A 72,089-nucleotide genomic window follows, 5' to 3' on the forward strand; every position below is an offset into this window, starting at 1 on the left:
AATGCAAACACTTGTTCTCTATGTTTGCGGGGTAAAATGGGTACAGTGTGTCGACGTATGTGGGAATTCTTTCCAGACTGCCATGTGAGTGAACATCAGGTTATCATTGTTCTGCCAGTGGGTGAGGTCCTCCACGTCTCCACAAAAACTGATGCCACAAAGATGTACGAACACTATTCTTATGGAAGAGGAAATGGAGAGAACACAGCACGCTTCACCAGAGGACATTTCATCAGAATTGTCTGATGGCAATTCTGATTGTAAGGGACTATTTCTCCCAGGTGCTATGAATGAGGAAAAAGAAGCTTGCGCACGAGTCCCCACCTCTGAGAACTACTCCATCTGGTTAGGCCAACACAGAAGAAGAGAGAGATTAAAAGTGTTTGCAAAAGAGAGGTCAGGCAAAATCTATAATACTGATCTCTTGTGGGAAGTATCATATTTTTAATTTGCATAAAGTGCAATGTTTTCATTACAACTCTCCATTTTAGGATATGGATAAATAAGTGGTAAACAAGTGTGAAAATTCAATGATTCCAGAGAAAGTATTCAAAATACACAAATGACGAGAATTTATCCTGAAGCTCATCCAAACAGAATCTACCAGTCTTCATCTTTATTTTTAGGTATTAGCCATAAAATAGCCATGGCTATTTGCTTTATGCAGTAAAGGAATCTTACAAGTATTATCTACCCTTGAGGTTGAAACTTAGCAAGACACCGATTAAAGACTTAGGGATAATTCAAGGGACAACATTCTTTGGATTGGTCCAGAAGCATTTAAATTTAATGCTCTGGGATGCCTGTCATTATTTATTAGAGATAGAGAAACAGAAAATACTAAGTAGAACAAAAATAATGAAGGACAACAGAGAAGGGAAATAATGAGCACTGTATACCTGTCTGTAAGAAAAGGCCAAATTCAAATCATCCTCTCGATTTCCGTAGCACTCTTTTCCTATCCTGTTACTCATAGGGATAAAATGAATACTGAGTTCCATTACAAGTGGGTTATAAACAAGCTCAATATAGATGTGGTAAAATGCGTATTAACCCCAAAGCATATAATTGCCTTCCACATCATGCAGTGATAATAGCAATAGGAAGGGAAATTTTCAAAAATTCTTTCATTTTATGCTAACGCAATGTAAGTAACTATGACAACATTTCCTGACAGTCTTAATTTAAATAGTACATTCTGAAAAAATTCCAAACTGATTCCATAAAGGAAATGGATTCATCAATGTCTACATAAATCTAATTTAAAGAAATGCTTCATACGATAATGGAAAGGTTTTATCCAAATTATAATAAAATACATTTTAGTTTTGTGTTCAACCTTGGTAATGAGTTATTTACTTTCAAATGTATTTATTCATCATGATTCTTAGGTAGCAATCAAAGGACGTCTATCATTTTTCTACTCACTAGAACGTATGCAATGATGGTATGCCTCTAGGACATAAAATTTTAGTATATTAAAAATAAAATCAGTGGGCTTCCCTGGTGGCACAGTGGTTGAGAGTCCGAGTGCTGATGCAGGGGACACAGGTTCGTGTCCCGGTCCGGGAAGATCCCACATGCCGCGGAGCGGCTGGGCCCATGAGCCATGGCCGCTGAGCCTGCGTGTCCGGAGCCTGTGCTCCGCAACGGGAGAGGCCACAACAGTGAGAGGCCCGCGTACCGAAAAAAAAAAAAAAAAAGCAGTGACCAAATTCACAATAGTTTTGAAATGAGAATTCTAAGTAACTCAAATAGCCAGTTACTGCTGACACTGCAGTGTCCTAATTCCCTATGTCCACAAAGAAAGGAACTATGGAGCTATGCATTTACACAGAAGATATTTTCACAAATTCATATATATATATATAATTTTTTAGACACAAAAGTAAATATTTAGAATGAGAGAAAAAATCACAAGAAATTAAATATTTTAAAAAACTGATAAATACCATAAACATCACAAAATCTAGAAACATTACATAATAGTTTAATTATTTGCCTGACACACTTCACATTATATTTTTCCATTTCATTTTTGAGCTATGTAAGAATATGTTTATAAAATGTAATTTATAACATTTTCTATAGAGAGAATAGATAATTCAGTATTTCTTTTAGCATGGTTGATCCAAATTTCTTTTCTAAGCAACTTTTAAAATATAGAAGACTTTTAGATTTATAGAAGTTGTGAAGGTAGTACAGAGTTCCTGTATACCCCTCACTCATTTTCTGCTATTGTGTATTTGTTACAACAAATGAATCAATTTTGAAACATCTTTTTAAAAATTTTTATTGGAGTATAGTTGATTTACAATGTTATGTTAGTTTCATGTGTACAGCAAGGTGAATCAGTTATACATGTATCCGCTCTTTTAAAAATTCTTTATCTGTGTATATATTATATATTTTGGCTCCAAATTCACATAGGTCCTCTCATCCTATTGGGCCGGACTCAGGCATAAGCTCATTTTGACTATTTCAAATAAAGAGATTGTATTTGAGTCAGACACTTTTGGTCTCCTTTCTTGTTCTTATTTGTCCTTACAAGCCAGAAGCAAATTCTTAGGCTGAATCTCATCACAATAAAATAGGAAGAGCACAAATGAGAGATAATTTTCCTAAGCGCATTTAATTTTAATACTTTCTTTCAGAATTACAACGGCTACTGCTGACACCACCCTATCATCGATGAGTCTGTCTAGTATGTCTTTGTATAATATGTCAGCGTTCTGTTTTTTGGAAGAGAGAAGTGGCGAGCAACGTCCTTGAATTTCTCTTGACAGTTATAATATTTCACTAAAAATATGGATGACTGCACCTTGTGGACTAATATTTAAAATAATGTTTTATTTTAAATCCTTATGTATATTACAGCATCTTTAATCAGAGACTAGGTGTATAAAAAGAGTAAATATGAGAAATGTGACAACAGATCATTCCAAAGAATAGTATGAGTGTTAATCAAATGAAGGAATGAAAGGATAGATTATCTTCTGCTGGGTCCAGCTACGTTCTTCAGACTCTCTCAGGCCTATACTAGGTGGCTAATCAAGAGTGAAGGAAAAAGAAATTCTGAAATGTCTACCTCCTTATTTCATACATATTGGCCCACGCTTCCTGATAGCAACTAAAGAAACTTAAACCCTGTCGTCAGACACAACTGTTTTCAGAGCTTAGTAAAAATGGCCTTGAATGGAACAACTACTCTATTTGAGGAAAGTTGATTCATTTCATTTCATTCACTTCATTTCAATGGTGTTTACTTCACTTGCTTTAATCAATCCCACGATTTAGGGACAGTTATCAAAAACACTGTCATTTCTTTCAAGGTTTCACAAAATTTAAAAACAACACAAACTTTCATAGCAATACTGTATAAATAAAACATGAACAATTTTAAATATGTGTATTTCACATAAAGTAGCTTATGCTACTCTCATAGCACTATGTTCAAGGGCCCATTAGGCAATTACGTTATAAGCTTGTATCAATAGAATCATTTTTATTGTTTTCTATAGGATGTGACACATTTTTTTATATTACAGTGAGATCTAAATGTGTTATGATTCTTTAAAACTGTTTTTTACAACATTACACATTTTCAAGGAAACTCTCAAGAGAATTCATAGAACACTGATTCTTCGTGGAAGCTGATTGGTGCTTTAGCACCCAAAGCAAGATTATTTATCATATTCCATAAAATGTGCTGCCTCCATCATGTATTTAATTTGGTTTTAAAAAAAACCAACTGATCCATGCTACACATTCCTTTGTGTTAAATATAAATTCTTAGAACCTAAGTGTTTTAGCGGTACATCTATTATCATATTCAAGTGCAAGAAGTCCTGCAATTTTCTGAGAATAGCACAACCAAAATTTGACACATTGTGCAAATTTGTACTAGAAGTATAATTACAAGTATTCTATTTTTGTCAGTGCTTTGACACTGCTGGTGGTTATCTTGCCATGTACTGCATACTTAATAAAAGTTTTTCTTGTTTTGGTTTTTGGGTTAGGTTATTGTAACTACAAAATTTAAATAAGAGCATTAATCATGTTTTCAGTTAGCTATCCATGTTATTCTAAGAAATAGACCATTTGATGATGATGATCCAACTGCCACTCAGTTTGTCTAATATGACTTCAACTCAAGTGTATGCAATCTGGATGAGTATCACTTGCCCAATATTCAAATTGAACAATAAGAGAAACTATTAGAAAAAAGGTTAAATTTCAGTTTAGGTGGTCAATTATGGCGCTGGTGAAATAATCACCACTCCATAGTTTTTCCAAACGGTTACCATCTGCTCTAAAATTAAGAGCCTCTGGTAAAATATAGAGCCTAGCTAAGAAAGTATCTGTAATATCTGAGCATAGAGTCCTTATTCTTAAGTAAGTGCCAAATGCCACAGAGCAGAGGCTCCGTCATAGACTTATTTCAAAAGGACAGGGAGGCAAATTTCAAACCTCTCTTGACATTCATAATCCCTCGACTCGAACCTGTGTTTGACAGCCCCAAAGTATAAACCTGTCTGTGGGTTTATCTGATCTACCCAGAGTCATTTTTAAATACAACACGGGGGAAGTGGTTTCTGAGACTTTACAATCAATGGCCTCTGGATATCAACCAGGGTCTACCATAACCCAACCAATCCACATAGTGACTTGGAGAAAAATAGTAAAAGTGTCCCATAAAAGTAAGCCAGTGGGCCCAGAGCAGGGCTGGTAGGACCAAGACTGGATTTCAGGGACCCTCACTTGGCCTCTTCTGGTCATTTTAGGCAATTTGGGGTTTTGTAGAGGCCAACACCCAGAATAAAACCCTCAGCTATTGGGAAAAACGGGGACTTTATTTCAGTTTTGTTGAGATACAATTGACATACAACACCATATAAATTTAAGGTGTACAACATAATGACTTATATAAATTGCAAAATGATCACCACAGTAAGTTTTGTTGGCATCCATCATCTCATATAGATTTTAAAAAAAGGAAAAATGTGTTTCTTTCCTTGTGGTGAGAGCTCTTAGTGTTTACTCTCTCAGCCACTTTCAGACGTGCCGTAGAGCGATATTACCAGGGTCGGCATGAAATAATTTACATTCCCAGTACATACTATCTTCCAACTGGAAGTTCGTACCTTTTCACAAAAGGGGGGCTTTTTAGTCTCCTTGAGAAGACCTTGAATAATACCATTAGTCTGTATATATATGTATATAGATACACATATAAAGGTGTGGTCATGGACAATTCGAAGTAATCTCTGCATTTTATGCTTCTGTAAATGTAATAAAGCGATGGGCATAGACGCTTGCCCTAAAGGATAGGACAGGGTATACAGCTGGGTGGGGAAAAGGACGCACCAGGTGAGGGTACACAGGATGGAAATGGGAATATTGAGGGCTATTGAGAAAAAACCCGAATAAGCTTCTGAATTTGCTCCCTTCAGGAAGGTGCTGAAATCTTATTGAGAGAAATTAGCAACAAATAAAACAAAAGAAAAACAAAAATGAAATCAAAACTGGGATTTCTATGTGAAGCATAGCTGACAAAGTAAATGCAGAAGAAAGTTAGTTTCCATCATAGATCTGAACCAGGGACAACCTGGAGGGGAAAGGGCCACAGCGCCCCCGTGGTGGACAGACCTGACAGCAGTCCCAGCATGCAGACCCTTTGAGAGGGCCTGGTCACCACAGCACTGGGATTTGTAAGGAGAAGGGTACCATCACCCCCTTCACTTGAAGCCCAGAAGGCCACGTGGGGATGCAGTGGAAAATGGACCATACTCAAAGCTCCAGGTCTTTGAACTAAAAGCTTTGGTGCAAGTTGCATGGCTATAGCTCTTGGGCAAGAATAAAAATAAACTACTTTTTGCTCTTTACTACTTTTATAATCATTATAGGATTACATTATAATCCTATAATGTTGGGAAATGATAGTCTGAAAAATAACATTTACACTGTAGTTCCTGCTGGTATTTATTTGCAGTACGTGATACAGCTTTATGACAATTACTACAATCTAAAAGTCACAGATTACCTCTAACTGTCCATGACCACACATTTATTTGTATGTGTGTGTATATATAAATACTAATGGTGTTATTCAGCTCTGCTGAAGTTTGGGAGAGTGATGTATACAACTATTAGAATTCATGGACCTTCTTTAAAAAGAGGCAGGTTTGGGCTTCCCTGGTGGCACAGTGGCTGAGAGTCCGCCTGCCGATGCAGGGGACACGGGTTCGTGCCCCGGTCTGGGAAGATCCCACATGCCGCGGAGCGGCTGGGCCCGTGAGCCATGGCCGCTGAGCCTGCGTGTCCGGAGCCTGTGCTCCACAACGCGGGAGGCCACAACAGTGAGAGGCCCGCGTACAGCAAAAAAAAAAAAAAAAAAAAAAAGAGGCAGGTTTGAAATACATGAACATGCACATTTTTCGTAAAGTATATAAACTTTATCTCTCTTATTCTTATTCACAATTTCAAAGTTTTTGTACATCCTCAATGAGTTAATCATGTTTAAGGCTTTTAATTGCCAGAAGAATTTGTGTTATTTGCTATGTATCCTGCTGTAAATCCCTATTCCTAAGAACTAGTATGAATAGTAAGAGATAATGTTTGGGGCCTACTTACTCCTTTTTCAGCACAAAAATTTTTTACCCAGGCACCAGTCCTACTCATAACTACAAATGACTTGTTTGAGATAGAACTGCTTCAAAAAATAGATAGTAATTTCCACTTTAATAGGCAAGGTAGAGATTGTAACCCTTACCCTCTAAATTGTCTTCTGGAAAGTCTTTCGATTATCTCAACTTTTTGAAGAATTTTAAACTGGAAAAAAATATTTTATTTCTTTCATTAAAGCTGAAATTCCAGTAGTTAGGTAGTTATGGTTCAGGTAAATGTGACCTCTTCCAAGGTATTCACAAAATCACCTAGTTTCAGGCCTGTGACATGTGTACCTCTGTCGGCACATTGAGAGTCACTGGTGGAAGTTGAAAGGACTTTGTCTCCAGATACCTCTCTGGTACACCCAGCAGGATAGCTACCCATGTACACCAGAGGGCTGGAAAAGGACAGAAGCCAGAGGCAGTGCCAAAAAAAAAGACATCTTTTAGATTCTAAGAGCTCAGAATTCTTCTGTGTTCAGGTCTATTTTAATTTGTTCAATCACTTTTATACTTGGTCTGTCCCATTATCCAAGTAATCTGAAATCTTGTTGGGTTTTTTTTTGTTTGTTTGTTTGTTTTTGGCATTCTGTTCCAAAATGCCTGTAACTGAAAGTCATAACTAAATCTCCTTCAGCCCCCGGGGGAGGAGGAAGGAAGCTATCCATCAAGTATCAGGATCTATTGGCATCCCAGAAATGTGCCTCCTTGGATGAGAATTCTGCAGCAAGTATGGATCCCTTGGTAAACCACAACACCCCCAGAACTCCCTTCCTGAAAATGAGATTACTTGTCAGCAAAGTGTGAAATAAAATTCATATTTTATAGCAAGACAAAAAAAATTTAAACATAAAATTTTCTCTGCCCTGTGGCCTCTTCTCTCCCCTCACTATGCATTGTGTATCTGCATTATGCATTGACCAAACCTTCCCCATCGACAGAAATACCTGCTCAACCATAAAGAGCAAAATTCTAGCACCTACAAGACAGTTCTTTAAAGGTAACATTTCTTCTTAATAAGGGGTCACATGGCACTTAGATCTAGATTGTGTAAACTGTCAATTATACATCATTTCATGTACAGCCCTCTGTCTCAAAAAACGTATATAACTGTGCCTCGAATTCTAACCGGTAGAACAGTTCTCAGAGCTTTCTGAGATGCTGTTCCTGGGTCATAATCCTCAAATTTGGCTTGAATAAAATTTTCTATTTCTTTCTTAGATTGACTGATTAATTTTTCATCAACAAAAGGAAAACTCCTCTCAGGTTGTAGCATGCCTTCATGCCCGATATGATTGGAGGGTTGTTTTCTGTTTATTTCTAACAGAAGCCTCTACTGATGTTTTGGTTAATTAGCCCAGGATACTGTGGCTACTCATGCAGCTGTGACTGAGATTCTGCATTCAAGCTGGTCCCTTCCTGCTTCTACAAGTGATTCTAGATCAGACTGATGCAACCTTGTGACAAGCATGGCTCTAGCTCTACTGCTGCTGCCAATCACTGGTCGGAAAGGTCTGACTTGGTTTTAAATACACTTTGTGTAAATATGTTTCAAATGTGGTCTCTGTCTGCCTTAATCCGTAAGATGACTATCTTCTGACTGATATCTGGCTTCTTTCTACTTTAATTCTAGCCTTATGATTTCTGCCCTTTGTACAGTCAAATTGTTGACTGATCTTGACTGGGATCCTGATAGAATGCTTTTATCTATATGATCTGTGTGAGTCTGTGTGTTTCCCAAACCCAAAAGCTTTTCCTTCAATCACAAGTGAATTGTGACCCACATTCTAAGCCCCTCATGATCAGCTCTAGGATTAACTAGAACGTTTCAGTTATTTCTATCACCTGCTCATCAATCACAATTATCTTATCCTAGGCCACTGGGCTTGAACTTCAAGCAAATGCTTGCCATTAGCACAAATGTTTACTTTCTTGTAGTCTTCAGACTACCAGAACTGATAAGGTTTACATGATTACATTTACCTGAATTAAAATTTCTCTCTCCATGACCTCATAAATATTATTTTCCATGTTAGTCAAAAGACAAAAATGATCTTAATATTAATTATTTTAGTTTGTACCAATTACACATTTCTTAGCAGTGTTTTGTAATTGTTACACTCTCAAAATTGTTTATGCCATAAATTTATTATTAAAATTTCCACTAAAGGAAACAAAATGTTACATGTTTAAAATTTTGTCCATCATTCCTTTTCTCCAACTGAAAAATATGTTTTATAACATGTATTTTATAATATATGTAAATTAAAATGATATATTATTTTTAAGAAATAAAGATATCAAATTACGATAGAGAAAATTATGTTTTGTTTAAGGAAACTACTTAATTTTCTGTTCTTCCCTTGGTCCTCTAAAATCCTCAAGCATGGTCACTGCAGCTCTTGCTGTCTTAACCCAGAATTGTCCTCTCCAAATGTTTGCTGAGGTCACTCCTTAACATACTTTAGATCTCTACACAAACAGCACTTTTCAATGAGGTATTCCCCAACTATTACTATGAGTTTATTTTAAATCGCAGCTTTATTTCTCAATTCTCCTCTTCCTTTTTTCCCCTGTTTTGTCATACCTGACAGCAATATATGTTTTATTTATTTATTAATCTGTCATTAAAAATGTAGCCCATTGAAATATATCCAGTAGGGTGTAAAAATATAAACCCTTCTCCTTAAGAGCAGAATATCACTGGAGATATTTACTTACCCCTCAACAAAACAGCCTATGAAGAAATTATTTCCAACTACCCTTGTGGATGGAGATGATCATGTGATCAAGTACTGACCAGTGGAATGTAAGGGGCAGATGGACTCTCACTAAATCTCTTTAAAACAGGGTGGGATCAATTTTTCCCTTTATTTTCCACTTCACCTTGCCTAGAGTGAGTATTTAATGCTGGAAATGGAACAACTAACTTGTACCCATTAGGTGATAAGTATGAGGACAAAGCCACATGCTAAGAATGTCTGGGCCAAAAGATTGGACCTCAATCACTGATGACATTGGCACTACACTTCCTTTATCCAGACTCCCTTGTTATGTGAGGATAAGTGTCCCTTGAGACAGCAGAGACAAGAAGAAAAACAAACCTGCAGCCTGTGGAATGAAAAACACATTCAGAGAAAGACAGAAAATGAAAAGGCAGAAGACTATGTACCAGATGAAGGAACAATATAAAACCTCAGAAAAACAACTAAATGAAGTGGAGATATGCACACTTCCAGAAAAAGAATTCAGAATAATGATAGTGAAGATGATCTAGGACCTCAGAAAAAAAATGGAGGCAAAGATCGAGAAGATGCAAGACATGTTTAACAAAGACCTAGAAGAATTAAAGAAAAATAAAAGCAGAGATGAACAATACAATAACTGAAATGAAAAATACACTAGAAGGAATCAATAGCAGAATAACTGAGGCAGAAGAACAGATAAGTGTCCTGGGAGACAGAATGGTGGAATTCACTGTCATGGAACAGAATAAAGAAAAAAGAATGAAAAGTAATGAAGACAGCCGAAGAGACTTCTGGGACAACATTAAACACACCAACATTCACACTATAATGGTCCCAGATGGAGAAGAGAGAGAGAAAGGACCCAAGAATCTATTTGAAGAGATTATAGTCGAAAACTTCCCTAACATGGGAAAGAAAATAGCCACCCAAGTCCAGGAAGCACAGAGAGTCCCAGGCAGTATAAACCCAAAGAGAAACACACCAAGACATATAGTAATCAAATTGACGAAAGTTAAATACAAAGAAAAATTATTAAAAGCAACAAGGGAAAAATGACAAATAACATACAAGGAAACTCCCATAAGGTTAACACGGCTGATTTCTCAGCAGAAACTGGCAAGCCAGAAGGGAGTGGCACAGTATATTTAAAGCGATGAAAAGGAAGAAAGTACAACCAAGATTAATCTACCCATAAAGGATCTCATTCAGATTTGACAGAGAAATCAAAAACTTTACATACTAGCAAAAGCTAAGAGAATTCAGCACCACCAAACCAGCTTTACAAAAAATGCTAAAGGAACTTCTCTACACACTAAAAGCAAGAGAAGGAAAAGACCTATAAAAAAAATCCAAAACAATTAAGGAAATGGTAATAGGAACATGCATGTCAATAATTACCTTAAACGTGAATGGATTAAATGCTCCAACCAAAAGACACAGGCCCACTGAATGGATATAAAAACAAGACCCATATATATGCTGTCTACAAGAGACCCACTTTAGACCTAGGGACACATACAGATTGAAAGTGAGGGGATGGAAAAAGATATTCCATGCAAATGGAAATCAAAAGAAACCTGGAGTAGTGATATTCATATCATAAAAATGAATAGATTTTAAAATAAAGAATGTTACAAGAGACAAGGAAGGACACTACATAATGATCAAGGGATGAATCCAAGAAGAACATATAACAATTATAAATATATATGCACCCAACATAGGAGCACCTCAATACATAAGGCAAATGCTAACAGCTATAAAAGAGAAAACTGATGGTAACAAAATAATAGTGGGGGACTTTAACATCTCACTTACACCAATGGACAGATCATGCAGAAGGAAAATTAATAAGGAAACACAAGCTTTAAATGACACAATAGACGGGAAAGATTTCATTGATATTTATAGGATATTCCATCTGAAAAAAGCAGGTTACACTTTCTTCTCAAGTGCACACAGAACATTCTCCAGGATAGATCACATCTTGGGTCACAAATCAAGCCTTGGTAAATTTAAGAAAATTGAAGTCATATCAAACATCTTTTCCAAATACAACGCTAGGAGATTAGAAATAAATTACAGGGAAAAAATGTAAAAAGCACAAACACGTGGAGGCTAAACAGTACATTACTAAATAACCAAGAGATCACTGAAGAAATCAAGGAGGAAATCAGAAAGTACCTAGAGACAAATGACAATGGAAACACAAAAATCCAAAACCTATGGGATGCAGCAAAGGCAGTTCTAAGAGGGAATTTATAACAATACAATCCTACCTCAAGAAACAAGAAAAATCTCAAATAAAAAGTCTAAACTTGCACCTAAAGGATCTAGAGAAAGAAGAACAAACAAAATCCAAAATTAGTAGAAGGAAAGAAATCATAAAGATAGGGGCAGAAATAATTGCAATAGAAACAAAGAAAACAAAGATCAATAAAACTAAAAGCTGGTTCTTAGAGAAGATAAACAAAATTGATAAACCTTTAGCCAGACTCATCAAGAAAAAGAGGGAGAGAACTCAAATCAATAAAATTAGAAATGAAAAAGAAGTTACAATGGACCCCACAGAAATACAAAGCATCATAAGAGACTACTACAAGCAACTCTGTGCCAATAAAATGGAAAGCGTGGAAGAAATGGACAAATTCTTAGAAAGGTATAACCTTCCAAGACTGAACCAGGAAGAAATAGAAATATGAACAGACGAATCACAAGTAATGAAATTGAAACTGTCATTAAAATTCTTCCAACAAACAGAAGTCCAGGACCAGATGGCTTCACAGGTGAATTCTATCAAACATTTAAAGAAGAGCAAACACCTATCCTTCTCAAACTCTTCCAAAATTTGCAGAGGAAAGAACACTCCCAAACTCATTCTATGAAGCCACAATCACCCTGATACCACAACCAGACAAAGATACTGCAGAAAAAGAAAATTACAGACCAATATCACTGATGAATATAGATGCAAAAATCCTGAACAAAATATTAGCAAACAGAATCCAACAAGACATTAAAAGGATCATAGACCATAATCAAGTGGGATTTATCTCAGGGATGCAAGGATTCTTCAATATACACAAATGGATCAATGTGATAAACCATATTAACAAATTGAAGAATAAAATCCATATGATCATCTCAATAGATGCAGAAAAAGTTTTAACAAAATTCAGCACCCATTTATGATAAAAACTCTCCAGAAGTGGGCATAGAGGGAACCTACCACAACATAATAAAGGCCATATATGACAAACCCACAGCAAACATCATTCTTAGTGGTGAAAAACTAAAAGCATTTGCTCTAAGATCAGGAAGAAGACAAGGATGTCCACTCTCGCCACTGTTATTCAACATAGTTTTGGAAGTCCTATCCATGGTAATCAGAGAAGAAAAAGAAATAAAAGAAGTCCAAATTGGAAAAGAAGAAGTAAAACTGTCACTGTTTACAGATGACATGATACTATACATAGATAATCCTAAAGACGTCATCAGAAAACTACTAGAGCTAATCAATGAATCTGGTAAAGTTGCAGAATACAAAATTAATCCACAGAAATCTCTTTCATTCCTATACACTAAGAAAGAAATGTCATAAAAGAGAAATTAAGGAAACACTCCCATTCACCATTGCAACAAAAAGAATAAAATACCTAGGAATAAACCTACCTAAGGAGATAAAAGACCTGTGCTCAGAAAACTATAAGACACTGATGAAAGAAATCAAAGATGACACAAACAGATGGAGAGATATACCATGTTCTTGGATTGGAAGAATCAATATTGTGAAAATGACTATTCTACCCAAAGCAACCTACAGATTCAATGCAATCCGTATCAAATTACCAATGGCATTTTTTACAGAACCAGAATAAAAAATCTTAAAATTTGTTTGGAGACACAAATGATCCTGAATAACCAAGACAATCATGAGGTGAGGGAAAAAAACAGAGCTGGAGGAATCAGGTTCCCTGACTTCAAACTATACTACAAAGTTACAGTAATCAAGACAGTATGGTACTGGCACAAAAACAGAAATATAGATCAATGGAACAGGATAGAAAGCCCAGAGGTAAACCCACACAACTATGATCAACTAATCTATGACAAAGGATGCAAGGATATACAATGGAGAAAAGACAGTCTCTTCAATAAGTGGTGCTGGGAATACTGGACAGCTACATGTAAAAGAATGAAATTAGAACACTCCCTAACACCATACACAAAAATAAGCTCAAAATGGATTAAAGACCTAAATGTAAGATGGGACACTATAAAACTCTTAGAGGAAAACATCGGAAGAACACTCTTCGACATAAATCACAGCAAGATCTTTTTTGACCCACCTCCTAGAGTAATGGAAATAAAAACAAAAATAAACAAATGGGATCTAATGAAACAAAAGCTTTTGCACAGCAAAGGAAACTATTAATAAGACAAAAAGACAACTCTCGGAATGGGAGAAAATTTTTGCACACAAATTCACAGACAAAGGATTAATCTCCAAAATATATAAACAGCTCATGCAGCTCAATATTAAAAAATGAACAACCCAATCAAAAAATGGGCAGAAGACCTAAATAGACATTTCTTCAAAGAAGACATACATATGGCCAAGAGGCACATGAAAAGCTGCTAAACATCACTAATTATTAGAGAAATGCGAACCAAAACTACAATGAGGTATCACCTCACAATGGTTAGAATGGGCATCATCAGAAAATCTACAAACAACAAATGCTGGAGATAGTGTGGAGAAAATGGAACACTCTTGCACTGTTGGTGGGAATGTAAATTGATACAGCCACTATGGAGAACAGTATGGAGGTTCCTTAAAAAACTAAAAATAGAATTACCACATGACCCAGCAATCCCACTACTGGGCATATACGCAGAGAAAACCATAATTTTAAAAGACACATGCACCCCAATGTTCATTGAAGCAGTATTTACAATAGCCAGGTCACGGAAGCCACCTAAATGCCCATCGACAGATGAATGGATAAAGAAGATGTGGTATACATATACAATGGAATATTACTCAGCCATAAAAAGGAACGAAATTGGGTCATTTGTAGAGATGTGGATGGACCTAGAGACTGTCATACATAGTGAAGTAAGTCAGAAAGAGAAAAACAAAGATCGTATATTTATGCATATATGTGGAATCTAGAAAAATTGTACAGATGAACTGGTTTGCAAGGCAGAAATAGAGACACAGGTGTAGAGAACAAATATATGGACACCAAGGGAGAAAGTGGGGGGCAGGGGTGGTGGTGGTGGGATGAATTTGGAGATTGGGATTGACATATATACACTAATATGTATAAAATGGGTAACTAAGAACCTGCTGTATTAAAACAATTTTTTAAAAATGAGTCTCTCACCTGATTAAGTCACTGTTATTTGTGTTGTCTATTACAGGCAGTCAGACACACATCCTGACCAATGCAAACCTAAAAACTCCTCACAAAGTTATTCTTCCTGAATTCCAAATGATCTTCTGCCTGAGAGTTGCACTCTAGCATTATAATTTATACAAATTTACATATAAAATATATCTCACAATAGTATGAGTTTTATTTTATGATCAATTTTTTTAATGGATTGTGTTAAAGCTGCATAATTTGCTGAAAAGAGCAAGACCTGAAGATTAGAATTTGGCCATTTTACCCAAGATTTGCTAGTGAGCAGTCTGGGACTGCAAGATGATTGTATAAAATCTCTAGGTCTCAGTTCCTCATCTGTCAAATTACGAGACTGAACACGAATCCCTCTGAAGACTCTTCTACTTCTAATACTACATGTCTGTTTCTCGGCTGTTTGACACCTCGTGCTGTGGATGATTATTGTAAAGCTCTGCATTAAGAGAAATGCTGTAGTCAAATTAGCCTAGAGTAAATTAGCCCAACTTTAATAGATGATTATGGCTACCCTTCTCCCCCACAAAACACAAGGTGAAGGCTGTATGTCAGATATCTGTTTTATTCACCAAGTTAGGGAGCTGTTGTAACACTTCCTAATGGCACCTGCTGTCTTCTCTCAGTGATTTTCTAAACTACAGCTGGAGATTAGATTGTACTTGTTACATCTATTTCTAGTGCATGGTCAGATTGACCTGGTGCAACATCTTTGTTGGTGAGAGTGAAAAGTTAATGAGACAGTATTGGCAGATTGAAGAAGAACTGAGAAAATCTAACTGGAAATATTTTATAAAGCAAATACTCTGAATCACTCTGGACTCTGCATTTCCATATGCCATTCTAGAACATTCATGCCATCCTTTATGAAGTGGCAGTTGCCCTGCTGGAAAATGAACTCCAAAGAGCAAGTATTTCTATCTCTTTTGCACACTGCTCCATCCCAAGGGCCTAGGACACTGTGTAGCATAGATTAAACATCCAATAAATAGTTTTTGAATTGAACTTAATAGAAATGGTTTAGTTCTTAGTATTGCCTCTTTGGAAGAAAATTGGCTGTATTTATGGCAGATAATTTCCAAATTTAAAAAACAACAACCCATTTGTATTGCTAAGCAGAAAGTGTCTTCCCATGAAACATAAAATACATGTTTTGAGAATATATTAAATATGTTTTTCTGATTTTTGTTCAAGTTATGGTGACTGGGAGTGAACTCAATGTCATAACAAATTTTAAAATGCGTAACTATTAAATGCATAAATTGTACTCTCTTCATTTGCTAAGTATACACATACTAACATAAAGGATTTGGCTCAAATACATGGGCATGAAGGGGAGAGTATGTGGAAGAGCTAGATCAGGTTTCCCAGTGTCTGTCAGAGCAAGGCTATCATTGCTATCAGGGTGCTGGTTGCTGATATCTAATCAGGAAGGCAGTAAACATAATGAGGGTATATTGCTGATAATGAGGGTATATTGCTGAGATGCGATACAGCTTAGCCACTTCCACGAGCAAAAAGAGCACAGAAGTAAGACGCTTATTGGAAGGCTTTCTTTCAAGTTAAGCTTTGATTACAATAAACGTCATATCATGAAATAACGCCATCCTATATTGAAATTTAGTAAAATAAACATAAAAGGAAGCTACTATAGGCTGCATTTTCCCATTATTCCAGGGGGCATCAACTACTACTGAAGTATGGCTTGATATATTATTAATTCTAGAGGACCTAGACTTAAGTTGCTTTCTCTATAATGGAAGGAGATTAAATTTGCTGACCTTGTGTACTTAAAAATCTTTATCTGTAGGAATTCTAGCAGATGTTTCGTGATAAAATGCCCAAAACCTTTTTTTTTAATCCCATGTTTGAAATTAAAAATAGTAACACACTCACAAGTGTATGATACTTATGACTTAATTTTTACACTTTAAATCTACTGATAAGAGGAAAGGATGGAAACACATCCTGTTTGAAGGGTTATTTGGGGGGTTTGGGGGTGGAAAATTGAGACTGGGCAGCAAGAGAAATGTGGATTTCTAAACTCTTTGGGGGAATTTCTGCCATATCAGTACTATCGCTTGTCTGTGGTGGATATGCCCCTACTTACTTTGGTCCCATCTATCCCTCTAACTTCCTCTCCCATCTTCTCTCCCTCCAGCCACCCTGGCTTTCCTGATGCTCTTGGACATCACACTTTCACTTTATGGTGTTTTCATCTTTGTTCTCTGGCGAGAATGGTATTCAGCCATTCATCCTCATAATTTACTCCCCCATGTAATCCTAGTCTATCCTTAAATATCACCCTATTAGTAAAGGTTTCACCTACAACCATATGTCAAGTAGCATTGTCTCTCACTTTGGAGCTCCTGGTTTGACTTTGCTATTCTTATCCATGCCACATATTATGTACTAACTTACTTCTGACTGATTTTGCCTCTAGAATATAAGCTGCATGAGGGTTACATTCGTTTTCTCCACTGCAGATCCACAACACCTAGAAGAATGCCTGGTAGGCAGTGGCTGCTCCTGAAATGCCTCGTGGATAAATAAATGTGTTGCTTCAAGGTCAGCCTACACAAAACAGGCTGCGTTTCTGAGATAAGCCAGCCACTTTTTCAGCCTTAATAGCCATGGTGTTAGCTGACTAAGATCTTTCCAAATAAATATTTCTGTTTAGATCGTTTTCTGCCAGTTCAGTGTCTCCTTTGATCACCTCTCTACTCAGTTTTGGAATTCAAGTCCAGTATAATGAAGAACTCAGGTTCAAAGTTTTGTCCTATAAGACATGCTGGAGCTTACCTAAGTTAATAGAGGTTTTAGGCTGCCATAAAAAGAGTATAATGCCTTTTTTTTCTTTTCTAAATTTATATCAACTGTATTTTCAAAACTATGTCTCACTGTCAGCTTCTGCTGGTAAACTCCCTCATCTGCAGATGTTAACAACCTACTGCAGGCTTTCCACTCAAATGTTACATCTCCTGCTGTGTTTTCCAAGTATCTAACAGGACATTTCCCTGGAATGCTAGGTGTTTGGGGACAGGGATCAGGGAAGAAAGTTTTATAGATCAGTGCTGAATTTTGACACTCTATTACCTTCTCTCTAGCCTTCCATACCAGTTTGTGTGAGAATTTTATTTTTATTTTTGTTTTTCCTTTGATAGCTATGGTATCAGAAATAAGAGTTAACATTGATCTTCAAGTGCTTTAGGGATCTGTGTATCAAAGGATGAAGAAAAGAAAATTTTGAATAATGCAAACATGAATGTTATTCCTGATTCCTCTACTTAACTAGATGAGAGAATTTTAAGAAAACCACTTAGTGTACCTAAAATGGTTTTCTTCATCTGGTAAATTCTAGTCACACTATTTAATAGGAATTTTGCAATAATTATATGAAATGACATATGTAAAGTGCCTGGAACATAGTTTATGCCCAGTGAGTGTTGCCTATTAATAGCATATTAATCTAACCAGTAAGGTTATTAAGTGTTGTGACAATGAGGAGAAAAGAAGAGGAAATTCAAAAGCAAGAGTGATAGTAAACGAAAGAAGCAAAAAAGAAAAAAAATAGCAAAATAAAAGAAAAGGAGGAAGGCAAATTCACATACACAAATGAAAACCATGAGCAGGAGAATGGGGTCAGGAAGCCACTGAATTATCTGTATGATAAAGTACATTAAAACCCTTACATTTTCCAACTCAAGAATTCTATGTGATAGTAGGTGCCTTTTGAGGAGATTAGAGCGTATGGGGACACTGTTCTTAGCCACATAATTAAATTCACAGAGTCAGTTTTGGAAATCATTGAACACGTGATCATGAATCAATTGTTTTTATGGATTAGTATGAATTATGATGAATTATTTTTATAATTGTTATTATGAATTAATCTATACTTATTAAACTAGAGATGGTATAAATAATCATTTTGTTGGGATAAATATTACTCCCTTGAAGTATCCGTAACATTTTCAAAGGAGGAAACTGTTATCCTCTAAAAGTCTTAGGAATTATGTAAACAGTTTACCTAAGCAAACTTTTAAAAATTATATTAACAAACACAATGCTTTTATAAAAGCAAACAACAACAAACACACAATGGTGTATTAATTCGCTTGAACTTTGCGTTAATCTTCTTGAAACTGTTCACTGACCCCTGGTTAATTTTCTTACTTCATTTATTTCTATTGCCCCTCATTACAAATTAAATTCTATTGACACTGAACTTCTTTCTGTTGCCCTAATGGACCATTCTCACTTTCATCAGTATATGGGAATGTTCAGGGATCATGTCTTAAACACATTCTTCAGGAAGCTTTCCTTGACCTCGGTAGTGTGGATTATTTGCCTTCCCTAACCACTCTCACAGAACCAACATTCAGGACTTCCTTAACCCAAAATTTAGGAAATTGTAATTGCTTATTTAGTACATACAGTCTTTTCATCCTCAAAGACAACAAATCCTAGAAGGCCAAGGACCAATTAGAACACCTGTATCTGGCTCAATAAATATTATATATATATATATATAAACTTGGGTAGAAAAGGGAAATAGATATTTTTATAGAATAACAAATTCTAATATATACACACATTTGTCTACAAATTTGGAAAAGTGCTCTTGGTAATGTGATAAAAAACATTTTGTCACTTCAGCTTGCCTTTTCATCAAGCTCGAGGAAGTTTTTCTTAGGAGGTCTGTGGGTAGAGCACACAACTGACATTTCCAGTACAGCTATATCATCATAAAAGCATAATCTTTCTTCTTTTCACAAGTACCCTTTGTGAGTTGATCGGGGAGGGCACAGTCCTTGCTTACGTAACAACAGCGATGAAACTTGAAACCAGGATAAATACAAACTGAATACAGCAATAAAGTACAGAATTAATTCATAAGTTTTAAGGAAATGTAACCCATGATAGGGTAGTACTCAGAGGGATATAACATTAAGTAACATTATTTTGTCCAAAATATTTACTGAGAGTATCTCTGTGCAAGGCCCTCTGCTAGAGTTGGGCAGACCAACTAAATCTTCAAATAGAACACAACTCCGTGTGCAGACACATGTGCACACATACATTTATGCTGCCACACAGGATGAAATATGTGTCTTAAGAAGCATGTAATTGTCCTTATGAGTGCAGAGAATGGGATGATTAATTCCTGCTGGAAAGATCAGAATAGATGTATCCTCATGAGATGTGTGGCTTTAGTGATGCTAGGACAAGAAGTGAATAGTCTGTGAAAAGTGCAGCTAAAATAGAGATTGTGATAACGGGAAAACCGGGAAGGTTGAAGATATCAACATATTTGGGAAATCTGAAAGATGCAGGGGTCATGCAGAAATATGAAAAATAAGCCATAAATACAAGTTTGATCTGATACAGGGACAGTTCTGAATAACAGGGTAAGGATTTTGGATGCAGTGCGACATTTTGAACAGAGAAGGGATGTGATCAGAGATTTTTTAATGAGAGTTTTTCTTTGGAGAAATTTTGTTTTTAAGGCAGAAAAAAGAATTAGAAACTAACAACAAGATGTTTAAACAAGTTCTTCTGATAAATACCCATGACTTGTAAAAACGGTGGGAAAAGGGTTAAAATCTCAAGTAGAACAATATCAGATGCAAACACATCATTATATCAACCACATTAGAGATGGATCACGTACCATGTAAATGGAAAAATGGGGTTTATTCTAATCTTAGTCATCTGTAACTTTCCTCTCTGACTCCTACCAACCACTATCAATTTAGTTACTTGTTCAACTCCCATTTACATGTAAAGCAGTTACTGAATTGTTAACCCATACCACCATGAGAAACAAATTTTCCAATTTGAGGGCAGTGTTTATGTACAATTCTTTTAGGCTTTAGCCTGACAGGTTCCAGTCAAAACACCATTTTCCAAAGTTATGAGTACTTTTTAATGACTAATAAAGCTAGAATTAATATTTGTCTTCAGGTTTTGGTATAAACATAAGTTTTCAAAGAAAATGAGATATTTACAAAAATGGCAAATGCTTAACCAGGAGGGATGAGAGATCTAGGAACATGGTGCTTTATTAGTTTGGATTAGATTTTGGTTGCAAGAGAGAAAAAACCTTAAATAGTTCTGTAAACCACACACAAATTGATTTTTCTCTCATGGCAAATTCTGGAGATGGTAGTCCTAGGGCTGGTGTACTCTATGGAATCAGGCCTCTTTTTTCTTATTGATCAGACTCTCAGGTCTCTTTTGTTAAGTGACCACAGATGCCCCCAAAGCTGCTTCAGTTCCAGACTTCACATGATCATTGTAGCTAGCAAGAAGAAGGAAAGAAAATAAGAAGAATTTTCCTATTTAGGAAAATTCCCAGAATTTGCACATATCACTTTCATGGACATCTCAGGGGCCACAACCTAGTCACGTGGACACATCCAGCCCCAAAGTCACCTGGGAATATTATTTGTACTCTTGTCATCCACATGTCTGCTTAAAATTTGGCAAGTTTAACATTACTAAAGATGAAAGAATGATTTTTTTCTCTTTTTCTGGTAGCTACAACATAAACAGGATAGCTGAAGCTTGTATCAATAAATTTGTCCGTAAAGGGAATTTAGGAAGAGAAGCTCCCACAATGGTTTCTATGAGAAACAAGGATGGAACTATGAGACACAAGGTGTCAGTCCATGATTGAGCACTTCCAGGGCACTTCTCAAGACAGAAATTACCTTCTGTCTCTTGTATGCTATTGTTATTTTACGTTTTCTGTCAAAGACAAACCTACTCCTAAGTAATAGAGAGAAAAGTCAGTTGTTTCTTTCACAATACCTTCATTCAAATTACTACCACAATAGAGAGACTTGGGGTTTTGTTTGTTTGTTTGTTTGTTTTTTGCGGTACGCGGGCCTCTCATTGTTGTGGCCTCTCCCATTGCGGAGCACAGGCTCCGGACGCGCAGGCTCAGCGGCCATGGCTCACGGGCCCAGCCGCTCCGCGGCATGTGGGATCTTCCTGGACCGGGGCACGAACCCGTGTCCCCTGCCTCGGCAGGCGGACTCTCAACCACTGCGCCACCAGGGAAGCCCGAGAGACTTGTTTTCAAAGCTTCCAAAAATAAAATTAGGACTAACTGGTGAATATACAAATAAACAGATATCATTTCATAGATTTCTTACTGGATTTCTACCATGTACCAGACACTGTGCTAGATAATCAGGGGTAGAGTTTGAACTGATCTTAACATGGCTTTGCCTTCCTGAAATTTTCTGTGGACTTAAGGGTAAATATTTTAATAAGGCAATTTTACCCAAAAAAGTTTATGTATAATTTTGGGAAGTTATATGAAAGAAAGGGAGAGAAAGAACTTTCAGGCCAACTTGCCCATATGTGAAACTGGCTACTTTCATCACTATTTATTGTTGGTTTTTAGGCACAAACTGGATGACAGCTTAAGAATGTGGTAGAGAAAATTTGTGTGTGGAAAACAGGCCTCCGGAAGTTGAAGGTCCCACACAAATCATGCATAGGTCCTATGATATGAAATCTTATAGAAATGATGCTATAAATCCTAAGGCTTTTTAAAGGTTATATTCTAAATGCTGTTTCAGATGATATATATTGCATTAAATGTGTTTGTGTTCTGGTTGATGAATACCTTGATAGATTTCATGGCATTAAAAGGATCATATTTAATTCCAAATGCATCCTTCAGCCTCCTCAGGAGTTAGGATGCCTTTTATCTTCCTCCCTGAGGTTTGACTCAGGGGTGGCATGCATTAACTGTTTGACGGTTATATGTTGCTGAGTAACTCATTTGGTCTCAAGCTGATCTTCAATTAAACCTCTATGAAACCAGATAGTTCCAAAAAAGACATTAGTTCCTGATTCATAATGTAAATGATTTGGAGAATTTAAAATATAACAATTTGATAAGGTAATTGTCTTAGTAATCTTGTAAGATTTCTCATTCTATTGAAAATAGCACAGATCGTCACAAACAGCTAATTTTTAAAAAAGCATTCTGCTGCAACAGTAGAATGGAGATATATACTGATGTGTTCTTATTAATTCTGAAGTTAGTGTGTTTGCTCTCCTTAAGCAATCTAATTATTTCACATTGTAAAGCTATTTGAAATTTAGGTTGGCAGTTAAAAGTAGCTTAAAATTAATCTCTAGTTTTATCTTCAGAAGCAATGTTTATCATTAAATGTCTTCCTGTAGCATTTCATCACTTTCTCCAAGTAGTATTTTTCTCTCTCTTCACTAACTACCAAATCAAAAAAAAGAAAAGAATATGACAGTGTGATTAGTTGACTTATAAAAGAAGTTCTAATGCTTAAAAACAAATTAAGTGGAAAAATTATATTAAAAGCTTAAAAGCACCTGACAGTATACATATTTCTGAAAGCAAAACACAGTCCAAGTTAAAAATATCCCAAGTTTGAGGATTCAAGATGGCAGTGTAGTAAGATCCTAAACTTACCTCCTCCCATGGATGCAACAAATCTACAACGACATATGGAATAATTCCCTCAGAAAGGGACCTGAAAACTGAATGAATAAAGCCTCCACAACAAAGGGGGAATAGTACAGCATTAATACTTGTAAGAGAGGCAGAGAGACAGTCTTGCCAAGGAAAAAGCCACACTCCGTTCAGTGATCCACAATTGAGAAGGATCACAAAGATTTGGATCTTTTTCCTAAGAGGCAAAGGATCTAGCCTCCACATGAAGCACCCCAACCCCTAGATCCTGCACAGGAGAGACAAGCCTCCAAAAACACCTGGCTTGGGAAACCAACTGGGAATACATCTAGGAAAGCTATAGAACTGAATGGAATGAAAAAACTGCTCACAAAGGGCCTACATGCCAAGTATCCTGACTCAAAACTATCACAAAAACACCAAATTAAAAAATGCACATATATGGAATCTAAAAAAATGGTACTGATGAACCTAGTGACAAGGCAGGAATAAAGACGCAGATGTAGAAAATGGACCTGAGGACACGGTGGGGAAGGGGAAGCTGGGATGAAGTGAGAGAGTAGCACTGACATATATACAGTACCAAATGTAAAACAGCTAGTGGGAAGCAGCCGCATAGCACAGGGAGATCAGCTCGGTGCTTTGTGTCCACCTAGAGGGATGGGGTAGGGAGAGGGGGAGGGAGACGCAAGAGGGAGAGGATATGGGGATATACATATACATAGAGCTGATTCAGTTTGTTATACAGCAGAAACTAGTACAATTTTATAATTGTAAAGCAATTATATTCCAATAAAGATATAAAAAAATTTAAAATAAATTAAAAAATTAATGGACCATAGGTGAAGGGAACATAATTATTAGTCTTGAAGTATCTGCTGGAGAGGCAGGAGCCAGCTGGAACACTCCCTGGGGACAGAGACACTGGCAGGTGACATTTTTGTTATCTCAGGCTACCTGCTAATTGTCACACTAGCAGCACCATTTAAATTCTCCCTTTAACCTGTTAGTGCCATTGGGTGCACCCCTGTGAGAGCTCCACCTACCCTGCTCCTCAGCTGGACCTCACAGCCAGCAGAGGGAGAGCCATGCCCACCGGCACATGCAAAAGTTGTGGGTGGGCCTTGATGCTGGTCCAGGGCCAGCCCAAACCACAAGCATGCTTCAGCAGCAACTGCAACCAATCACAGCAGGAGGGCACACAGAGCCCACCTATGGGACACCTGTTGAGTGCTTGGTTCTGGTGGTCAGGTGGGATTGAGACTCTGAACCTCACAGGATATCCCCTAAATAAGGCCACTCCCTCAAGACTGGATGATTTACCTAGTACATAAAAACAGACACAGAGAATTAGGCAAAATGAGGAGGCAGAGGAATATGTTCCAGTTGATATAATAAGATAAAACCTCAGAAAAAGAACTAAATGAAACAAAGATAAGAAATCTACCCAATACAGAATTCAAAGTAATGGTCATAAAGATGCTCACCTTGGAGAAGAATGAATGAACACAGTGAGAATTTCAATAAAGAGATAGAAAATATAAGAAAGAACCAAACAGAAGTGATAACTCAACTGAAAAATACACTACAGGTGTTCAATATCAGACTGGATGAGTTAGAAAAACAAATCATGATCTGGAAGACAAAATAATGGAGCTCACCCAGACAGAGTGACAAAATGAAAAAATAATTTAAAAACAACAAAGACAACTTAAGCGAACTTTGGGACATCAACCAGAATAATAGCACATAGTAGGGGTCCCAAAGGAGAACAGAGAAATAAAGGACCAGAAAAATTATTTGAAGAATTAGTGACTGAAAACTTCCCTAATCTGAGGAAGGAAATAGGAATCCCTCAGTCCAGGAAACCCAGAGAGTTCCAAGTTAGATGAAATCAAAGAGATACACTCCACACACATTATAATTAAAATGGTAATTAAGGATAAAGAGGGAATCCTAAAAGCAGCAAGCAAAAAACAACTTGTGATGTACAAGGGAAACCCAATAATGCTTTCAGCAGATTTTTTAGCAGAAAAATTACAGGCCAGAAGAGAGTGACATGATTTATTCAAAGAGCTGAAAGAAAAAAAAATTCAACAAAGAATTCTTTAATCAACAAAGCTTTCATTCAGAATTGAAGGAGCAGAAAAGAGGTTTCCAGATGAGCAAAACCTAAAGAAGTTCATAATCATTAAACCAACCCCACAAGATATGTTAAAGGGAGTTCTTTAAGCTGAATTAATTGTTAACAAAAAACCAAAAGTAAAAATCTCACTGGAAAAGGCAAATATATAATAAAGGTAGTGGATCAATCACTTATAAAGTAAGTATGAAGACTATAAGAATATAGTAAAATTAACTTAAATTACAATAATTAGTTAAAAAGCTGCATAAAATAAAAAGATGTAAAGTATATCATTGACAGCATGAAATATGGTGGGGGGGTGAGTAAGAAGATAGCCTTGGAATGTGCTACCAACTTAAAACAGACTACTATTTACATAGAATATTATATGTGAACCTCACAGAAACCACAAGAAAACATAGTAAATGCACAAAAGAAAATGAGAAAGGAATCTAAACTTGACATTAAAGAAAACCACCAAAACACAAGGGGAGAGAGAAAGAGAATAAGAAAGGAACAGGGAGGAAATACAAAAACAGACAGAAAACAATTTAAAAAATGGCAATAGGTCCATACCTAGCAACAATTACTATCAATATAAATGCACTAAATTTGCCAACCAAAAGACATAGAGTAGTTGAATGGATAAGCAGTTCCATCAATATATTCCCTACAAAAACTCACTTTGGAAGAAAGGACACACTCAAACTAAAAGTGAAGGAATAGAAAAAAATTTTCCTAAGCCAATGGAAATGAAAAGAAAACTGGAGTAGTTATACTCATATCAGACAAACTAGACTTTAAAACAAAGACTATAATAAAAGAAAAAAAGGGTATTACAATATGATAAAGGGGTCAATCCAGCAAGAAGATATAACATTTATAAACATATATTCACCCAACAGAGGAATACCAAGATATATGGAGCAAATATTAATGGATTTAATGGGAGAAATTGAAAGAAATACAATAATAGTAAGGAGCATTAATACCACACTTACATCAATGGATGTATCATCCAGACAGATAATCAATGAGGAGTCATTGGGTTAAATAATATGTTAAATCACATTGCTTAATTTTATATGGAACATTTTATTCAAAAGCAGCAGAATACACATTCTTCTCAACGGCATATGGAAAATTCTGCAGGCAGATTACATGTTAGTTCATAAAACAAATCTCAAAAAGTTCAAGAAATTGAAATCATATCAAGAATCTTCTCTAACCAAAATGGTGTGAAACTAGAAATTAATCAAAAGGAAAAAAATAAGAAAACACACAAACATGTGGAGAAGATGCTACTGAAAAACCAAAGGGGTCAACAAAGAAATCGAAGGAGAAATCAAAACATGCCTAGATATAAATGAAAACAGAAATACAACATATCAAATTCTATGTAATCCAACAAATGCAGTTCTTAGAGGGAAGTTGTTAGCAATTCAGGCCTACCTCAAGAAACAAACAAACAAACAAAATCCCAAATAACAATCTAATCTTATACCTAAAGGAACTAGAAAAAGAACAAATGAAGCTAAGAACTGGTAGAAAATTAGTAGAATTAGTAAAGATCAGAGTGGAAATAAATATAGACAAAAAAATAGAAAAGTTTGATGGAACTAAGTGCTAGATCTTTGAAAAATTAAACAAAATCACAAGCCTTTAGCCAGGCTAACAAAGAAAAAAAGAGAGAGGATTCAAATAAATAAAATGAGAAATTAAAGAGGAGCAGTTACAACTGATACCACAGAAATGCAGAGGCTCATAAGAGACTACTAAAATAATTATACACCATAAAAATAGGACAACCTTGAAGAAATGGATAAATTCCTAGAAGCATACAATCTTTCAAAACTGAATCATGAAGAAAAGGAAAATCTAAATAGACCAAATACTAGTAAGGAGATTGAAACAGTAATCAAAAATTTCCCAACAAGAAAAAGTTCAGGACCAAAAGACTTCACTGGCAAATTCTATAAAACATTAAAAAAAGATTAAATATGTATTTTCTCAAACTCTACCAAAAAATTGAAGAGGATAAAAATCTTCCAAACACAATTTATGAAGCAAGCATTATCCTGATCTCAAAACCAGACAAGGATACCTCAAGAAAAGAAACCTGATGAACATTTGCAGAAATCCTCAACAAAATATTAGCAAACCAAATCCAACAATACATAAAGGAATCATACACTATTATAAAGTGGGATTTATTCCGGAGATGCAAAGATGGTTCAACATCTGTAAATCAATCAAACTGAAACAACACATTAACAAAATGAAGGATAAATATCATATGATCATCTCAATAGATGTGGAAAAAACATTTGACAAGATCGAATATCCATTTATGATAAAAAAAAAAACTTCAAAAACCAGGTATCAAAAGAAAGTACGTCAATATAATAAAGCCTATATATGACAATGCCATAGCTACCATCATCCTTAAGAGTTAAAAGCTAAAACTTTTTCTCTAAGATCAGGAAGAAGACAAGGGTGCCCACTCTCACCACTTTCATTCCACATAATATTGGAAGTACTACCCATAGCAATTAGACAAGGAGATTAAAAAGCATCCAGATTGGAAAGGAAGAAGTAGAACTGTCACAATTTGCATACTATACAGCACTTTATATAGGAAGCCCTAAATAGTCCATCAAAAAGTGTTAGAACTGATAAATAAATTCAGTGAAGTTACAGCATACAAAATTAAATATACAGAAATGAAGTCAGTTGTGTTTCTATGTACTAAAAATAATCATAAAGAGAAGCTAAGAAAATAATCAATTTACAATTGTATCAAAAAGAATAAAAATACCTAGGAATAAATGTAACCAAGGTAGTGAAAGACCTGTATACTAAAAATTTTAAGACACTAATGAAAGAAATTGAAGAAGACACAAATTTTAAAATATTCTGTGTTCATGGACACAATGAATAATAATTCATTATTGTTAAAATGTCCATACTACCCAAAGCAATCTACAGATTCAATGCAGTCCCTATAAATATTTCAATGGCATTTTTCACAGAACTAGAACAAATAATTCTAAATTTTTTATGGAATCATGAAAGATCACAAATAGTCAAAACATTCTTGAGAAAGAAAAACAAAACTGGGGATATCAAGCTCCCTGATTTTCAACTATAGTACAAAGCTATAGTAATCACAAACTAGCACAAACACAGACACACAAATCAGTGGAACAAAATAGAGAGTTCAGAAATAAACCCACACTTATATGGCCAATTAATTTACGATAAATAAGCAAAGCTCAATGGAAAAATAAGAGTCTCTTCAGTAAATGGTGTTGGGAACACTGGACAGCCACATGCAAAATAATGGAAGTAGACAACTATCCTACACATACACCAAAATTAACTCAAAAAGAATTAAAGACTTGAAGGTAGGGACTTTCCTTGCAGTCCGATGGTTAAGACTCCACGTTTCTACTTCAGGGGATATGGGTTTGATCCCTGGTCAGGCAACTAAGATCCCACATGCCATGTGGCACGTCCAAAACAATTAAAAAAAAAAAGATTTGAATGTAAGACTTGAAACCATAAAATTCCTAAAAGAAAACATAGGTGGCAATTTCATTGGCATCCATCTTAGTGATGCTTTTGTAGATCTGACTCCAAAGGTGACAGAAACAAAGCAAAGCAAATGGGACTACATCAAAATAACAACCTTCTGCACAGTGAAGGAAATCATCTCAAAACAAAAGGTATTTTACAGGGCTTCCCTGGTGGCGCCGTGGTTGAGAGTCTGCCTGCTGATGCAGGGGACACGGGTTTGTGCCCCGGTCTGGGAGGATCCCACATGCCGCAGAGTGGCTGAGCCCATGAGCCATGGCCGCTGAGCCTGCGCTCTGCAACAGGAGAGGCCACAGCAGTGAGAAGCCCACGTACAGCAAAAAAAAAAAAAAAAAAAAAAAGGTATTTTACAGAATGGGCGGAGATATTTACAGATCATATATCCAATAAGGGGTTAATATCTAAAGTATATAAAGAACTCATATGACTCAACAACCAAGACACAACCCACTTAAAAATGGGCAGATGTCGTAAATAGTCATTTTTCCAAAAAAGACATATGGATAGCCAACAGGCACATGAAAAGTTGTTCAGCATCATTATTAGGGAAATGCAAATCAAAAGCATGATGAAATATCACTTCATACGTGATAGAATAGCTATTATTAAAAAGACAATAAATAACAAATATTGGAGAGGATGTGGAGAAAAGGGTACCCTCATAAAGATGCTACAATAAACTGGTGCAGACACTATGGAAAACAGTATGGAGATTGCTCATAAAATTAAGAGTAGAACTATCATATGACCTAGTTATTCTATTTCTGGATATTTATCTGAAGAACATGAAAACATTAATTTGAAAGACATAGGCACCCCTATATTCATTGCAGCATTGTTTATAACTGCCAAGATAAGGAAGAAACCTACCTGTACGTTGATGGATGAATGAATAAAGAAGATAAGGATGAAATACTACTCAGCCATAAAAAAGACTGAAATCCTTTCATTTGGGACATAGATGTATCTTGAAGGTATTATGCTATATGAAATAAGTCACATGGAAAAAGACAAATACTGTCCGATTTCACTCATATGTCAAATCTAAAAGAAAACAAAAAACTAAATAAAACAAAAACAAGGCATAGATACAGATATCAGATTAGTGTTTATCAGAGGAGGAGAGGGCTGGGGGGGCAAGCAAAATGGGTGAAGAGAGTCAACTGTATGACAATGGACAATAACTAGACTTCTGGGGTGATCAGTTTATAGTGCACACAGATGTCAAATTATAATGTTGTACACCTGAAACTTTAATAATAATAATATTTCCACAGAAATCATCAAGGTGTTGTTTTCAACTAAATCTCCTAAAATAGGAATGTGTGAGTGAACATCTCAGACGTAGCATTAATGCACAGAAACTTAAGATAAGGGTAACTCAGTGAAGCAGATAGGTGACTAATCTCACACAGTGTTTTCCAAGGATCCCTAGCTATCCGGGATAGTAGTATATAATACACATAGCAACAAAAATACTTTGTGATCACAGCACTTTGGGAAGTGCTAGGTGAAAGAGTATAAAATATTTTTGTAACATAAACCTTAGTGTTCTTTGTTTTTGCAGAGTGATTCATGTGACAAATTTTCACTGAATCAACCAAAATGAAGCAAGTTTTACTTCATTTTATGAATTTGGGGCCTGAATTTATGGGTTTAAATTTCTTCAATGATGGAATTGCACACAATATTACACAAATAGGAAGTTATTGTGGAAAGAGCTGTGTAATAAACTAGACATGAGTTCAACTCTTTTACTGCCATTTACTAGTTACATGACCTTGAGCTGTTTAAACTTTATGAATTTTAGTAATCTCATTGGTAAAAACATTTTTTTAAATCTACGTACATTTATCTAAAGAGTTATAAACATAAAAAATAAGATAAGTAATAGCTATGATCAACTTTTTTATCTATAATTTATCAACAAAAATTCTTAGTCACTGAATGCATTATGTAACATAAAAAGATGTCGTATCTGATTCTGATAAGCTTTCCAAGTGAATTAAAAAATTATAGAATTATAGAGTCCTGGGTTTACAACTCCATTCTAAATGAATCAAAAGTAATGACTTGCCTTTGTGTAAAATACAATTAGACCTATGTTGAATCAGTAACTAACAGAAGAAAAACAATTATTTAGGCAAGTTTCTGAGTTAGAAAAAAAGGTTCAGATGGGGTGATCTTGGCACAGAATGATTCATATATGAAAGTATAAAGCACAAGATTTTAAAAATGATTTTCATGTTTAATTTAGAGAGAAAAAATGAGAGGTCACCGATCAATAAAGAGAAAATCTAAAGGGAAGAAGAGTAGCCATTTAGAGATATTGAGAAGAAAAAACATAATGGATTTGAGCCATTTGGGGAAAAAATGAACATAGCTTTTAAAAACCAAAAGGGACTCAGGAGATTGAGAGCTTCAAAGGGATTTTTCTGTGTGTGAAATGACTATAACTGCTCATTGAGACATCATTCCAGTAATGGGATCAACTGCAGATTCCCACAAACGGTTCTTGACAAGAATCACCTTTGTTAATACTATATTCATAGTTGCACTGAATTTTGAACTTTAAAAGTAGCATGGATACATCACTTAAGAGTTGCTTTAGGACATTTATTCAATTTACCACAGAACCAGTCCATAGAGAAGATTAATTTATAATGAATTTGAACTTCAACAAATAAAATACCTACCTCTGAAGGAAGATAATGATTATAAAGAAAAATTTCCCCTTTGCCAAATACCTACTGATTAATTCAAGATTTCAAGACACAGATCGAATGTACTTTCTCTGTAAAACTTTTTTTTAAATTTCCAGAATAGAAATATTTAATTTTCTCGTGTTTTAACATAATTATTTTAACATCTTTATTGGAGTATAATTGCTTTAGAATGGTGTGTTACTTTCTGCTTTATAAAAAAGTGAATCAGCTATAAATATACATATATCCCCATATCTCCTCCCTCTGGCGTCTCTCTTCCATTCTCCCTATCCCACCCCTCTAGGTGGTCACAAAGCACTGAGCTGATCTCCCTGTGCTATGTGCTGCTTCCCACTAGCTACTTATTTTACATTTGGTAGTGTATATAAGTCCATGCCACTCTCTCACTTTATCTCAGCATACACTTCCCCCAGCCCATGTCCTCACATCCATTCTCTATGTCTGCTTCTTTATTCCTGTCCTGCCCCTAGGTTCTTCATAACCATTTTTTTTTTAGATTCCATATATATGTGTTAGCATATGGTATTTTTTTTCTCATTCTGACTTACTTCACTCTAACAGACTCAACCACCTCACTACAAATAACTCAATTTTGTTTCTTTTTGGGGCTGAGTAATATTCCATTGTACATATGTGTCACATCTTCTTTATCCTTTCATCTGTCAATGGACACTTAGGTTGCTTCCATGTCCTGGCTATTTTTTTTTTTCTGGCTATTTTAAATAGTGCTGCAATGACCAGTGTGGTACACGACACTTTTTGTTTTTATGGTTTTCTCTGGGTATATGCCCAGTAGTAGGATTCCTGAGTCCTATGGTAGTTTTATTTTTAGTTTTTTAAGGAACCTCCATACTGTTCTCCATAGTGGCTGTATGAATTTATATTCCCAACAATACTACAAGAGGGTTCCCTTTTCTCTACACCCTACTCAGCATTTATTGTTTGTACATTTTTTGATGATGGCCATTCTGACCAGTGTGAGGTGATACCTCATTGTAGTTTTGATTTGCATTTCTCTAATGATTAGTGGTGTTGAGCATTCTTTCATGTGTTTGTTGGCAGTCTGTATATCTTCTTTGGAGAAATGTCTATTTAGGTCTTCTGCCCATTTTTGGATTGGGTTGTTTGTTTTTTTGGTATTGAGCTGCATGAGCTGCTTGTAAATTTTGCAGGTTAATCCTTTGTCAGTTGCTTCATTTGCAAATATTTTCTCTCATTCTGAGAGTTGTCATTTTGTCTTATTTATGGTTTCCTTTGCTGTGCAAAATCCTTTAAGTTTCATTAGGTGTTCTTTGTTTATTTTTTTTTTATTTCCATTTCTCTAGGAGGTGGGTCAAAAGGGATCTTGCTGTGATTTATGTCATAGAGTGTTCTACCTATGGTTTCCTCTAAGAGTTTGATAGTGTCCGGCCTTACGTTTAGGTCCTTAATCCACTTTTGGTTTATTTCTGTGTATTGTGTTAGGGAGTGTTCTAATTTCATTCTTTTACATGTAGCTGTCCAGTTTTCCCAGCACCACTTATTGAAGAGGTTGTCTTTTCTCCACTGTATATTCCTGACTCCTTTATCAAAGATTAGGTGACCATATGTGCGTGGGTTTATCTCTGGGCTTTCTATCCTGTTCCATTGATCTATATTTCTGTTTTTGTGCCAGTACCATACTGTCTTGATTACTGTAGCTTTGTAGTATAGTCTGAAGTCAGGGAGCTGATTCCTCCAGGTCTGTTTTTCTTTCTCAAGATTGCTTTGACTATGCGGGGCCTTTTGTGTTTCCATACATGTTGTGAATATTTTTGTTCTAGTTCTGTGAAAAATGCCAGTGGTATTTGATAGGGATTGCATTGAATCTGTAGATTGCTTTGGGTAGTAGATTCATTTTCACAATATTGATTCTCCCAATCCCAGAACATGGTATATCTCTCCATCAGTTTGCGCCATCTTTAATTTCTTTCATCAGTGTCTTATAGTTTTCTGCATACAGATCTTTTATCTCCCTAGGTAGGTTTATTCCTAGGTATTTTATTCTTTTTGCTGCAGTGGTAAACAGGAGTGTTTCCTTAATTTTTCTTTCAGATTTTTCATCATTAGTGTATAGGAATGCAAGAGATTTCTGTGCATTAATTTTGTATCCTGCTACTTTACCAAATTCATTTATTAGGTCTAGTAGTTTTCTGATAGCCTCTTTAGGATTCTCTATGTATAGTATCATGTCATCTGCAAACAGTGACAGCTTTACTATGATTTTAGGCAGCCTCTCTGCTAATGGGTGGGGTTGTGTTCCTGTCTTGCTAGTTGTTTGGCATAGGGTGTCCAGCACTGTAACTTGCTTGTTGTTGAGTGGAGCTGGGTCCTAGCGTTGAGACAGAGCTCTCTGGGAGAGCTTTTGCTGTTTGATATTACAAGGAGCTGGGAGGTCTCTGGTGGAGTAATGTCCTGCAATCTGATCTCCCACCTCAGAGGCACAGGCTTTACACCCAGCCGGAGCACCAAGAACCTGTCATCCACATGGCTCAGAAGAAAAGGGAGAAAAAAAGAAAGAAAGAAAGAAAGAAAAGAAAAGAAAGTTTTTAAAAAATAAGAACAAAAAAATTATTAAAAATAAAAAAAATTAAAATGTAATAATAAAAAAGAACAAATGAAAGAAGTGAGCAACCAAAGTAGAAAATATCCCAGCAAGATATATTTTCTCTTGAAACTGGGTAGATCTTTGTAACTGCCATGATCAAATGGAATATAGCAGAAATAATATGCCATAATTTATAAGGCTACGTTAGAACAGGAAATACAATTTCTGCCAAGTTCTGTCCCTTGGGACACTTCCCCTTGGAATCTATGTACCATATTATAGGAAAGCTCTGACCCACTGAGAGGGCACAAACACTGTATTATAGGTAAAGGCCAAGCTAAGTGACCAGCTTATCAACAAACAGTAAGTATCGACCACCATAGTGTGGGTGAAATGCCTCAGATGAGTTCAGCCCCTACGTGTAGAGTCAGTTCAAGCCCTCAGCTGTTAGTTGAATCCCCAAACATCACTGAACAGAGACAAATGGTCCTCCTTTGTCTGTCTAAATTCTAATGCTCCATAGAACCTGTGAACATACAAAATGGTTGTTTTACAGCACTGAATTTGAGGGTAAATTTTTTACACAGCAATAAATAATCAGAACAGTAAGGATTATCAAGAGCAGATAAAAAATATGGAATTAATTGATAGAAATAATCCTGAGATTAAAAAAAATTTGTTCAACCACATAGTCAATTTTTAAAAGATGATTAATGCATTAATTGTTTTAAAATAATACAGTATAAAAAGGTGAGTTTTTATGGACTCATAGTTATAAAAAGATGAAGTTAAATTTTGGTCTCCCATGAGACTAACATCCCTTGAGAACTGAGATCATTATTCAAATTTTTGCATAGGTTCTCAATGTTATTAATCAATAAAAGAACTAATTAATGATTGAAACAATAACTTACTGAATCATGTGATGACATTTCCTTTAAACTGATTAGAAGTAATATGGGACATCTAGATTCCTGATAGTCAGAAAGTGATTGTAGGGATTGCGAACTGCTCCTCTCCACACCTCTAAACACATAGACACACACACATAAGATCTTAAAGACATTAAACAAGACACATGAGAGTAAAGATATTTCTGGTTCAAGTGGTTTTGTTTTGGTTTGTTTTGGTTTTATTCTTAATGGCAGGATGAGGATATAATAATATTGCAAATAATTCTTAAATTTTATAATTATACCTTTTTTTCATGATTGTTCAACTCTTAAAGCAAGAGTTCTAATTCTCTACATATAGACTGCAAGCAAGGAGAGCAAAATATTTATGTATAAGTTTTTTGGCTGGTGAATATTAGTGTAGCAAAATCTGGCATTGTACCTGTTCCTCTGTAAACACACACTTTCAAATTATTCAAAATTTAATCAATTTGACACTACCCATCTATAGGCCACCTGAAAATACTGTTTATTCCTAAATTGCTTGAAACAGTTAAGTCACTCGCTTAAACTAAAAACATTTTTGTGAATAAAGCTACTGGTGTTGCATCTGACATCTGGACCAATTATCAGCCCTAGATAATTATGTCCCTTAATGTTCCATGCACTTATTTTCTATCCAGTTCAGACCTTGTAATAAAAACCTCTTTAAATAGGATACAGCTTTTTTGGATAATGCAAAATCCTGATTGAATTGAAAAGAGAGATGTGATATCACAGAACCATTGTCTGTAAAAAGCAATTACATTTTTAAAGTTTTCATCTTCACTTGCCTTAGAAAAATGTAGGTAATCTATACATAGCCAGTAGGAGAGCAGTGAAAATCTCTAGTGAATGTATTAATGTCTGTGTCACATAAAAATTCCTACTTTAGGTTTCATTAAGTCCCATTTGTTTATTTTTGTTTTTATTTACATTTCTCTAGAAGGTGGGTATAAAAGGATCTTGCTGTGATTTATGTCATAGAGTGTTCTGCCTATGTTTTCCTCTAAGAGTTTTAGAGTGTCTGGCCTTACGTTTAGGTCTTTAATCGATTTTGAGATTATTTTTGTCTATGGTGTTAGGGAATGTTCTAATTTCATTCTTTTACATGTAGCTATCCAGTTTACCCAGCACCATTTAGTGAGTGATGTGCACAGCACATTTAGTGAGTCTTTTCTCCACTGTATATTATTGCCTCCTTTATCAAAGATAAGGTGACCATAAGTGTGTGGGTTTGTCTCTGGGCTTTCTATCCTGCTTCACTGATCTATATTTCTGTTTTTGTGTCAGTACTATACTGTCTTGATTACTTGGTTACTTGATTATATGGCTTTTATTATGTTGAGGAACAAAAACCATATGATCATCCCAGTAGATGCAGAAAAACTTTTGACAAAATGCAACACCCATTTATGATAAAAACTCTCAGAAAGTGGGCATAGAGGGAACTTACCTCAACATAATAAAAGTCATACATGACAAAGCCACAGCAAACATCATTCTCAATGGTGAAAAACTGAAAGCATTTCCTCTAAGATCAGGAACAAGACAAGGATGTCAACTCCCACTACTATTATTCAATGTAGTATTGGAAGTCCTAGACACAGCAATCAGAGAAGAAAAAGAAATAAAAGGAATACAAATTGAAAAAGAAGTAAAACTGTCACTGACTGCAGAAAACATGATACTATACATAGAAAATCCTAAAGATGCCACCAGAAAACTACTAGAACTAATCAATGAATTTGGTAAGTTTGAAGGATATAATATACTGCACAGAAATCTCTTGCATTACTATACACTAACAATGAAAGATCAGAAAGAGAAATTAAGGAAACAAACCCATTTACCATAGCAACAAAAAAATAAAATACCTAGGAATAAACCTACCTAAGGAGGCAAAAGACATGTACTAAGAAAACTATAAAACACTGATGAAAGAAATCAAAGATGACATAAACAGATGGAGAGATATACTATGATCCTAGATTGGAAGAATCAATATTGTGAAAATGAGTATACTACCCAAAGCAATCTACAGGTTCAATGCAATACGTATCAAGCTACCAATGGCATTTTTCACATAGCTAGAACAAGAAATTTTACAATTTGTATGGAAACACAAAAGACCCCAAATAGCCAAAGCAAACTTGAGAAAGAAAAATGGAGCTGGAGGAATCAGGCTCCCTGACTTCAGACTATACTACAAAGCTACAGTAATCAAAATAGTATTGTACTGGCACAAAAACAGAACTATAGATCAATGGAACGGGATAGAAAGCCAGAGATAAACTCAAGTACATATGGTCACCTTATCTTTTCCAAAGGTGGCAAGAATATACAATGGGAGAAAAGACAGCCTCTTCAATAAGTGGTTCTGGGAAAACTGGACAGCTACATGTAAAAGGATGATATTAGAACACACCCTAACACCATACACAAAAAATAAACTCAGAATGGATTAATGATCTAAATGTAAGGCCAGACACTGTAAAACGCTTAGAGGAAAACATAGGCAGAACACTCTATGACATAATTCACAGAAAGATCCTTTTTAACCCACCTCCTAGAGAAGTGGAAATAAAAGCAAAAATAGACAAATGGGACCTAATGAAACTTAAAAACTTTTGCACAGCAAAGGAAACCATAAACAAGATGAAAAGACAGCCCTCAGAATGGGAGAAAATATTTGCAAACAAAGCAACTGACAAAGGATTAATCTCCGACTTCTGAAATAATTGTGATAGATAGATAGATAGATAGATAGATAGATAGATGACAGATAGATGATAGATAGGTAGATAGGTAGTTTTCATCAAGCAAAATTTATTTGTGGTATCCTTTCAAAAACATAATTATGATTATAAAAGAATATTGTTTCACCTAATGCAAAGCCATTTCTAAATAATTTCCTGCTCAATAAAGATGTTTTTCTTACAAAAGTTAATGCATGTCATTTTGGCCAAAGCAACAGTGGAAGCTGATTACATGTCAGCTACATTAGACAGTGTGTCCTGCTTTATAATTGCTACGCTGGCCTGAAAATCCTGGAGTAAGATTACATGACAGCTGTTTCCCTGTTTGTCCATAAAATTGAGATGTTTGTTTCATAAAGCAATCCCTGTGACCAGAGATTGTTTTTAATATGCAACTAATATCTTTATTGAAATAAGGGAAAATACAAAATGGTTAACTCTCATTGTTCTTGTCCCATCATTTTTATACCTTTGTTTGGTAATAACTCTGTGTGTATAGCTTGCATATGTGCTTGTGTTTGTAGAAACATTTTTATATAATACATATAAATTTGTGAATAAAGGTATATATATATTTCTGTTATGACAATAAAAAGTTAGAAAGATAGAAAGAGGCCATAGGGAAAAATGATAGAATAGGGAATATAATCCACTATATATATCCATTATATGGACACTTTATTTGCCTTCTGTAACATTCAAAAAGTGTATTTCTCTACAATGCAAAATTGTAACATATACATTTTAAATCAATTATATCATTAATCTAGACATTTAATTTTCAGTCTGTAGAAGAAATTCAATAAAATAATTTAAAAGAAGTATTTGGCAGCATTTTTCCACGTGCTGAAGTCCTGTCTCTCTCTTTCCGTCCCTACCCTAACTTTTTATATTATCATGCATCATATTGTGTTATTTTAAAATTTTTATATAATGCAGACTTTTTTATATTTGTCAGCTGATGAAGTATTTGTTTCTTTTACTAAATGAAGTGTTTCAAGGATAAGATCTTCTCTTTCTCCATCTTTGCATTTCCAGCACCTGAAAGTTGTATATACTTGTCTTAAATCAAGAAACAGTCCTGGTTGAAGATGCCCTCATGCATATAGATGGTATTTAATTGGATAAGATCATCAAGACATGAAAAGATTAATTGGTGAGATTAATTGGAAGCAGCAAAGAAAACTGAACGAAATCTTCCAGCACGTTCATAAAGATAACATCCAAAAGTGCATGTTGGATCGAAAGAAGAGTTTTGTATTGCTTACGTTTTTCAGGTGAGAGAAAAAAAGAAAGAGAGATCGGAACTGAGTTTTTCCTTAGTATGTGTCTCAGCATATAAGCAACTCACATATAACAAAGAAATCCTGGGAAACTGTTTGCATGGTTTATCACTGAATGCTCATGCCAAAAAAGTAGAACCTTTTGTTTTGATCACTGATTATTTTGAGATCAGTGGGATAGACAGGAAAAGAAATGTTGAGATCAATATTGATGTATGGCCTATGATGTATGCAACAGGATGGCATTTTGACAACACGTGCATGCCAATGTCTGTCTGTCTTACTCACCAGAAACATCTTGTAATCATACATTTCCTGATCTTGTTTTTGTATTGGAGGAAAAAATGGCAAAATACAGAAGTTATCACATCGCTCCCACTTGTTACATGTAGAAATCTTTGTATGGTCTACAAAAATACTTCTCAATCATTTTCATCATTTTTACTTTAACATTTAAACACACACCAATGAATCCACCATAGTTTTACATAATTTTCATTGCATGAATTATAAACCCATCTTTTACTTTCTCCTAAAGAATGTGTATAGAATGCAAGTGCTTGAAAGTGACATAATTGTTAGTATGACCTTAAGTTTACTTCACATAATAAAAATAATAAACCAAATTGTATATCATAGTGACATAAACTGCAAGTTAGGAGACTGCAAACTGTAGCCACCATGCTAGAGCCAGTTCAATAAATATATTCTGAGAATTTTATAGCAAAATGCAACCGACCCAGAATTTTAAGTGTAAAGAGAGTTCGACAACACATTTTTGTCTATTAAAAATGTTATAAACCTAAGATGATATACAATGACTTTTCAAACTAACATGTTTTTTTATACTCTATTAATATTTTTGGTACAACAACTTTTAACAGACATCAAATAATCCCACAATGCTCAGTGAATATCAAAGAGAAGAGGACCAAAGATGAAAAAATTAGAACCTAACAGATGAAATAGATTGTAGCTGTTCACTGCTAAATACCTTTAGACAAATTACTGAATTGTAAAATTACAAACAACACTGGTGATTATTTGTGCTGACAGAAAATCCATCCTGAAAAACAAAAGCAACAAGAATATGTTTTTCACATCCTAAAAGCCATCTCAGAAAATTGTTCTGTTTTGTTAATTCCTTGAGGAAGGAAAAATAATTTTTAAATATTTGAGCATAAATTGTTGAAGACTAAATATGGAGACACTGAGAAATAAGATAGTTGTATAAGTACGAAATACAGTTGTTACCATCATCACTCACAAATGATAATACAGATTAAAATCATGTCACACACAGCACTGAACCAAACTACTTTGCATGATAGGCTAAGTTTCTTACGAGTGGTCTGCTGTATAATTAATAGCTACTTTGGATGAGTCAGTCCTTATCAATACCACCAAATTAAAAACAAAAAATAGCTGCAAAATCCAAAACAGAAATAGAATTTTTATTAATTGTAGCATTTAGAAGCAGTTTAATATTTATTTTGTTTTTTCCCCTCTATCATAACAATTTACTTGATATAAAAATCATAAGACCCTTATAAGCTAAATTTAGGCTCCTCAAACCTGTACAACATTTAATTTGATATCAATCTAAGGATCTGAGGAATGAGCAAATAACCATATTACAGCTGAATTTTTTAACACATCTTTATTGGAGTATAATTGCTTTACAATGTTGTGTTAGTTTCTGCTGTATAACAAAGTGAATCAGCTATATGTATACATATATCCCATATACCCTCCCTCTTGCATCTCCCACCCACCCACCCTATTCCACCCCTCTAGGTGGTCACAGAGCACCGAGCTGATCTCCCTGTGCTATGTGGCTGCTTCCCACTAGCTATCTATTTTACATTTGGTAGTGTATATATGTCCATGACACTCTCATTTTGTCTCAGCTTACCCTTCCCCCTCCCTGTGTCCTCAAGTCTATTCTCTACGTCTGAGTCTTTATTCCTGTCCTGCCCCTAGGTTCTTCAGAAACTTTTTTTTTTGTTTTTTAGATTCCATGTATATGTGTTAGCATATGGTATTTTTTTTCTCTTTCTGACTTACTTCTCCCTGCATGACAGACCCTAGGTCCATCCAACTCACTACAAATAACTCAATTTCATTTCTTTTGATGGCTGAGTAGTATTCCATTGTATATATGTGCCACGTCTTCTTTATACATTCATCTGTTGATGGACACTTACGTTGCTTCCATGTCCTGGCTATTGTAAATAGTGCTGCAATGAGCATTGTGGTACATGACTCTTTTTGAATTGTGGTTTTCTCAGGTATATGCCCAGTAGTGGGATTGCTAAGTCATATGGTAGTTCCATTTTTAGTTTTTTAAGGAACCTCCATACTGTTCCTCATAGTGGCTGTATCAATTTACATTCCCACCAACAGTGCAAAAGGATACCCTTTTCTCCACACCCTCTCCAGCATTTATTGTTTGTAGATTTTTTGATACTGGCCATTCTGACTGGTGTGAGGTGATAACTCATTGCAGTTTTCATTTGCATTTCTCTAATGATTAGTGATGTTGAGCATCCTTTCATGTGTTTGTTGGCAATCTGTATATCTTCTTTGGAGAAATGTTGATTTAGTTCTTCTGCCCATTTTTGGATTGGGTTGTTTGTTTTTTTTGATATTGAGCTGCATGAGCTCCTTGTATATTTTGGAGTTTAATCCTTTGTCAGTTGCTTCATCTGCAAATATTTTCTGCCATTCTGAGGGGTGTCTTTTTGTCTTGTTTATGGCTTCCTTTGCTGTGCAAAAGCTTTTAAGTTTCATTAGGTCCCATTTGTTTATGTTTGTTTTTGTTTCCATTTCTCTAGGAGATGGGTCAAAAAAGAGCTTGCTGTGTTTTATGTCATAGAGTGTTCTGCCTGCCTATGTTTTCCTCTAAGAGTTTTATAGTGTCTGGCCTTACATTTAGGTCTTTAATCCTTTTTGAGTTTATTTTTGTGTATGGTGTTAGGAAGTGTTCTCATTTCATTCTTTTACATGTAGCTGTCCAGTTTTCCCAGCACCACTTACTGAAGAGGTTGTCTTTTCTCCATTGTATATTCTTGCTTCTCTTATAAAGATAAGGTGACCATATGTGCATGGGTATATCTCTGGGCTTTCTATCCTGTTCCATTGATCTATATTTCTGTTTTTGTGCCAATATCTTACTGTTTTGATTACTGTAGCTTTGTAATATAGTCTCAAACTAAAATGTTTTGATTGACTTTTGCAGTTATGTATCAAATTACAAATGTGCTCCAATCACAGAAAATGACATTGGAGAACCTCTATGTAAATAACTCAAAGACTAGCTTCCAGTACTTTCTCTTGTTTGAAAGATTATTGTCCTGACATATTGTAATCCACAAATATTCTAAAAAGATATTCATAAATTTTGAGAATTTAAATCAAATACTAACAAGAAATTTATTATTTTTTGTCTACAAGCTAAATCATTTATGACAAAAACTGAAAAAAATATGAAACCAAAACAACTAAATAATAAATTATATTAATTTACTCATAGTAATTTAGATATAATGGAAATATAAATGTCACTCATTTTTAAGGAAAATTACTGAGATTAAAAATTTTTTAAAGAATAAATTTAATTTTTCCATATATTTCCTCTGCAATATAATATAAAGATTGATATAAAAATTCTGAAAATTTGACATAGATAAAAAGCAGAGGAAGCCTTCTTAAGGTGATGCACCCCCAACCACTGCCACTATCTTTATCCCAAGCATACTGGGTGTGAAAAAAGAAAACTAAAACTGTATTTGTCTGAGAACAAACAAACAAATAAACAAACAAAAATACAGTTGACCACCCCATGGGACTATAGGTAATATATATATATATATATAGGAAATAGAAATCTCTGTACATGGTGTTAGGGTTCTTCAGAGAACCAGAACAAATAGGAGCTATTTATAAATGAAAGAGAGCAAGAGAGAGAATTGAAGGAATTGGCTCATGCAGTTATGGAGGCTGGTGGGTCTGAGATCTTTGGGGCAGGATGAAGCCTAAAGACCCAGGGAAGAGCTGATGCAGCAGTTTGAGTCTGAAGTCTGTCTGGACAAAGAATTCCTTCTTCCTTGGGGACCTTAGTCTTTACTAAGGCCATCAGTTCATTGAATGTGGCTCACCCAGGTTATGGTGATAACCTGCTTTACTCAAAGTCTATGGATTTAAATGTTAATCACATCTACAAACTACTTTCACAGCTATATTTAGATGTTGTTTACCAAATAACTGGGTACAATAGCCTAACCACGTTGACGTATAAAATTAACCATTACACATGGAAAGGTAATGAGTGAAGCAGGTAAAATTTAGAGGCTAGGATTTGAGTTAAACCTTTGCAACAAAATCTGCAATATTGCTAATATCTCTATAGATGGGTAATCACAAACATAAAAATAATAATTCTGGTCTGAGAAACCTAGAAAAACAGATGAAGGTGAAAACAAAACTGTAGTATTGAGAAGTGTAATCGAGAAGGTGACAAAATACACATTCAAGGTGAGTCTACAAAGTACAGTCCAAAATATGTGATGAAATTTAACAGTAAGAGAGCAAACAGAAAAAAAATTGAGATAAATCTGTTTAGAATTCTAATAAATTAGACAACCTTAAAAGAGCTATCCAATGAGTATATATTTATCCTCAAGGAGATAAAGAATACAATTAACTGAAAAATACAAGTAATTATGAAAAAAATCCATCCTACTTCAATTGTCATAAGCAAGAAGCAATGAAGAGGGTCAAAGTAAAAATATTAGAAATATAGCTATCATAACCAAGCTATCTCTTCTTGGTAAAAGAAGAGACAGATAGGTCAATGAAACAGAATAAGGAGTCCAGACACAAACTCACACAAATATAGCCAACTGATCTTTAACAAAGAAGCAAAGCAATATGACAAATTTTGCTAGATAACTGGATACCTGCATGAAAATAAATAAAAAAAGAATCTAGACAGAACTTAAACCCTTCAAGAAGGTTAACTCAAAATGGATTGTAGGCCTAAATGTAAAATGCAAAACTGTGAAACTCTTAAAAGATAATATAGGAGAAAATATAGATAACTTTGGACTTGCAATGACTTTTTAGCTACAATACCAAAAGTATAATCCGTGAGGAATTGATTAGGTGGACTTCATTATAATTAAAAACTTCTGTTCTGCAAAAACACAGTCAAGAGAATGGGAAAATAAACCACAGACTAGAAGAAAATATTTGCAAACCACAGTCGACAAAGAACACTTCCGAAATATTCAAAGAACACTTAACACTCAACAGTAAGAAAACATGCAAATTAATTAAAAATGGGGCAAATATCTTAACAGACACCTCACCAAAGAAGATATACTGGTGGCAAATAAACATATGAAAATAGGCACCAAATTATATGTCATTAGGGAATCTGAAGTTCAAACAATGATGAAATATCACTACATGCTTATTAAAATGATCAAAATTCCAAACACTGACAATACCAAATGCTGGTGAGGATGTGGACCAGCAGGAACTCTCATTCATTGCTGGTGGGGATGCAAAAATGGTGCAGCCACTTTGGTAGACAGTTTGGCTGTTTCTTACAAAACTAAACATTCTCTTACCATACAATCCAGCAATCATTCTTCTAGGGTTGAAAACTTATGTTAACACAAAAACCCACACACAGATGTTTATAGCAGCTTTATTCGTAATTTCCAAAACCTGGAAGCAAACAAAGATATCTTTCCAAAGGTGAATGCATAAATAAATTTCAGTGCATCCAGAAATGGAATATTATTCAGTCAGTACTGAAAAAATGGGCTATCAAGCCGTGAAAAGACATGGAAGAATCATGAATGTATATTGCTAAGTGAAAGTAACCAATCTGAAAAGAGTGCATACTTTATGTTTCCAGCTATATGACATCCTGGAAAAGGCAAAACTATGGAGATAATCAAAAAAGCAGTGATCATTAGGCATTAGTGGGGAGGGATGAATAGGTGAGGCACAGAGGATTTTTAGGGCAGTTAAACTACTTTGTATGATACTATAATGGTGGATAAATGTCACTTATACATTTGTCCAAACCCATAGAATGTGCAATGCCAAAAGTTAACTCTAATGTAAACTATGGACCCTAGATGATAATGATATATTAATGTAAGTTCATGGATTATAACAAATGTACCACTTCGGGGAAGGAGTTATAACTTCCTCTCAATTTGCTTTGACCTAAATCTCCTCTAAAAATAAAGTCCATCTGAGAAATCCTGGAAATAAAAAGAAGCCATTGAAATAAATATGTCACGCTACAGAATAAATTTTAAATCAATGAATATAAAATTGATGAATTGGAAGACATTAATGAGAAGTCACACAAAACACACACACACATATATATATATATACACAAAACATGTATATATATATATATACACACATATATATATATATAAAACTGTTGAAGAAATTATCTGATCATGTTATATACAAAGTTTGAAGATAGTTAGAACTGTAAGTATTGCCTAGTAGCTCTATCCCTGCTCTTGGGAAAGTTATTTACCATCTCTGGATTTTGTTTTCCTTAGCTGCAAAATGTGTGTGATTTAGTATTTTTAAGACTATAAACACGGTTGATGTTTATACTTAGTATTTTTTTTTCATTTTTCCAGCATGAGTAAATTTAAATTTCTATGAAAAGCTGAGAAAATACAGGTACTATGCAAAAGTAAGTTATTAACTAACACATTTTAGACTTTTACCTTTTCATTCCTACTGCTATTACTCTTGTTTAGACACCATTCTTTTCTGCCTGGACTATTATAATAGACTTCAAATTCTAATGTTCACAATGGCCTTCCAATATCATGTTTCTCCCATCTGTAATTAAACTCCCAAAGACTGCTATTAAGGAATGTTATCTTGAAACATAACTCCAAATAACATACTTCTCAGTGACTCTTCTGGGCTTGCAGATGTCACAATCTTTTGTCTGTATTCAAGGTCTTCATATCCTGACCACAACTAATTTTTCCATCTTCATTATGAAAATACCAACTGAAAAGGCACTCAATGGAAGTCAAAACAATCCATTAGTGGTAGCAATAAAAAAGAAAGTTGATGAAATCTTGGGTGGGGAGGGACAAGGAACATACATTGAGAAAAGCTCTTTGCTTTCTCTCAATTAATGGAAGCTAATTCAATGAAACCAGGAGCAAACTAGATTGATCATGCATCTATTGCTGGGCAAGGCTTGGGTTGCCCACAGTTTAATTTCTCAGCAGTTTCCTGAGAAGTTGTATATAAAGGTCTGTTGTTGAAATGAAGAAAGATGCTGGGAATGGGCTTTCTGATCCTGCTCTGTTGTCAGGTTGGTTTCACCACCCAGGGGCCCACCGTGCCTCTTCCCATTGCTGGGTTTCAATGTGCTTTTCATTCTCTTGGCTGCTTGAGCAAACAGCCATCACTGTTTCCATTGTGAGCTCTTCTCTGTCTGGATCCAAGCCCAAGTTTAGAGAACATGTGCTTGCGACCAACATTTGGCAGCCTGGGTCCCCACTTGGAGTGACTCTCTACCTTTGCCTTTTTCCCATCAAGACAGTTCCTGAATCTGGAGACTGAAGAGCAGAACTGAACACGCTTAGCTCTAAAAGCTGGTTCCTCATCCTGCTGGCTCACTGGGATGAGGGACAAAGAATTCACAAAATTCACACCAAAACTACACCAAAATCCAGAGCAGTCTCTTCATTGGAGACAATCTTTCCCTTAGCCTGATATTTTCTAGTAAAAATATTTAGTTAAGGTAAATTCTTGACCTATGTCTTTATTCCATGTTAACTTCTTAAAGGAAAGAGTGAATTTTGTGGTTGGTAAATGGGGTAGGAAGGATTCTAAGACGGCCCCAAAGATTCCCATTCCCTAGTGTTAATACTCTCTATAATCTCCCATTTTTGTAGGAAGAACCTATACATATGGTGGAATGCACTCTCATGATGATGTTGCATTCAATGGCAAAGGTGAAGGCATTTTGCAGATATAAGTAAAATCTTTCATCAGTTTGACATTGAATTAGGTAGGCCTGACCTTACCAGGTGAACCCTTAAAAGATTGTTTAGGTTTTTGTTGAGATCAGCGAGATGATCTATCTGGTCTTGAATAAGCAAGCTCCCATGTGTTCAACAGCAGCAAGAAAATGAGCTCTGTCCACAGTCACATGAACTGGGGAGAGGACCCTGAGCCTCAGTGCAGGCCAACATGACACTGTGAGGTGTGGCTCCTTGCACCCAGGACCCACAAGAGACATGCCTGGACTTCTGACCTACTTGTGAGGTAATACATGAGTGTTGGTTTAAGCTGATAAGTCTGTGGTGATGTTTATGCAGTGATAAAAAGTTAATATAGTAAGTTTGGAATAAATTAGTGATAAAATATTGTAATATTTTATTATCTGGGAGCTGCCTGACCACAAGCTGCATGGGATGATTCTTTTATGGAAATCCTGTAATTTTTCCAGTTGTGGCCCTAACTAGGTTGGTTAATAAACCCAAATCGGGGATAAGTAGTAGCAAGTTCTCTTCACACATATAAAATCATGCTCTTCACTCAACTTTATTAATAATAAAGGTAAAATCTGGGTATTAATCAATCTAGATCCTGATTCTTTCTCCCATTTGGTTCTGAATTAGTTTGGGGAAAAGAAATACACTTTCTTTGTGAGATGTTTACAAACCCTGAAATCTATAATATTTTCACTTGTCATACAACAATAATGCATTACCAACATTGCACATCATTACTGCTAACCAAGACAATTGAAAGAGAAATGCAGCAACCAGAAAAATAAAGTGCATCATGGGGAAAATGGCATTTCTCTAAAAAATCTAAAGCAATTTCAATGCTATCATCTAAACAACCACCCCTGAGCTTCATTATTTTCTTCCTGATGTGAAATGGGTTGAAAATATAACTTTTCTTTCTTAAATGCACAATTACAAAGACGGTCACAGTAGAAGAAAATCTTTATGAACACCGTGTCCTTGAATGATGTCAGAGTTGTTGTTTGAAATGAATTTGCATAACTGCCAGCCTTGAGTTTCCTAAATGTCTTTGGCAGAAATAATGTCCCAATTGTTTTCTCCAGAACCAAGATGACAACGTTCTTAAATAAAATTGTCATTAAATTTCCTTTTGAATTCTAACTGCATGATTGAATAAATATTATCTGCTGAAACTGGCTGTGAAGATAAGTATTTCATGACAGTTAATATATTTCATATGCAAATGTTTTGGCCTCTCTCTATACAGGAAGCATGGAAAAAAAACACTTGCTATCTATTTAATTTAGAATGTAATATCAAATCAGATGCATAGGTTCCTGAAATCAAATAGCTATTTTATTGTATCATTTTTATTAAAATGACACATTTTGTACTGAGGACAATTCAGTGATAATATGCTGATTTCCATATGTATGAAGTACTACCAGAAAGAAATACATCTTCTTATATATAAATTATTCAAGTAAAATGTGAAGTTTTTACAATATGTATATATGAACTTTTTACATATTTATGTGTATATATATATATATATAAGTTTCCAAATTTTCATCTGAATTTCTCCTCACAATTAAATTATCATATATTTTGCCATAAATATCCTTGGATTCCTTGTACCATTAAAAATATATATATTGCTTCTTCTATTCATAAAACCTCTCTGTTTAGATTATTTTGAATTGACCCTCACCTGATTTACTGTGTATATAATTTGCTTAATATCATAATTTATTCCTCAATTAAAAAAAATAAATGTCACTTGTTTAAAGATTCATAGGACTTATTTTTCCACAGACTAGAAGTTTTAGGTCTAATAACCATTTTAAATTAAAAGTATGCTGGATGAGAAATACATTAGTATTTGTAATTTAGAAATATGTGAATTATTTCTCATTCCCTGAAAGCTGTTTTCTTAATATCAATTGCCCTCTTTCCTAGACAGAGAGGCATTGGGTTTTAATGTTATTTGTACGAGTAATGAATAGTCTTTGTAAAAATTCCCACGCTTCTTTAAATGTGTAATTTTGTTATTATCCCATTTTATGGTCAGCCTACTTTGAGTCTTCCCCAAATTCCCCTTTTGTGTGCATTGCTAGTCCCCTTCCTAATTAGTGCTGTGATTGTTGCTTTCTTAAAAGTGCACCAATATATCTTCTCCTGTAAAATACAATCGCTTTTTATATTTCTGGAACTAAAAACAGATGATTCTAAAAACACAGCAACACAGAAAAAAATATTTGAATTCTTAGAAACACTAAATCTCTGAAAGAAAGGATAAGTAGGAAAACAAAAGGCCAAGGATCCAGAGGTGGCGAAAGATGCAGAATTAAGAGATAGAAAGTGGAAGGAGGTGGTGAAAAAATGAGGTGTTTGATGCAAGCGGACAGAATGATAACCTTGTGTCCTGTGATAGAAGATAAAGGTGAAAAAGGACCATAAAGCTTCGTGAATGTTGAGAAGTATGAAAAAGAAGACATGAAAGTGACAGTGAACAAAATGACCCCATTGTATTTGGAAAGAAAAAAGCATTTTCTGCAAAACTGTAGACAAGAAAGTTAAATCACATGGAGACTGAACAAATATTTAATCTATTATCTCAAATTTGGTCTCAATTATGTTTATTCCTATGGAAAATAAACTAATGTTTTAATACTTGTTTTTCTGTTCTGTAAAAAAACAAAAGGATAAGTTTTGTGATTTTCTAATAAATTACATACTTATTTCTATATCACTCTATTATCAGATAGTCACAATAAATATTAAATGGAAAGTCGAGAAATTAGAAGGAGAAATTTAGGGACTGTAGTTTTAAGTTATATAAAACAGTCTAGCACTTTACCCCAGTGTAGATCCCTCTATCAGTCAGGGTTCCCCGGAGAAACAGAACTAATAATTATACAACGTGTGTGTGTGCTGTTGGGGAGGAATAAATTTCCTCCACCCTTCTGGGCTCTTCTGGCTGCTCTAAGAATTAGATTAACATGAGGCAGATTAACAGAAAATCGAACAATGGAGAGACCCAGGAAAACTAACTCACCACGATGGTTGAAATTCTCACTTTAAACACTGTCTTCAGCGGCTACTTGCCACTAGCTATCTATTTTACGTTTGGTAGTGTATATATGTCCATGCCACTCTCTCACTTTGTCACAGCTTACCCTTCCCCCTCCCCATATCCTCAAGTCCATGCTCTAGTAGGTGTGTGTCTTTATTCCCGTCTTACCCCTAGGTTCTTCATGACCTTTTTTTTTTTCCCTTAGATTCCATATATATGTGTTAGCATATGGTATTTGTTTTTCTCTTTCTGATTTACTTCACTCTGTATGACAGACTCTAGGTCCATCTACCTCACTACAAATAACTCAATTTCGTTTCTTTTTATGGCTGAGAGATCAGCTAGGTGGTTTGTGACCACCTAGAGGGGTGGGATAGGGAGGGTGGGAGGGAGGGAGACACAAGAGGGAAGAGATATGGGAACATATGTATAGGTATAACTGATTCACTTTGTTATAAAGCAGAAACTAACACACCATAGTAAAGCAATTATACTCCAATAAAGATGTTAAAACAAACAAACAAACAAAAACACACCGTCTTCAGCTAAAGACAAAACTTCTGTTGCGGGTGGGTGGTCGGGACTTCCATGGGGAGGAAGGCAATTCATGGAAGATGGAGAAGCAAATGTTTGGTAAACAACTGTTTGCTGGGCCACATGGAGACAATGGGACACAGAGTGGACTTTGATCTCTAGGCCCTGTTTCCCCACCACTCCTAGCTCACATTTTGCAGACATCTCCAGTGACGGTTTTATTCCAGGAACAGTACCATAAATCTAAAGGCAGGCAGTTAAGGGGGCGATAACAAGAAAGACCTCCGGAGTCGTGTTTCTTTTTTTAAATAACCAGCCTAGATTAATCCTCTTGTCAAAGAGACACAATTAGGGGTGACAAACTGTGCTGCCCTAAAGTCCCACGTTTGAAACTTCTCCAAGTCTCAGAGTCCAGAAGCTGAGTCGGTAGATTGTTCCATCCCACTGAACCAGTCTCTTAGTCCTGACCGTAGTTGTTCCTGCCCGTCTGCAGGAAGTTCAGGCAAGACCCCATGGAGGTGTTTGTGGACTGCTTGGGCTGCAGCAGTACTACGTCAGACTTCCTGCAGAAGAACTGCAAGCTCTTTGATCTTGTGGACGTGCTGGAGTTTAAGCAGGTGGTGGTATTTGTGAAGTCGGTGCAATGCTGCATGGCCTTAGCCCAGCTCCTCATGGAGCAGAACTTCCCAGCCATTGCCATCCCCAGGGGCATGGCCCAGGAGGAGCAACTGTCATGTTATCAAGCAGTTCAAGGACTTCCAGTGGTGGATCCTGGTGGCCACCAATCTGTTTGGTTGAGGAACGGACATTGAGCGTGTCTACACTGTCTTCAATTATGACATTCCCGAGGACTCGGACACCTACCTCCGCCACGTGGCCCGTGTGGGTTGCTTTGGAACCAAAGACCTGGCCATTACTTTCGTGTCTGATGAGAATGATGCCAACATCCTCAGTGATGTCCAGGACAGGTTTGAAATGAATGTGGCAGAGCTTCCAGAAGAAATAAACATCTCCACATACATTGAGCAGAGCCGGTAACCATGTGCCCTGATGTCCCAGAGCCGCCCTGCTTCCCATGTGTTGTTTCAAGTCCTCTTCCTAGGTGACAGTGGGTCTTTCTTTTTACTGTTTAAAAGCTGTAGATTTGTGTAAGAATAAATTTTATTATGGAAAAATTCAGTTCAGAAGGTGGTGATGGAGATATGCTCTCACAGTAAGGCCTGTGTGGTGCTAGAAACCAGGTATTTATTATTATTTTTTAATAGACCTTTATTGGAGTATAATTGCTTCACAGTACCATGTTAGTTTCTGTTGCACAACAAAGCGAATCAGCCATATGCATACACACGTCCCCATATCCCCTCCCTCTTGAGCCTCCCTCCCACCCTCTCTATCCCATCCCACTAGCTCATCGCAAAGCACTGAGCAGATCTCCCTGTGCTATATTGCTGCTTCCCACCAGCCAACTATTTTACATTCGGTAGTGTATATATGTCAATGCTACTCTCACTTGGCCCTAGCTTCACCCTCCCACCCCATGACATCAAGTCCATTCTCTATGTCTACCTCTTTATTCCTGCCCTGTAATTAGGTTCATCAGTACCTTTTTTTTTTTTTTTAGATTCCATATATATATGCTTTAGCTTACAGTATTTGTTTTTCTCTTTCTGACTTACTTCACTCTGTGTGACAGACTCTAGCTCCATCCACCTCACTACAAATAACTTAATTTTGTTTCTTTTTATGGCTGAGTAATATTCCAATGTATATATGTATCACATCTTCTTTATCCGTTCATCTGTTGATAATAAGAGGCATCTCTATGGAGACTAAAGAAAAACAAAGGTTAATGATTGGAGCAATGTATAAACCAATGTCTAAGCCCAGGAGGCAGCCAGATGAGAAGATTTCTAGATGTCAGGACTAAAGCGTCTTCAGATCAAGTGAGGGCAGACAGCGACAATCTGACAGATTTTCCTGGTTTGTAGTTGAATGTCTCTGATGATGTCATCAGGTGTTCAGGTAAACTACTGAGTGACCCACACAGCAACAGGCATGAAGATTGTATCTAGACATGAGCTATTGTGATGATCTCTCTTAAATTTGTATCAAGTTGTTCAGCTTCAGTTTGCTGGGCTCCAGGAAAAGCATGACTTTAGCTCTCTGTGACTCCAAATAGCAAGTAAAAGAAAACTTGGAAATGTTAGTTTGGAGAGCTGTAGCCAAATTCTGAGGAAACTAGGAGAAGCTGTGATCCAATCCAGTAACCAGGTGGAAAACAAAACCTCTAAGATGATTAAGGAACTAGAATCTAATATCCACTATTGAAACGTAATTTTTTTCTAAACTTACCCTCATTTTTTTGAAATCAATGATAGCCAAATTAGGCTAATTTGTTTTCAGAAAATGTCTAGTTTCAATAACTTGGCCTGATTACTTGCATAGTCCAGAAAGAATAGCAATTGACCATAAAGGCTCTTTTAAATTTGCTTTGCTGGAACTTTTCATAAGGAATCTCTAGGTTGAAATTTTAAATACCTCTCAAGGCCAGGAGGCCAAGAAGCCAAGGGTTTGCCATCAGACTTGCCTGTAATACCTATAGATTTGGGTGAATTTCTCTCTTCTTGAGGTCCCCAAAATATCCTGAGGTTCCTGCACCTGCCAGAAAGTGATCTTCCTTACTCACCTAATATGGGTGCTGGGAATCAGGTAGGCAAAGTACCTGCCTGTTTTCCAAAAGGCTTTACGGCTACATAGAGTCAAACTAAGTTCCTTAAAGCTGTCTGGTTATATCCGATTCTGTTCACATTCTCAAATATGACATTATAGTCAAAACCTTGGTAATATAATGTTTCGAAATGTGTCCTGTCACCATGACAGCAGATTTTTAGTGAACTTATGTAACTAACAAAAATTGTCAGGAACATAAGACTATTCACTAAGAGCTTTCAAATTCTGGAGGGATCAAGTAGGGAGAATGTTTCAATTCTGCTTACCAAGATATACTTTATGAAATTGTGGTGGATCACAATTATCTTGTTTTCCTTATAACTGGAAAACAAAGATTAGAAAGCTAGTAAAATGTCAGGAAAAGTTATGACAATTATAATCATATTCATTGGGTCATTCAGTGCCATGTAATTAATTCTTGTTGAACTTGATTTTTTTCTTAGCAGTTTCATGAAGTTATCAGGTTTTCCATTAGAATTCTCTAATTTTTTTACCGAGTTAAGTGTTATGATCTGAAAGTTATCAGAAACCTATAATTGTCAAAAAGACCTTGCTACGAATTTTCTTGACGATAAAGAATTTTTGCAAAAGCATCAAAGTAAAATGATAACTGTCTACAAATTTCAAAAGACATAATGGCATACAGATCTGAGTACAATACAATTAATTTAAAAAATTGTCATTTCTGTGACATATAACATTTTAAGATAACTAGAATTAAGACTGTTAACATTTTACCAAGACATATCAGATTTTAGGAATGTCATATAAATTTTAGAACACATATTAATAACATTCATGCACACAAAACAACCTACAAATGTTTAATATTGCTTATGTGACAATGCTTCCCATGTAATTTAATATGCTAAATAAGCCTTATTAATTAGTATAACTCTTTGAGGTTGTCGACAAAAAATTAATCGATTGATCTAAGAAAGAAATGGAAAATTTTATTCAAGCCAATTGAGGGTTATAACCCAAGGATAGCATCTCAAAAAGCTCCAAGAACTGTTCTTCCCATTAAGTCAAGGCACAGTTATATAACATTTTTGACACAGAGGGCTATACATTAAATGACATATCGTTGACTGTTTATGTATTCCAGATCTAAGTGTCATCATGGTCCCTTACAAGATCAAGAAAAGATGTTATTTTTTAAGAAGTTGTCTTGTTGATGCTAAGAGAATGTTGCTCTTTATGATTGAGCATGTATTTCTGCTGATGGGAGTTTTGGTCAATGCATAATGCAGATGTACAATGCACAGGAGAGGGAAGAGAGGAGACCAAAGGGCAGAGAAATATTTTTTATGTTTAAATTCTTTTTCTTGCCATAAAATCTGCATTTTATTTCACACTTGTCATCCCTACCTTAAAATCATCACACAAGTCACAAGCTAGCATCTGACTTTAGCTGCTCCTCTACTGTACACATTCAAGTCATGAATATAGCTCCAAAAAAATAACCCACAGGAAAATAAGATACATCTTTTGTATGCCACAGCTGGAAGAGAAAGAGAAGGTAGATCAGATGAGGCAGAAGTAATATATGTGATAAACGATAATTTAAAATAAGCATATTCATTATTCACAAAGAGGTAAGGGAAGATTGGAGCAGTAAAAATGCACATGAAGTCATAAAAGCCAAACAGAAACTACTATTAATAAAAAGCAATAATTAAGATAAAGAACTCAACAGATGGGCTGAGTTCTAGAATGAAAACCAGAGAAGGATGGATTATTGACCTGCAAGATTAGGCAAAATAAATTTCTCAGAAGCTGATAGGAAGAGAAGAAATTTTAAAAGTAAAAGAGATATGGAAGTTGGAAGTACAATTGCCAGTACGTATACCATAGATTTTCAAGAAATAAAGAGTAACCCAAGTGTCCATTGACAGATGAATGGATAAAGAAGATGTGGTACATATACACAATTAAATATTTCTCAGCCATACAAAAATAACGAAGTAGTACCATTTGCAGCAACATGGATGGACCTAGAGATTATCATACTAAGTGAAGTAAGTCAAACAGAGAAAGACAAATATAATATGATATTGCTTATATGTGGAACCTTAAAAAAAAGATAAATGAACTTATTTATACAACAGAAATAGACTCACAGACATAGAAAACAAACTTATGGTTACCAAAGGGGATAGCAGGGGTGGGAGGAGAGATAAATTAAGAGTTTGAGATTAACATATACAGACTACGATACATAAAATAGTCCAACAGCAAGGACCTACTGTAAAGCACAGGAAAGTATATTCAAAACATTGTAATGAACTATAATGGAAAAAACAACTGAATATATATATATATATATATATATAATTGAATCACTTTGCTGTACACCTGAAACTAACACATTGTAAATCAACTATATTTCAATAAAAAATTAAGAAAACAAGAAACAAAGAGTGATAAGGTATTTCTTTATTAATATGTATGTTATCTTGGTTGGATTTAGGTATAAATGTTATAATGTCTACATGAAAAGAATTCAAAAGCTTTTGTACATGTTCTATGCTTTGGTACAATTTAAACAGCATTAGCCTTATATGTTTCTTAAACTTTATATGAAATTTTCTCTGAAAAACCATGTGGACCGAATGTTTTAGTAGAAGCAGAGATAGCTCATTATTTTTTCTCTTATTTCTTAGTGATAACTGGTAGTCTTAGATTTATCTCCCCTCTGCCCTTAACTCTGAAAATTTATGTATTTTGAAAATTACCTAGTTTTGTCAAAAAACTACAACCGTAATTTTTTTCCACTGTAAATTGTATGCAACACTTTTGCATTTATAGAGGATTTTGAAGCACCTCCCCCTTCTTAGTAATCTGAGGTTAGAGATTTCTCCAATTTTCTTTCAAGTTAAAATTATGTTCCTGTGTTTTTTCCCTTGCTACTTTATAATGACATCTGTGAGGAAAGGGAGGTAGATAATTCTCCATCATATTAAATCAGAAATAAAAACTAGAAAACTAGTTTTCATTTTAATAGACTATCTTGCAGGTTTGTATACTCTACAAAGTCAAGCTGTATTTTTCTTTACACTATAGAGTTACTTACTGAATAGAAACAACAGTTATCCATTTTGGTAAGATACCATTTTTAGAGAGCAAAAAACAACTAGAAAGATCATCAGAAACTTAAAATGTCATGAATTTAATTTTAACATTAGTAATATGTCTAAGGCACTTAAATTTGATCTCAATATGACACGTCATTATTTTTAATAATAGAATTTGGCAAGAAAGTTAAAACTTGACAAGGCCTGAATAATTTACAATTAATAAAAGTCTACGCTTTGAGAATGACCTGCCTTACCCATAGAACTCTTTGCTCAGCACTTTTTAGAATGTTGCCACAAAAAAAAAAAAAATGGCAAGAAACTTGAACTAATGAGTATTTTATACCAAAGTTTGGTGTCTAAAACCAACACAGAGCTTTTCCCCTATTGTCTTCCCTTAAAAAAAATCCATCCTCCCGCCTCTAGAAGAAAGGGGAAGTAGGAGCAAGAGAAGGAGAAGAAGGAAAAAGAGAAAGAGAAGAAAACATTTTTGGTTAAAAATTGTTTACAAAATAAACTGAAAGGAATGATACAAATGTCTTCTACAAATGGAGATTATAATTCTTGGACAAATTATTAATTCCTTAGCATCAATTATGCTAAGGAATTATGCATGACATCCATTATCAAGTCAAAAACCCTAGTATAATAAAAATAATGAAATAATAATATCATCACATTTTTGAGGAATTCCTATCTAATAGAAAATAATACAAATCGTCCACATAAAGCATATATTAGAATTTTACCTGACCACAAACAGAACATAATAAATTACTGTTGTGTTTATGCTATTTATTATCTAATCCTCATAATGTCTTATAAAGTGTTCCCTTTTAAAAGAAGAAAACTGGAAGCTCCTAGAAGTTGATTAATTTGGTCAACATATCATTGATAGTAACTTGAAAAGGCAGATACTAAGTTAGCCTCCAGATAATCTTCTTATGACATTGCCAAATCTCCTGCATGTGACTGACCATGTATATGTCAGCATAGCTTCTTACCCAAATATACTTGGAGTTCTTCTGAATCCAGAAGGATTTCATCCGTAATGACAAAATACCTATTTTCTCTTCTCAGGACTGGAAGCCCTTCCACCACACAGCATGTATGTGAACAGGCACAACTTTCTACAGGAAAAGGTGGCAATTCATCTACAGGGTAACCCTAACCCATCCCACCCCCAAATCCACATCTACATGACAAGAATGCACTGCCACCTACCGAAGTGAACTTGATGATGGTATCTCTTATCTAACGTGAGCTAAAGTCTCGAATATATACTGTTTGGTATCCATTTGTTGGGCTCAGAAGCAGTCTACCCCAAGATATGTCACAAAGGCATATTGATGATTTTGTATTAAAGTTACTTGAGAAACAGCTGGTGAAATAAATTGATATTAAAAAAGTGTTTTGACTCTCCTCTTTCCCCCTGAAAATAGAAAATTAATCTTTCATGTGAAGGTATACTCCTTTATAACAGGAGGTTAGAAAGCATCCTTATCATCAGAGTTAGGGACCTCAAGCCTAAGAAAACTGTATAAACAAACACATCCTTTTTCATTAGTCTGCTACCCCAAGCACAACTGTTTTGTTTCATTAAATCTTCACAAGTAATTGTTTTGTTAATCTAAACCTGGTGTAAAACAACCTGCTTAGGTTACTTCAGGTATCTCACTTTTATGAGGCCTTCACGCATATGAATTAAATTGTTGTTTTTGTCTCCTGTTAATCTGTCCTGTTTCAATGTAATTATTAGACCATTCAAAAGAATTTCAGTGGGGAAGGGGGAAATGTCCTCCTCCCCAACACATTCTATGACTAACTAAACTACCTGACCCGCATAGCTATGAACTGTACATTCCCCATACCTCTGGGTCTAAATTGAAACATGATTGTCTCATGAGGACATTACTTTTCCTGAATCTTTTTTATGCTTTTATCTTGTGCTTTCAACTATTCTTGCTCACAAGTTTGTTTGTTTGTTCGTTTGTTTAATAACTGAAACATCTCGCCCATTCACCACTCTAGATTGTTCATGCGCAAAAGTCTATTCCTGCTTCATTTCCTGTCAACCTTACTATCACTGCCATATCACTTCAAATAACCTCAACTATATTCCAAACTCTTTTGTCCAATTATCCTTCCACTACTCCCACCTGGAACTCTGTAACTATGAAGTGCTAATACCCTATTCTCTCTTACCTCCAGAGAGGCTGTGATTTGATCCTGAAAAAAATAAAAAGTAAAAAAAGAATAAGTATTGTTTCTTCCAAAATTTTGATTATTCTTGCTATCTATCCATGTTTTTCTAGTCAACTGCTTATTCTCCACAGTAAGTCTTTTAAAACTTCAAACCCTCACCTCTCTCCTTGTTGTCATTCAGGGAAAGGAATTTCTAATACTTTCACAATGGAATAAGACCAAAAGCTTTACATTCAGTATGAAATATATCACAACACACTTCCTTAGGGAAAGTTCGTCAGCCTGAAGGGATGCAGAAAAAACCCTCCTGTCCAAGAACTCCCACTGATACAGGACAAAGTTTGACTGCCATGTGGAAGAGAGGTGACACAAAGCTAGCTTTCACGCTGGTCTCTGCCCTGAGTGTGAAGAAGTGTGAAGAAGTGTTGTCTATCACTTGGGAGGTGCAGAAATGCTGAGAAAGATATACCCTTGAGGCTCAGATGCACAGGGCCTGCCCAAGCCTTTGACTAAACAGGAGAATGAAGAAACGCCCCTTTATGTACAGCACAGGGAATATAGGCATTATTTTATAACTTTATATGGACTATAATCTGTAAAAATATCAAATCTCTATGTTGTACACCTGAAACTAATAAACTATTGTAAACCAACTATACTTCAATTAAAAAAATAAAGAAAGAAAGAAACACCTCCTGCCCTGCTTCTGAGCCATTTACTGAGTAACCAACAAGAGCAGTCTACCACTGGAGAAGGATAAAAGAGAAGAGACCACCTCCTCTTTATGTTACAAGTGTGCAAAGCCTGCCAAAAGACGAGAGTGAAAGAACACTGAAAAATCCCCATAACAGATTTCAATCTAACCACAAGGTAAGGGCAGCCCGGGAATGTGAAGCCTGTTGTACGCTGAAAGTAACTGTACTAAAAGCAAAACCCTAAACCATTCAGCCTCTGACTAGATTGACTTATTCCCTACACTAACAGTCTGATAGAAGATACGGTATGACCATTTCCAAGCAGAAATATAATATTCATAAGTCTTTAGTCTTTTTTTTTTGTACACAATGTTCAAAATTCAATTAAAAAGTACAGGATTTGTAAAAACATCAAGATAACAAAACTAGATTCATGATTAAAAGTTAAAATAGTCTCAGAGACGTACAAAATGCTGAAACTATAAGAATGATGGCTTTAAAATAACTATATTTAATATGTTAAATGTTTTAGTGAAAAAGATAAACAGTGAGCATGAGCAAATGGTGAATTTTAGTATATAGATGGAATCCATAAAAAGAATCCAAATAAAAACACAGTATCAGAAATGAAAAATCCCTTAATGAGTTACTCAACAAGATGAACACAGCAGAGGAAATAATCACTGAACTTGAAGATGTAAATATGCATAGTACCCAAAATGAAACAAAACGCGCAATGCAAACAAATAGAACAGAGAATTCAAGGGTTGTAGGAATATATCAGACAGTCTAACATATGTTTCATTGGAGTTTAGGAAGGGGAAAATGAAGGGATCAAAAGAATTTCAGTAGAAAGTAGCCAAGAATTTCCAAAATAAATGAAAACCCACAAATCTACTTAAACCTAGAGAACCACAAATAAATATTCACCTAAGTAGGCACGTGATTATCAAGCTGCTGGAAAACAAGATTTAAGAGAAAATCTTGAAGACGGCAGAGAATAAAGAAACTTACCTACAGAGGAGCAAAGAGAGGACCACAGCAAATTTCTTGTCAGAAACTCTGTAAGCAGAAGAGAATACCAATGTCAAGGGAGAAAAAGTCATCTTGGAATTCTGAACACAGAAAAATTGTCTTTCAAAAACTTCAGGCAAAATACTTTTTCAGAAAAAAAGCTGAGACAGTCCATTACCAATGCACTTGCACTACAAGAAATGTTGAAGAAGTTACTCTGGCAGAAGAAATATGATACCAGATGAAAATGTGCTTCTACAGAAAAGAATGAAGAGCACCAGAAATCATAAAAATTGGAGTATGTATTTAAAATCTCATTTAAAATGTTTAATTGATAATAAATTGACTAAACAAAACAGTAAAAACATATTATGAGGTTTATGACATATATAGAAATAAAATGTATAAGGATAATAGTACGAAGAACTTGAAGGAGAAAATGAAAGTCTAATGTAAGTTTTCTTTAACTACGTGAGAGATGGTATAACATTCTCTCAAAGTAGACTGTAATAAGGTAAACTTGCAATATTTAAATCTCAGAGCAATTTCTAAAAATAAAATAATTAGCTAAAGCCAATAATGGAGAAAAGACATATAATCATAAGAAATACCCAATCCGAAGGAAGGCAGGAAAAATACAATATAATGCTGATTGACGTTATTTCTCTCCAAATTTATATATAATGGACTGTATATGAAAGACAAAATAGATTAATGTTTGCCTTAGCATTATTATCAGCAGCAATTCTAACCTTATAGTGTCAGGAAAACTTGGGGTTAAGTCCAAGTTCTGCCTCTTCTGAGCTGTGTAATAATTTGTCAAATTCTTAGCTTCTCTTACTTGCTCTTGTTCTTCTTATATGAGAGGCCTTTTAATCTCCATCTTGAAATTGTGTAATTTTTTTAAAAGCAATTTAGCTCCTACTGCATGTAAGTTTTACAAATTCTATGTATCAATATTATTATTATACTATAGATATTGTATCAGAAGCTGAAAATCCTCATCATTTTTTTTCTGTAATTACACACTAACCTGCCTTCAACATGCCGCCTTTACTACACTCCAAATCAGTACATTTAAGTAACAGCATTTTTAAATAAATTTGGTTAACATAGCCGTATTATAGTGTGTTTTATCTAAAGTCTTGCTATTCCCTAGCCAATATCAGTGTACATATGTAGTGGGAAATTATTTGTAACCAGGCAAATATCATGTTGCCTCATTATTTAACCATTATAGACGTCAAAGGAAATATTTGTTGGAGCTCAGACAGGACCTTCAGCAACAAAAAAACTTGATGTGGCAAAAAAAAAGAGTCAGGGTTTTGATCTCAGAAAGCAAATGTAGATCACTTTTTTCTTTTTTAATTTTCCCCAAAGACTGAATTAAAACTATTAATATGTTATACAGATTGTAATAAACTAGCTGCTTATTTATTGCTTTGTAATGGAGAGGAAAGCTGTAACTTCCAAGTGACTGAAGGGCAACATTTGTTTTTTCAGACAGCACTTTCTCCATTCTCCAAATTTTCAACAGAATATGATAACAGAAGCAAAGAACTGGCTTTGATTTTTACACGTGCCCATTATTAAAGCAAATATATTTAATATATCATGACTAATGCTTAATTTGACTATTGCAAAAAATAATAATAATAATAAAGACAAAAGTAAAAGAAACATCCCTGCCCTCTGTGAGAGGCCCCCAAAGATATCTAAGTCCTAAACCCTGGAATCTGTGAATGTTCTAAAACTATAAAAACATGGCCAAAGGACTTTGCAGATGTGATAAAATTAAGATCTTGAAATGGGTAAATTATCCCCTATTACATGAGTAGGCCCTGGATGTAATCAGAAGTACCTTTAAAAGAGAAAGTCTTCGGGGAACTTGACACAGCAGAAGACAATGCAACAACCGCAGCAGACAGAGATTTGGAGAGTCTACACTGCTGACTTGAAGATGAAGGGAAAGACAAGAGGTAAGGAAGACAGCTCTATAAACTGGAAAAGACAAGGAAACCAATTCTCTCCTTAGACATTTCAGAGACAGCATGGCCCAGCTGACACCTTGATTTCAGCCCAGTGAAACTGATTTCAGAATAGTGACCCCCAGAATTGTGAGATGGTAAGCATGTGTTTAAGATAATAAGTATGTATATAAGATAATAAATGAGTGATAACACAAAGCTTGTGGTAATTTGTTATAGCAGCCATAGGAAAATAATGTACTCCCTGCCCCCCCAAAATAAATTACAAGTAGAATTCTCATGCCTGTAAGAGTGAATGTGCCTCCCCTTGATAGGCTAGAAATATAGTCATACAAATTTTAATTGGGGATTTTCTCTTCTAAAGTTCATGTTTGTTGTACCTACTGTTAACCAGATTTGCCTTAAATTTTTTCAATAAAATAATTGTTTATGAAGAATGCATTCTCCATATACTTGGAAATTTATAACTCTAATTTAAGAGAAATCTCTTAAAGATATTAGTTTGTCAGATGACTGAGTCTATACAATTTGTGTAGTAACTTGCTAATCTTATTTTCAGGAAATCACTTCTTTTCAATGTGGTCCAAAATTAGAGACAGCTGACAATTTTATTGTCCTCCCCAAGCAGTACAATTGTTGCATTCGTATTTTTACATTTTCCAAGTATTTCATAGTAATAAACTCAACTGATATTTTTGTCAACGTAAGATATGCATAACAACCAAGATTATTATAACTAAAAAGACAACTCAGTACAGAGGAAGACTTAGCCATTTAGTCACTTGGCTCGCTAGTGTGTTATATCTGTGTCAAGACCTTGAATCTCTGTCTCTAGTAAGTAGTACTAGTTACTAGTTACTTTCCTATGCACCACCTAATGCATCAAAACCTGAATTTCATGCCTAAGCATGACATAAAGATTCAGAGTGGCATGATCAGTTTATACTACTAACTAGATATGATGCCACATATAGGTACTAGTACATGACTCAGGAACTAAAGGATCAATTTATTTTATGTTAACAGGAGTTACTGTTTTCTAATGCCAGATACAAAGCATGTACGACATAAAGTGTTCCAACAAAAATATATTTCCTATTTTAAAAAATTATAAAAGTGAAACACTAAAAGGGATTAATAAATTGCTTTCAGAAATTTGAAATTAGGCATATCTCATTCAAAATAATATGCTATTCTTATTATATTATAGCAAGAAAACATACCCAATAGTATTAATCAAATCAAAGTGTTTCATATTTTCAAAACATCTCCACTTAGGTGTAAAAGGAGCATTAAAAATGTGAATTGAAGTTAAGTATGCAATAAAATTAAAAATAAGTTTTGAGGGCTTCCCTGGTGGTGCAGTGGTTGAGAGTCTGCCTGCCGATGCAGGGGACACGGGTTCGTGCCCCGGTCCGGGAGGATCCCACATGCCGCGGAGCGGCCGGGCCCGTGAGCCATAGCCGCTGAGCCTGCGCATCCGGAGCCTGTGCTCCGCAATGGGAGAGGCCACAACAGTGAGAGGCCCGCGTAACGCAAAATAAATAAATAAAAATAAGTTTTGAGATTAACTTTCAAGAAATAATAGTCAATAAAGTGATTGCGTTATCTTATATGAAACTGTGGTTTGGCATTTCAAATAACTTTTATGATGATATCATTAACTTAAATGTACCTTTAAAGAGTGAGTCAGAAGTAATGAGAAAAAGCACTTAGTTATGAATATTAACTAACCATCTGGATGTTATGTTTGAAAATAGACCTTTTATTTACTAACAACAACAGCATAATGATCACAAAATCTGGCTTGGCCTAATTACTTATGATGCTGATAAAACTGCAATGATGTTCATATTACAATCATAAAATTACAGTGAATTAGAAATGAGAAATTATGGATGAAACAGTATTAAACATTTGGTGATGATAAAAAATTATGAAAACAGTTGTCAGTGCATATTCATGCCAAGCCTGAATTGAAGATTCTAATAATAACAATACAAACAACAAGAACTCATTTTATGAGTCAGACTAAAATTAGTGCCAGTTCACCTGCATTATTATACTTCATCTTTACTATCCTCACATTGTAAACAAACTCTTTAATACATTTTCCCAAATATTTGACAGAGTTGTGATTCAATTTGAATATCTGACTCAAAATCCCATTTCTTTGCCTTATAACAAATGTCTCTATGTTAATCTCTAACTTTATTTTTACTCTTTATTCTGTTGTGTGTTTATATAATGATGAATTTATGTGTTCATCAAAATTATATATATATATGTCACTCTCTTTACCTCTAAAATGGAAAATATGGAATAATTTTAATATTTAATTAAAATGAACTAATGTTTATCAAGTTTACCAAACAAACAAACAAAAACCAAGCCATTGTTCCTTCTCAGGATTCTTAATCTACCTTGCAAAAGTATGTAAATAATCAACTATACTTTAATTAAAAAATAAATAATTTAAAAAACCAAAAAGAATGAAACCTGCCTGCACCTTGCATTCAGACTTCTGGTCTCCAGACCTGTGAGAGCATACATGCTTGTTGTTTTAAGTTACCAAGTTTGGGTAATTTGTTATGACTGCCCTATGAAACCAATACACACCTGGCCAAAGAAAACTGGGGAGAGGCATGGGAGAAGACCAGAGTTTACCCCAGACAAAGATTTCAGCAGCAACATATTCAGCGAGCAGAATATTCAGACGAGACAAGTTTTGTACCAGAGTCAGCAATTCAGGGAGCTGCCCTGTCCAGTCCTCGTTCGTAAATAGCGCTCCATCTGGATGTGAGAAGGGGGAAGTGACAGAGGCCTGAAAGACCAACTGAGGAATATTAAGCATTAAAACGACAGCACCAAAAACCCCAAACTACTGAACCCATCTAAGATTACGGATTTTCTGAAATCCGTAATTTCAGGTAACAGGTCAAAATAATAACCTGTTTCTGTAACTTCCTCCTCTGCCCCTTTCCCCGGACGGGGACCATCCAGATGTTGACCCTCTGAGGTTGAGAAAGAATTTGATTCTCTGCGAATCATCTCAACTGTTTGGCAGCGCTGTTCTGGGAAAGAAGAAAAGAGTAGGATCAGGTTATAGCCGGGGTCACAAAGCCGATTAGTAAAATGCCAAGAAAAGGGTCCTGCTGACTGGTTCTTTTATTGGGGCTTCATGTTCATAATTCTCCCTATTTATCCATTCGTTATTTTTTCTTTCTAATATTTGATTGGACCCTCCCAAATACCAGACATTGTGTTCAGTGCTGTAATATAGTAAAAAGAAACAAACAAAACATAAGTGTTCCAGGATTTAATTGTGAAAATTTGCAAATTGGAAAACTTAAGACTTTTTCAGTGACCATCAACATACCCACCACAATCTAGTTTCTATACTTAAACATCATACTGTGCTTACTTTATAACATATTGATCCATCTCTCTAATCCTCATCTGTCAATCTTATTTTTGATATGTTTCAAAGTAAATTTCAGGCAGAAGTAGACTTTCCCTAAATACTTCATCTGGCATATCATTTACTATGATTTAACATTTGTTTGCTGGTTTATTTTCTTTAGGGTTTAAGCTTACATACAGTGAAACTTAGAAATTTTAGGTGAACATTCACTGAGTTTTGGCAAGTGGGTAGATACATGTAACCCCCAACGTCTTGAGATATAAACATTACCCTAGACCCCAAATCCCTTCACTTTTCCATCCATTCTGTGTCCACAGACTCCAGAGACAACCATTGTTTTTCTCTCACCATAGAAAAGTTTTGCCAGTTCTACAAGTTCATATGTACAGAATAATGTACTATTTTGTGTAAGGTTCTTTCACTCTTTTTGTGCTGAGTTATATTGTTTTTATCTAAATGAGTTCCTTTTTATTGCTGGGTAGAATTAAGTTGTATAATTTTATCCCAATTTGTCTGTTTATTCTCCTATCTATGGGCACCTGGACTGTTTCCAGTTTGAGGTTATTATAAGGAAAGCTGCTATAAACATTCTGTAAAAGCCTTCTGGGGTTTTTGTGTGTGTGTGTGTGTGTGTGTATGTGTGTGTGCGTGCTCGCACACACATGCACTAATCTGGGCTGACATGACATTTGGTCTTTTTTTAATGTGTGCATTTTTATTTTTCAAAAGACAAGACAAAGAATTAAAAAAGAGATAGAGCATGGTGTCGGCTGTTAGTGTCACAGAGATAAGGATGTGCTCATTAAAAAAAAAAAAAGTGGCTTTTACTTTTGTGACCTTTCTGGAAATCTCTGGAAATTTTCCTGTGTAGTCACAATTAATAATCTTAGAGAATTCTGTTCCTTACAGATGAAAAGTACTTTAAAAGACTTTGATATGCCTAGATTTTCAAGGTAGATAGGAATGAATACTCCAGCATTTGTCATCGGAAGCACACTCATATCCAATTAAATTAAAAAGAGAAAACGAAATATAGAACATTGTGTATAAATTGGGTTACCATGTAAGAATGTAAAAGAACTGAATGACCAGAAAGAGGAGAAAGTGTAACATCCTATCTGTTTTGGAAGTTAGGGAGCCATTCTGCCATTCCTGGTGCTAAGGAACATCCAGTTATTTTAAAGTATTTTGCACAATGTGTCTGAATAAATAATATTTTATTTTACCTTGTGGTCCTGTGCTCCTGCCATGGCTTTTCTTTCTAAAGACCAGTATGTTAAATATAAATTATGAAACTTGGAGTATACGGACTTGTACCATATGGACTTAATTGCTTTTGAAGCTTTACAGCTGTCTTCATACCTTAGATGAATGTTTTGTTCCGGAAAACATTTTATTGCTTCTCTTTCCTAAAAACCCTTGTACTTCTCTACCTTTCCTCATTGCACCCTCAGTTCCCAAACAATAATGCTGCAAGCCCCAAATCAAATAAAACACTCTGCAGTCTTTCCTGCCAACATTCCAAATGTGATTCCTCTTTCTTCTGAATTCTTACATCTTTATATTATGTGTTTTTATCACCAGAATATGAGAGCTTGTATAATAGTGATAGATTTCACATATGTTTCTTTACCACAAACTATCTAGACAGGAACATGGTTTACACATCTTTGTACCCCTTCCTCTTCGCCTCCTAATGCCAAAGCAATGCATTTACTTGTGTGAATAAACACCTGGTTGTTCAAAACTGCCAGAACCTACTTAGGAGGATCAATAACTACCCCACGGAGGCCCTTCACGAACCCTTCAGAGACCCGTGAGAGAGGTCTCGGAATTTTCTTTTTCATCCTCACTCCTGAGTAAGGCTATGTCAGGATAGCCTTTTGCAAATAAAAGCAAGAATTTTTCATAATACTTTTTTAAAAATCTGTGGATACTACTTGTACCACTCTGCCCTGATAGAGGTTAATTTACTAAAAATAGTGTGTTTGTGTGAATGGGAAATTGATGTATGTATGTTTATATTTATCATAAACATCACACAGGGCTAGCTGTATCAAAGCTTGAGTTGCATTTTTCCAAGATTACTTAAACTTTGTGTATTTTATCATGTTTCCAGTTTTACATCACTTTCAGGTGGTTCACTGTAGTTCAGTTTTATGACCTCAATGTAAGACATAACGAAAAAAATTTAGATTCAAAGACCACCTTATTTTTATCAGTTTTGATCACAGCTTATAATATTTCATTTTACTGGCCTAAAAAGTTCTGGAAGAAGCTTACTGTGCTTCATAAAGAAAAAAGGTATATTTCTGTCTAAACGATCCCTTGTATGAAAAGAGCCAGAAAGATGTATCTTAAATACAGAAAAAGAAAACTATTTTTAATCTAGAGTGCAATATCAATCTGAAAGTTTTGCCCAGGTTCCACAGCTGTTAAACTACTAAGAATTCTGTTCATACACACAAACAAATAAATCTGTCCAGACTAATTCCAAGGAACAGATATTTGGCATATAGGATAGTTCCCTAAAAAGAAACTGTGATAAACATGGCTTTCAGGAAATTGCAAAGCCCTCTACTTTTCCTCTTCCCATTATATCCAAAACAGATATTTACCACATCTGCATCAAAAGATATATGAAAATACTGTTATATATAAACATATGTATTTCTCTTTTTTTTTAGTAAATTTATTATTTTTTTAAATTTAATTTTGGCTGTGTTGGGTCTGTTGCTGCACATGGGCTTTCTCTAGTTGCGGCGAGCGGGGGCTACTCTTCGTTGCGGTGCGCGGGCTTCTCATTGCGGGGGCTTCTCTTGTTGCGGAGCATGGTCTCTAGGCGCGCAGGCTCAGTAGTTGTGGCTTGCGGGCTCTAGAGTGCAAGCTCGGTAGTTATGGTGCACGGGGCTTAGTTTCTCCGCGGCATGTGGGATCTTCCCGGACCAGGGCTCGAACCCGTGTCCCTTGCATTGGCAGGCGGATGCTTAACCACTGCGCCACCAAGGAAGTCCCAGCGTTATATATATTTCTAAAGTATGCTCTGTATGCTGTGTGAGGTAATGATAAGGAACAACATTAGCTAAAATATTATGTATAACATAAAAGCCAAGACAGTGGCCAGAGAATGCTTCATCCATCTAAGCAGGGCCCAGAGAACATAGAAGATAATTGAGAACACCCAAAACTCACTGGTGAGTGAGACTTCTCCCTTGGGGGGACCCAACAGCTGGAATTAATGATTAGGTGTCTGTTTTTCAGATCATACATCAGACTTATTCCAGTTTGAGAAAAATACCTCGAGCAAACCAAAACAAAGAGAAAAACTTCACATCCAGCTTCTACCTAGAATCCTGCCGGGGCCCACTCTCTGACCATTTCTCCAGAGAAGTGAATTCTCAGACTCCCCGCGCATCAAGAGCAAAGTGCTGTTGCCCTCGGGGCCCAGCACCTGGTAAGAGAGCATTTCCCTCCCTTCTCCCAATATGCATTTTATTTCCAACTGTAACAACATAGAGGTATGTAGGGGAGGGACAGAGATAGTTGAAACATTCCTTTAAGAACACTGCCTCTTTCTTTTGTCTTAGTATCTGTATAGAGTAGTCTTTGAAATAGAGCCATTTGTCACATAATTAGGGTTGTTGAAATCAAAGCAAAACACAGAAATAACAAATAAAATGGACATTACTGTTTTCACACTCAGACTCCTAGAGAACATATATTACATTATAGAGCACACTTATTCAGTCATTTCCTTAAGGAGCCCTACCAAATCTTTGCATATTGAAAACCCCACTTCATGACCTATTTCCTTTCACAGCACACAAATTAACTGTTGAATTAATCACCACAGATGTTTTGGAAAAAATATCACTGCAGACAACAGCTAGCTTTTTCAAAAGCCCTATCCTCTGCTCCAAATTAAACATGAAAGTGATACGTGTTCACAATAAAAGTTTACCCCAGCCTACTTCAAAGGACAAGCAAAGCAAGATTAAAAAAGGAAAACATTTTACTCCCTTTTGTTTGCAGATCTAGGTGAAAGTTCTCCAAACAGCTTGGGACTTAATGATGACAGAGACCAACAGAGAAGATCCATCATCTCTTTCTTCTGGTTATGAATAGCACAACAAGCCTTAAGTGGACTGATGCCATACTAAGGAAAAACCATCTCTAGCCACCCTCCTTTGCTGGCTGGTGTCTTTGAAAGTGGCATGACATTTCACCAGAATATGTTTTACTCAGTCGTATTTCTAAATAAAAGAAATTATATGCATGCTGTCATTTTAACATATTAGGAAGTATTAAATTAATTAAATGAGGAGGCCACTAGGTTGAGGTGGGAACCAAAGTGAAAAAAAACACCTCAAGGTTAGGAAATTGAAACCTAAGGACAACCAATCACAGCCAACTAGACTATAATTTGTCGCCAATCAGTAATTTCCTTACTTTTCTTCAGCCTTTTCTCTATAGAAGTTTCTCCCACCAGACCCTGTCTGTGGAATGCTCCTAACCACTTCCCAGTGACGCTACCTGATTGTAATGAATTTTTGCTCAAATAAACTCAAAAATTTTAATATGCTTCAGTTTATCTTTTACAGAAGAAAGAGTTTTAAAGAAAAAACACTTATTTCTGTTTTTAGCAAATAAAGCTCACTAAAAAAGTATATTTTTGTGCGTGTTAAGAATTGCACCAAGATAATCTGTTATTTTATAATATTGGAATACACCTATGCTTCCATGGGTCTTTGATGTCAGCAAAGCTTACCTGCCTTTGGCATTCTCGTAATTTATAGTTTACCCTAATGATCCAGTGGAGCTTTTGCTGTCTCCAGATGCAATGGTCTCTCCAGAGTACCTCTTACAATGTTTTAGTTAATGCTTCTGCTTTTCCTTCCCTTGCAGCTGGGTTCTTGACAACCAAATACCTTGGATACAGGTGGGTTTATTTCTGTTGCTTTCCAAACTCTCATTCTAATTTAGATCTTCAGTTCGTAAAATCACTGCCCCAATATATATATATATTTTTTGGCTGTACCTTGCCACATGTGGGATCTTAGTTCCCCGACCAGAGATTGAACCTGTGCTCCCTGCACTGAGAGTGCAATCTTAACCAATGGACCACCAGAGAAGTCCCCACTGCCCCAATTTCTGATTGTAATCTAAGGAAGCAGGTAAAAATAAAACAGAAGATGTTGCATAATTGTTATTATGGTAAAATGAATTCATCACTGTCTATGATATATTCAGTAATAAAGAATTTCTTCCGCTTCTAAATTCTTCTTGCAATTGTTTAGTAATTTTCCGTTTCTATCTTGTAGTATACATATTTTTATGCATGTCTTGGCTTCTGTACTAAAATTTAGTCTTTTTAAGGACAAAAGCAAATATGTAATGATTTCTATCTTGCCTTATTAGTTCAAATGTAGTACCTTAAAATGATTGTTTGAGAAGTGTAAAGTACATGTTCTTTGAGACAAGATTTCACAGATTTAGAAAACGAATTTTAACAAAGTACCAGAACATGGAAAAACAAAACAAAAATGCCAACAAACAAAAATAGTGCACTGTAAACACCAAACACAGCACCTATAAAATAGGGTTTATAAAGAAAAGCAATAGTCCTCTGCTGCATGTTTCCCCAAATGTAGCCTTCCTTGGTGGACTCAGCTATGGTTCCCTCACTTAACTGTATATGCTTTTAATTCTTTGGGTTTTTATCATACCATAAAAAAACATGCTTATGCTGCTGTGTCTTGACTTTACAGTTTTAAACATTTAAAATTGACGTTGCGGGGAGGGGATCAAGACGGTGAGTAGGAAAACCTCAGCCCGCTCCCCTCTCAGGCACACCAAAATTACAACTACTTACAGAACAGCTACCGGTGACAGTGACAAGAAGATTAACAGCAAAGCCTTTACACAACTAAAGATATAAAGAAGGAGTCACAATGACAGGCTGGAGGGGCAAAGACGCAGTCTAGTAAGGACCCTCAGAC

General features: G+C 35.4%; 1 pseudogene; it reads left to right on the top strand.

The window, feature by feature from the left end:
• Nucleotides 1–24,410: 24,410 nt before the first annotated feature.
• On the top strand, nucleotides 24,411–52,114 carry LOC132519585 (ATP-dependent RNA helicase DDX39A-like; annotated as a pseudogene).
• The last annotated feature ends 19,975 nt before the right edge of the window (nucleotides 52,115–72,089 follow it).

The sequence above is a fragment of the Lagenorhynchus albirostris genome, chromosome 4 (assembly GCF_949774975.1).
Source record: "Lagenorhynchus albirostris chromosome 4, mLagAlb1.1, whole genome shotgun sequence".
Classification (NCBI taxonomy): domain Eukaryota; kingdom Metazoa; phylum Chordata; class Mammalia; order Artiodactyla; family Delphinidae; genus Lagenorhynchus; species Lagenorhynchus albirostris.